We start from the raw sequence: 72,089 nt of genomic DNA on the forward strand, positions 1-72,089 counted from the left end.
TGTACACAGTGCTCCAAGTGGGGTCTCACAAGATTAGTTGGCAGAGACTGTCCTCTGGCAGGACCTGTACTGCTTTCAGCCCAGTGGCATACCCAGGGTTGCCTACCCTCTGCTCTTTGCTCAGAGGTGTTTCTGCTGTTCCTACAGAGCAGGACTTGTCTGTCTCCCCTCCACCAGCACAGACAGGGAGGGACTGGCACCCCATGGCAGCAGGCACAGCGCTGTGGGGTGAGCTCCCGGCTGTGACAAGTCCTGTAATTCTGCTGGATTTTCCATGTAGTAGTGGATGGAAAGAATGGACTTGGAGGATCATGGGTTTCCATTTCATGGCATCCATGGCACCCAGTTGATCTGACAGAGAAAAGCTAATGCAAGAGTAGCCACCCCACAAGGTACATGTGTGTCCGTTTGGCAGCTGGAGTGCACCTATGCTGTCTTCATGTTGGTGGCCTTATGAAACCCATGGGTTCACTTTGGCTAAGGAAGCTGCTATTCTGCTGCTGCCCCAGGCTCTTGTCAGCTCACAAGGAGCTGATGTGTGGAAGCAGTTCAACTTTCATTAACTATATATTCTAGTGAAGTTTTAGCTAAGTAAGGGCTATTTCCTTCACAAATTCCAGTGGCAAAGGTACGAAGTCTGCATTCTCTGAACCATGCATTAGTATCATGGCTGAGCTAATTCTTCTTTATTTCCTAGGCTATTATTTAAACTTAAAACCAAACAGCTATCTCTATTCTGTCCTCCAGGTTTGGGCAAACATGTAGAAATTTAGACCTTGTCTACTGATTCTGACTCTGCTGAGCTTTTGTGAGTCTCATTAGACAAAGATCTAGTTTTACTGGTGATAGAAAATCATGGATTGAACTTGATGTCTACCTGATGACTTGCTCTCAAATGCCAGCTAGGATTTCCAGAATTTCCCCTGAGCCTTCTCATTCTTTTCCCTTGTTCTGCTGTAGATGCAGTCTGGAAATGGATAAGGGCTTGAGTTTAGGAGCAGAATATTCTTCAGACAGAGTCTGAAATAGTTACAGTTCAGAAAAATACATGCATAAATAATGTCATTCAAGAAGCAAGTGTCAATTCAGGGAGGCTGGATCTAACGCAGACACCCCACCTACGTGAAGAAATGAGTCAGCTGCTTAAAACAGAGATTTGGCCTTGCTAAGGCTGAGCTCTTCTAAGAACCTGATTACCTTGGTCCAGGCGTGGTGTCTGATTCTTTCAGCCTCAAGGTCAGATGTTAACTGGAAGAAGGTGAAGGGGACAAAAGGAAGTTGAGCTGTTCTGGCATGCAGAGGCAATGGCAGAGAAGTGCTCTCCATCACTGCAGGGTTTCCACAGCAGCTGAGCAGGCTGGCTTGAGCAGCGAGTTACTGCCCATGGGCACTCCAGAAATGGGTGTCATTGTGTTGCCTGGTGGTGTCATCTGCTGGTGGAGGTGAAGATAGGGAGTGCTGATTCTGTCTTCCTGCTTTCCATGGGGAAGGCTGGGCTCAGAAAGGTCTGGTAGCATCCCAAAACCATGCATATTCAGTCAGCCCAGATGCCTGCCACAGCCACAAATGAGGGCCACCAACCTGCTCTAACAGACAGTGCCATGGGGAATGGGCATGGATGTTTCTGCTGGTGTGGTATAGAAGAGCCAGAAAAATAGAATAGAAACCAAACAGGGACTGAAATTCTGGCTTCTTGAATGTGAAGTGTAATTCAGGAAATAATGATGACTTTCAATTGGATTTCACACTAAGAAACACACTCTATTGCTTTTGTGTTTTGTGGAATTATACATAATATTATGAGATAAATAAGATAATGTAAATATTAAAGGATTCAGTGTCTTAAACTCCATGAAATCATAAATCTACGAGAAGCCCTTGGCCTTTTAATGTGATGCATTGCACACATGCTGTGAGAGCTTATTGCCGTTCTCTCATATCAAGCAATTCTATTTTGCACAGCACTGTTGGAAAGTGTTCCCTTCTTCTTCTTAACAGTAAGATGGAAACAAAGGCAGGAATCTAAACAGCCTTTCATCACTGTGGTGCACCATGTGCAGGAGGTTGGAACTGGGTGAGCTTTAAGGTCCTTTCAGCCCAAACCAGCCTGGGATTCTGTGCATCTGTGATGTGTGGTTGTACTTTTTAAATGGAAGGCTTCTGAACGTGCTTTGTCATCTTTCAGTTTTTGTTCAGGTTGTTGTCTCAGTTTTTGTTCAGCTTAGACTTGTTGCACGTTCCCTGTCATGTGAAATAACTGGGCACATCCAAACCTGGTTCTGTGCTAGATGTGCAATTGCAGAGCATGTTACTGTGAGGACAGCTCCAGTTGTTCAGAGGAGCAGTTTATTACACAGCCAACACAGCTCCTATATTATTGTTTGACATCTGGTGAAGCTGCTAATGGCACTGATCAGATATTTCAGTTTGCTGCTTGTCCGGACACAATTCCAATACTCAGAGAGGCAAGAAAATAAGTAAGAATAAAAGGTAGCTGAAATGTGCAGTAATCACTCAACTGAAGCTGGGCCTTTAAGGAAACCTGGAGATTTGGCTTTCCTCCCCAGGATTGCTGTGCAGATTCTAAACATGTTCCACATCACAAACCAAACTGTGGAAGCCTACCTGCTTGGGAGGCAGAGCTAGAAGTTCCCCGATTGCACTGATTTAAGATCACATCTTTATGGAGCTCCACATGAAATACATGGCAGCTTCAGCAGCACTGTTGACAGGCTGAGGAGAAAACAGTATGGCAAAAGGGTAGAAGAAAGAAGTCAATTTTTGGGTCACCAAGGAAGGTCTTCCATAGTACAGTGCTTTGCTTTGCCTCTGGTTTCCAGCAAGAATTTGACTTTCTTGATCCATCCTGAATAATAGGTTCTTCTTATAGAAATACTTCAAGTCTGATTTGTTTCATAGTAATTACTCTTTGGAGTTAAAAGAATCATCTTTTATTATTAAAAGGTTAATCAGCACATGCTGATGTATCAAAAATGATTCTGATCTAGGCATTTCTTAGAGAAATAAATGTTACAGGATTGGAAGCTAACTCAGGAAGATGGGATTTTGCTGCTTCTTATATCAGAATCATAGAATAGTTAGGGTTGGAAAGGACCTTAAGATCATCTAGTTCCAACCCCCTCATCTAGTTCCAACCAGTTAAATGCTGCTTCTTTATTCATGAAAGCTTCCTTTTATCTCAACTGTTTGCATCTTCCCTAACACCAGTTTAGGTCTCCAGGGACATTTCCTAGTTCACAGTTCCAGTTCATGCTGCTCAGATAAGCTGTGCAGCGCTCACTCAGAATGTTGCTCCTGCCCCATTTTGGGCACAAGGACAGCAGTTCACTTCATAGCCTAGACATTTCTAGAAATACATTAGAAAGGGAAGTGGAAACTTCGTGGTGAAAAAGGTACTAAAGTACACGACTAGCATAGGAATTGTAACGTATGCATGAGTATGTATCATCCAAATACACATGCATCTGTGTATGTATATATAGAGTGGGTACAGGAAATAATACCAATGGAAATGATGAAAGAATCCTGTAGCACGAGACTATCCATAATCAGGTGTGTACTGATCATAATCCTGTTTCTGAAGCATTTCTTCTGCTGACTCCACACCCAGGTCATGCTTATTTCATGATGTGCTGGCATTTTCTCTCACTATGGATGCAGTATTCCTGGGAAAGTCAGAGCGAGCTGCCCAGAACATAAGCTGATACCTGAGTTCTATTAGAGAATGAACAGAAGCGGGGAACGAACTTTTGCTCCTTTTAATTTGCATCTGTTCCACGTTTAATGTATAGTTTTCATATCATATTAGCATGTACTTTAGTATACACTAAGTAATAGTATATTCTTAGTATTATGTTAGTAATGTATTTAGTATTAGTATAGTTTTCTTTCTGACAGGGTGAATATTGCACTATGTATGTCCTGTCTAATTTATCTTTATAAAAAAATCTATATTAAAAATATAGATCTATTCTTATAATCTTCTTCCGTTAAAGCAGAAATCCCAGGTAAAGCACCATCGAAGGGGGCTGGGTCTGTTGTTTGCAAACCACCTTTTCTTCTCTCTAAAATGAAATGAAAATACCTACTGCCAGTTTTTGTTAACCACCATGGCTCTAAATGCCAAACAGTGTAGCACAGCTTTGGATGGAGGTGTGTGCAAGCAATCCAGTGCATTCTCCATAGAAAGGAATAGATATGTTCTTATTCCGCAGAGTGCATTGTGGTATGGTCCTTATTCCTGTATGAAAACTATTTTCTTGGGGAAAAACTCATATGTGCACAGTTCTGAATTGAATGGTCTTATTTCACTGCTGGTGTTATCTTGGGCAAATCATTTCACATCCTTAAAAGACATACAAAGCATCTTTTTAATACCTTAATTCAGTTGAGTCATTTAGGAACTCTGCTGCTTACATTTCTATGAATGGAACAGCAAAAACACCTTGGAAGCAACTTTCGTGTTTACTTTTGCCCCCAGGAATGATTTTATTGCTGATTAAAAGGTAACATGGCACTGTGATGAGGGGCAGTGTTTCACATTAACTGCTCTGCAAGTGAGGCCTTGCCTTGTGTGTCTGCAGCTGCACTGAGGGAAGTGAAGTGAGAGAACAAGGGTGGGTGTACTGCACATGGTGCTTGCTAATGCAACAGCAGCTGTTGCAAAGGGATTTTTTCAGCCCTTCCTTCCCCTGAGAGCCTGGGAACAAGGTTGGTTTGTACCTCTGCCAAGCAGGTAGATTTAGCTTTTCATGTCAAATCTAAGACCATTGTCAGGAAAGACTGCTGAGGATTTCTAAGGCAGCTCTATAATTGCAAATACAGAATTCAGCAGAGCAGTAACCAATCTAACTTCAGAGGTCAATAAGGTGAACAGTTCAATCACAAATAGAGACACACAAACACGTTACACATGAGCCCTTAAAACCTGCGCTGCTGGCATCCCCTCGTGTTGGTGTTTGTAATGCAGCCATGTTGTCACGTTTACGTTAAGGAAGTGGTTTAGTTGCCAGTGATAATAACATGGGCTGCCTTTTGCTTTGGAAATGAGCTACAAACTGTGCCCAGCCAGTGTGCAGCCAGGCCTGTACATGTGAACAGGCCCGGTCTGTGTGTTTGGAATGGTTTTTATTTGGTTAAGTGGCACAGTTACAGGCCATCACACAAGGATGTGCGTCACAGACAGACATTGCTACGTGATCCTCATGGCGTGGGACCACTCTGGATGTGAGGGAGGGCTTTGACATTAGTTGAGGCACTGGTGCTCTTCCCAGAAGCAGTCTACCTCTGGTTTCATGGCTGGATTATTCTGTTGCTCTGGTCCATAATTGAGCTCCTATTCACTCATGTGCCTTTGAAGGGACGAGGACTGTTGTTCTGGGAGTACTTGGCATGCTGCTCAGCAGGAGATGACCAGCGCGTTAGACAAGGCCTGACGACCCTGTGCCTTCTCCAGAGGCTGGCTTTGTAGGAGTTCACAGCCTGCCAGCTCGTGGTAAAGAGTGTCTAGGACTTCAAATAGGTGGGCTTTTCCTTCCAAAAGAAAATTGCAAACATTATAATTTGAACAAAGACAGAAAGTTGCAGTTTAACAGTTGTAACACATGCTCTTTTCTTCAAAGGTGCCATTTCATGTCATTAACATAAAATGTCTCAATTTTGAAACCAAACAATGAATTCCTGTCCCTATAACAATGCAGTGGAACTGGGTTCAAGGACTGTTTTCTCTACTGGCTCTCTTGCTTCACTCACTGAGTTCTCACATACTTGTGTGAACAAAGACTATTTCACAGCACACTAAAGAGTTGCCAATCCAAACATCCACCTAGTCCTGTCAAAGGGGAAGATGATGTTTGAATGCAAAGACTTAGGAAAGCTGCTAAAGTCATATCAAGTGCACAGCCAGCAAGTGGAAAGCAGAGAGGATGAGCTGTTTCTGGCAATGGGGATGCAGAATGGACAGAGAGCCATAAAGGTCACTTCACTGTTGGTGTCATTTTAGGAAGATGAGCTGTGCTGCTGCAGTTACAGAGGGAGGTGCTTTATTTCAGCAGCAGTACTTGGGAGTCAAGTGCTTCTGTGCAAGGTAAGTGGTAGTACCTTCTGGACACTTGTGCTGGGGGTATTAACAGTCTCCTCTCCTCCTCACGAGGAGAAATCTGACCTATGGCTCAGCCAGCAAAGGGCTCTGTCTTTGCCTCCTTTGCTCTGCTTCCTCTGCAGCCACGCCAGGACAGCACAGCTTAGCTCTGGGCTGCCCCTGCCCTGGATTGCTGGATGCTAGCAAAAACAAGGCCTTGAAACTGCAAACCCAGAAGGGTTTGTATGTTATTCTCCCTAAATCACTGTCAATAATATTCTCCAAAATTAAACCCTCAGGTCACATCTAGTCTTTTATAATCTTGTCTTTGACTACTGTGTGCCTAATAAAGGCACCTCCACGCCACATTCTTAGGATTGGTACAGGATGTGCATTGAAGGTAAGTACTAATGCTCTGATAGGAATGAAGTAATCAAATACAAACCTCCAGGCTGGGAGCCCTATGTGGTTCCTATAAAGCAGCTCTGGCACACCAGAACATTGTCAAGGGAGAGGAGTTTGTGAGGTTGATTTTCATCTGAGGAACATGCAAAGCTATTATTAGAGGAGTGCAGGTTTCATCAATTTTCTTGACAGAAATATTGTGGTTTGTGTATCTTGTTTGTGTTGCAGCAGAGGGATTCAACACTCAGTGGGACAGTAAACCTGATAAATAGGTGCCTTACATACTTGGTCATATTTTCCACTTTCTCATGTCAAGAAACCCCACAGACATTAGTGGGATACTGAGTTGTTCTCCTTAGGCCAAATTTGAATTAAAATTTGGCTAAAATAAGCCCTAGATGTGTTCCTGTTTCTCATGTGTCACAGACTCTAGTCATCACTTCCTATAGGTAATCTTCTTACACAGGACTTCTTTTTCCCTAGCCTGTCCCCCAGTATTTGACATATATTTCTTCCTACTCATCTGTTCATTATCTATCCAGCGTTTTCCCCCAAGGACACTTTCCATGCCTCTTGGTCTTTACAGGTGAGTTGTTTTCTTACCAGGTTGGGGGTCACGGCAGGATTCCAAAGTGCTCAGCAAGATTTTCCCCAAGGCTCGCTTAGATATGTTCTTTAAAAAACAAGATAGCATTATGGTACAAATATGTCCTTCAGCACTTTAAATGTAGGCAACAAAATCTATGTGCAGTGTATGTGCATTTGAAAATGAAACCAAAATGGAACTGAATCCTGATAACACCAGACTTGCTGTTGGCTTCATTTTCAAGCATTTTATCTTAGATACTGCTCAAATAACAGCAGTTTGTGGAGGGGCCCAGTTCCTTAATATGGCTGTAGAAGGAGAAATAACACGAATTCAGTGGAGAATACAGAATTTTCCACAGGGTGTGCCTGAACAAACCTGGATGGTAAGGAGTGTAAGCAGGGCATGCCCAACACTCAGTTAGAGGAGCAGACAGGCATTGGGGTGTCATCCCAGAAACAGCCTTCTCAGCCCCAGCTGTGCCAGGAATCACTGGGAACCATTGAAGGTATAAGTCAGGCCCACTGGCACAGCCTAGAGATACAGTGAGATGGCAAAGGGAGAGGACTGTGAAAACTACTCGGGATTTGGATGGTCTTTTTCAGTGGTAGTTTTACGTTAGGAATCTGTTGGGACATTACCTAATGCGTCTGGAAAACAGTCTCTTCATTTGTGGTGGAGCCACTAATGCATGCTCAGGCTGGCACACACTTTAATTAGTACCAGAACACCCCCATCTGCAGGGACAGCTTCTTCTTGTTACAACTTCAGGAACTGAAAATAGATGGAAGCCATTCTGGAAGAAAGATGATGACCTCCCAGCAGCTGGGCAGTACCAACCTCCCTCCCTAACACTGGTCCTCACCTTCTGCTCATGTGCCCCAGGGACTGAGGCATAGTGGAAAGCAGTTTGCGGCAGGCTGGGATTACACATTACCTCTGAACATAAAGTTTTAATAGTCACACAATCCCAGACTGGTTTGTGTTGGAAGGGACCTTAAAGCTCATCCAGTTCTAACCCCCTGCCAAGGGCAGGGACACCTTCCACTAGAGCAGCTTGCTCCAAGCCCTGTCCAACCTGGCCTTAATTCCTGACAGGATGGGCATTTGCCTTTGGACAATCACTGCTTTGAGGTGGATTCTGTTCCAAATGAGATGCTTGGGACATTTAAAACATGAAGGTGAATACATGAAGGTGATGATTAAGGGAGTGGAGCATCTCCCTTATGAGGAAAGGCGGAGGGAGCTGGGTCTCTATAGTTTGGAGAAGAGGAGACTGAGGGGTGACCTTATTAGTGTATATAAATATATAAAGGGGGAGTGTCACGAGGATGGAGCCAGGCTCTTCTCAGTGGCAAACAATGATAGGACAAGGGGTAATGGGTACAAACTGGAACACAAGAGGTTCCACTTAAACTTGAGAAGAAAATTCTTCTCAGTGAGGGTGACGGAACACTGGAACAGGCTGCCCAGGGAGGTTGTGGAGTCTCCTTCTCTGGAGACATTCAAAATCCACCTGGACACATTCCTGTGTAACCTCATCTAGGTGTTCCTGCTCCGGCAGGGGGATTGGACTAGATGATCTTTTGAGGTCCCTTCCAATCTCTAGCATACTGTGATACGGTGATACTGGGGAAGTGACACCTAAACCCACAATTTCTAATGAGTAAGAATTCTTTTGCCTGAAGTATATCCCATCAGGGGTTTAAGGGATCCTTGCTAAACTCTACTGGGAATGCTGTAAATTTTCTTGTTCATTGACAGCATCGTTGCCTGTGCTAGTTCTATGGGAGCTGGCAGCATGTGGTGGTGTGATTCCAGCAAGGATCAGCATGAGGTGCTGTTATCACTGAGACAGGACACATTGTGTGATGGATTGTCTCCTAACAGAAATGACTTGCAATAATACAGCTGACCAGTGAATGATATGTTGAAGTCTTGACACAAAAGGTTATTATGCTTGTTGCCTGTGATAGTCTTTACTAGCTTAATCCTTCACTGGATTGGTACTGATGCATGTGTCAGACTTGCAATAGGAACGTAAAACTTCCATGTGAAGTGCCAAATTAAGTTACCAAATGATGAGATATTGCACTTGTTCCCTAGAGTCATCAGTGGAATGTGAGCGTACTTCAAACAACACAAAGTGATCATAGGAAACATTCTTATCTCACACAGGCTGGGCAGTGCCGTGCTGGAAACTGAGGAGAACCTTCAGTCATTATGACACAACTAGTTCCTAGCAGTCCAGTGTGGCTCCCAATGCCCTCCTTGTCCTGCAGATTATCTGGTTTGCCCATCTTTTGGTCAGCACTTACCATTATCGTTCCCAAGCAGGAGATTTCAAGTTATTTTCTAAAGGACTGTCCATATACTTCTGGGATGTTATTGCATCGGCTTTGTTAAATCCATGTTTGGATTATTCATTGGGTAAGAAACTTCTTATTAAAAACCCATTACTGATCAATAGGGAGGCATTTTATCCCTTTAATACTAGGATCAATATCACATCAGGATGCAGTTAAACAAAGGTCCTTTGCTAGAAGGAAGAATAATCTCATATAACCTTTCACATTACTAGCATTTTCCTTTTCCTTGTTTCCTCCAAATTTTTGTTTAGAAGATAATGAGAGCTTGGAGAGCTGGAGCCATGGAGATCTCTAGCCTTCTTTTGGGAAGTCAGCCATAGGGTTCTAAAAGTGTTCTGCAATCACGAGGCAGTTCCCAGGGCAAACACAAGTAAAATGTGTCCTGGTGTACAGGGCTTTGTAACTAACAGAAGGCATGAACACCCTTTTTAGTTTGGGAAGGACACCATCAAACCCAGGTTTAAGTCTCTGCACTGCTTTCTTGCCATACCAAGTCTCGAAGTTGCTGAAGCAGCTGTAAAACATCCATGAGCTTTTCCTCCACCAGGGACAGCCTAACTCTCTCAGTCTCCAACATCTGCAGCTCCATCTTCAGCACTTCGGTCTCCTCCACCTTTTGCTGCAGCTCACCTAGCAATGGGCCTTTCATCTGGACAATGACACAGGAAAATAAAAGCACTGGAGCTTTTCCCTTTCTTGCCCACTAACTGCAAAGCTGAGTTTTACCCCTTAGCTGGTAAACGTTCACACCAGGTTTTCCTGAAGGGAAGTGTGTTTCTTTAACATACTACATGAAGTGAAGAGTCAATGGTTCCAGGGATGCATGCTTTGCTCTCGTGTTTAATGGCCATTCATCCAACACTGGAGGCAAGCAGATCGTTCAGAAATCTCAAATACTAGCATTGCTGTTTCAGTTTTCTGATCTTGTGCATTCCTGTCATCCTCTAGAAAGCATAAGTGATTTGTGTGCCCTCACCAATGTAACCAAATCTTTGTCTTGCTACTCCTAAGTGTCAGTCTTCTGTATATTCAGTGAAATAAGAAGGTAAGCAGCAGATTTCTTTGAAGTATTTTGGTTTAAAAAGTGTCTTAACTTCTTTTCCCTTAAGATTCTGGTTCTGCAAAGTGCTGGGGTGTGTGCTTGGTGAAGCATTGGTTTGCAGCCAAGTACAGGAAAGACTTCAGTAAGACTTCTGAACCCTACAGAAATCCTGGGCAGGAGGAGACTCCTCACACCTGGAGCTCCCAATGCTGCCTTGTCAGTCAGCTCAGGCCTCCCAGGATTTGAAGGGTTGCTTTTGTTTCAGTGCAAAATCTAAGTGACAGTTTTGACCCTCAAAGCTGCCACACCATTTACAGACCTCAATCTCTTTGTCACCAACCCAGGCCTGTGGCAGGTATGTGACCAAGCTACTAAAAAAAGCCAGATTTCCCTGGAAAACATGGCACTTAAATGTTAATTTTGGACCTTTGGGAGCACTGACAGTTTTCAGGTTTATTAATCAAAGTACCTCATTTCTCAGTCACAGTGTGCCCAGCATTCTGAAGTGTTACCATGCCTTGCACTTTATTGGGCAAACACAATCTAAATAGATCTATTATTACACTGAGTAACAAAATCATGTGGGGTACATGCCAAGTTTGCTGGCTCTGCTATCCCTTTTTGTTGTCCTGTCCTATCTTCATTGCAGCTTTAGAAATAACTAAGGAGAGAGTTGAACTCAAAAAGCCTTAATATGCACTCTATGTAATAGATCTGTTTTCTGTGGAAATTTATATCCTAATGAATGATGGGAAGGAACTTTAATTCCCTAAAACACAGGTGTCAGAGTGAAAAAGAAAACAGTCCCTGATCCGCAGCGAGGTCAGTTTAGGTTCTGACAGTGCTAATAGGAAATCAGCCTGTTCTGTCAGCACTGTGAGCTCTGCCCTGTGAGGCACTCCTGCTCCGTGTGCTATACAACAGCTTCAGAAGTTTGGATCACTGCATCTGGTCCATCTGCCAAGCAGTGATTTCAGCAGTCCTATCTGAACCCTGCTTTTGGAGCAACATAGGAACATTTTCCTGCGTGGAGAGCCAGCTTTGTTACACTGATGTGGCAGCACTCCCACTAACACGCAGCAAATACTCCAGAGGCTGGGGGAGGTCTGCAATGAATGAAATGTGCTTTCCTTTATTATACTGCAGATTGCCTCTGCAATGTAAATACCACTTGACATAGGCAGGTACTACACATGTGGAGTTATGTCCCCCTGAACAGCTGAAGCAGTGTCCAATAAATAACAGAGAGGTTAAAAGGTCATGATTTTTAAGTATGAAACAGACTTTCCTGCTATGCAATAAGACAGATGCTCATGGAAATTCCTAATGAGTGTCCATCTGTCTTAGGTCTGCACCCTGCCAGCCCCTGTGCTCATCTGCTGTTGTTAGCTGCTGCTTTGCTCATGCCAGCAGAGCCGCATTCCTGGAATGAGGCATAGGGAGTCCCTGTTCTTGCCTTGTCCTGGCTGTTCCTGCACACCAGGTCTCTATTCACACATACAGCTGTGCATGGAAGTACCACTGTCCCCGTTCAGTGCCTGCTCTGGAGCTCTCCCAGCTCTCTGCTGCCATGGCCCGCTGCTCAGTTTGTACAGATAGCACAGGCACTGTGCTTAGCCACAGTGGGGCTTGGACCCAGCATTTGTTGCTGCTGCTGACCCTTCTTCCGCTTGATTTTGACTGCTCCTACAAAGCCCTTTTGGTTTGTATTTCCTGTGCTATAGTGAGTAAAGTGCTTTCCACAGCAGTTACACCTTCACAGCCACCTTGTCACCAGTAAGGATGCTAGTTTCCCGATACCTTAGTTTTATTTATACATATGGGTATGCATTTCTTGTCATCTTATTGTGCTTGAAAACAGCAGCTTGGTGTGCCATTAAACCAGCCTCCCAAATTGATTTCCCTAGCTAGGTTACATCTAGCGCCTCTAGTTACCTTGACATCGGCAATAAGATAATGATGCAGGTGAAGCATAAGCTATTTTTAAAAACGAGAGACTGAGGAGGGATATCAGTAGCTAAGTCATAGGAGACTCAGAGGAGTGGGATTTGTTCTTAGCTCTGTCAAGGTCCTTCATCAAAGCCAGGGTTTGGATCTGTGCCTTGTTTGTAAGATGGAAACACCACCTTGCCAAACACCAGTTTTAAGAAGGCAGCAGCTGCTATCCAGCCCTCCTATAAAAGGGGGAGAATGCTATGGGGAAAACCTGAGCTCTGGAGCAGTGTGTCCAAATAGATTCAGGACACTAAAAAATTATTATTCCTTAAGGAATGTAAGAGAAAATAATCCTACTGTGTTTTCCACAGAAGACACATATTGGAGCCACTTTTACAAGCAATGAACCTGAAAAACATTCTCAAAATGGGAAGAAAAGGGTAACAGAAGGGCAGAATGAAGTGTGAACTGTGCTGTGCTTTTAACTAATTTCACCCTCAAAGGCCTGGCGGATGGCAAACAGAGCACTGTTTTTTAAGAGAGGCTTCAGAGATGATCTGAGGAACAGCAAATCCCTGAGAGTCTCAGTAATTCTGTTAGGCACATTGGTAGGAACCATAATGGTGGAGGGACTTGGTGAATACACAGCTGAACATCATGAAGAATCTATTAGGTTTCCATGAAAGGATCTACAAATCTATGTGAATAGTGTTAATTTAGTTGATAGACAGGATGTATTTTGAATCTGCAGAAAGCTTTTCACCGGATTCATCACCAGAGACTCAAAAAACCCCTAATAACACTGATCCCACCAGGGTCTCACAGCAGGTCACAAGCTGGGGCAGAGCACAGCATGACAGACCAGGACTGAAGGGTGCACAGGGCAGGGAGACAGTCCTGGGGGTCTCACAAGGAGCTCCCCTGAGCTTTCAGCACACTCAGAAATGATCTTTGAAGAGTGAATGTTGCAGGTTTAAAGTTTGCTTTCAATACAGTTTTTGAGGGTAATCAAAACTAAAGCTGCCTGAGAGGAATGACAGCAGAAGCTCATGATATTGGATAGCAACGGACAGTAAATGATCAGCTGAAATTCAGTGTCAATAACGGAAAGTCAGGCACGTAGGAAGGGTCCACAAAGTTGTACCCATGCAACAATGATGACTGCCACTCAGAAGGCGATGTGGAAGAGCTGTCACCTCCTGAACATAGCTCAGCGGTCAGCAGAGGTCAGAACATACCTGCTAGGAGCTATGGGGGAAGGAACTAGGCACAAAACAGCAACTATGCTCATTGCCATGGAGGGCTTGCATTTCAATGCTAAGCATATTTCAGTTCTTCTAGTTCAAAAAGGGTAATAGAGCTTGAAAAGTACATGGAATAATAGAAATAAGGAATGGTTTCTGTACTAAGAGAGCTGAGGAAGGCTAGGAATGGTTATAACTAAGACAGCATTTCTCACAATTAAAAGTCTGTAAAATGATGAGGGAAAGGTAATTTGCTGAATCCCAAGCACAAAACTGAGGTAACAGTGGATGATCAGGCAGCAGATTTAAAGCTAACAAAATCAAATCCTCAAAACCCGTTCCTTTTTAACTGGTATGTGGGAGTCCTTGCCCCAAGATACTAAAAGCGTTGCTAGCTTTGGAGAAAGGAAAGGTAAAATCATGGTAAATAGCTCCAAGACTGGCCATTAACCAGGAGACTCCAGGCATGATCCAGTTCAAGTTGTATCTGTCCCTAGTGTATTGGGAACCAGGTGAACAATACCAAGAAGAAAACCCTCTGTACTGTTTCTCACTGCTTTTCTCTAAGCAACTACTGCTCATGGGTCAGCGTGTGATATTTGACTCTGGATGGCAGGTCATAAACTACCTGTGTTTGTAATGAAGCTGGCAGTTTGCATGCAGGTTGTCATAGAAAGTAATTGGCATTTCTTTGCAACACTGCACTTGGCAGTGGGTCACTCCTGTTTGCTCCATCCATTATCCCCGGGTCCTGACACCTTCACCACCTGCCTTCAGTGAAAACCATTTTTAACTGTTCTGGTGTTGGAAAGCAGAACTCTGCAGACATGACAGATCTTAGAAGTCTTTCAGTCCTGATTTTACAAGTCTTAGACTGAAGCAGTTATTATTCAGCATTTGAGAGTGTTGCCCTTCACTTGCCTGCTGGGGCTGGTACTTGTTAGATTTGTTGTCATTTGTCCAGTTGTCAACATTGAACAGTTCCAAATAGAAATATGTAGAGCAATGGACAAGGTAGTTTGTCAGGGCATCAGAGGAAGTGTTTTTGGTGGTTATTTGTTAAGCCAATGTATTTACTTGCAAGTTAGATGAGAGAGAGCATTTCTCAGTCTTCCAATTTGCTCCGTGTTGGTTACAGGCACAGTCACCTTTCGGAGAGGATTTACTTACTACTTGTCTACCTGTTTTGTAGCATCACAAATCCCAAACTGTAACGGCACACAAGATATAAATAAGAGGGCTGAAGAATAAATTTCTAACAACAGGCTCAAAATGATTCATCCCACTGCTTTTACGTTCATGTTGCAGTGAGTTGGCACTGTGGCTTATTCACCTCCCTGCTTGTCCTCAAAGCAAGAGCAACAGATCCCTGGAGTTTTGTATTAATCTATTGATAATGGTACTTCTCTGAACAAGGTGCACAAAACTAATATGCATCAGCAGAGATTAAAAAGAAGGCAATGTGATACTGCAGAAGGAATGGAGAAGAAAGGGGAAGAAGAAAACTGGCACTACCTACAGGAAAGTGGTTAGGAAGAATAACCGTAAGTTTTTATGAGGGGTGATGCTAAGCAGTGCAGAAGGAAGCTTTGTGTTGCTCCAAGGAGTATTGCAGGAATAAACTGTCATCGAATGCTGCACATTGTGTAAGACACAAGTGTGATCTTATTCTGGTTTTAATTGTTTTTCCGCACAAGTAATTTAATTTGATTTAGTCACGGGGACAAATGATATGAAATACTGGTAAGAGTCAAAGGATGGCAACAAGTAACAAAGCTGAATATTTTACTGTTACTTTAAACAGCTTAGTGATTAACAGTCCTTCTGAAACTACTGAAATCCTTATGCTCCTTTCAAAGGGGTATGAAATACTGAACAAGCACTGACTGCACCTTAAGACAAAGCAGGCCAAAGCAGTGCAGATGATGCCCTATTTTTGTTTCACAGAAGGACTGCCAGCGTTTAAATCTGTGCCCAGCAGTGGCTGCGGTGTACAGTATTTAAACACTAAGATCACATGTGACTAGTAGGATATCTTGGCTATTTTAGTGGAACATGGGTGTTACAGGGGAGCATGAGATGTTTGAGCTGATAAGCTAAAGGCCCAGTGAGGAACCTAGCAACAGAATGGCCACAATATAAATGCACATGTATATAAATGCAGATACTTAGAGATATATAAGTAACTCTTTCACATTCTGCTTGGCACCTGTTACCTCTTCCATGTTTGTTTCCAGTTGTTGCACTTCATGCCCTTTCAGCTGGAGCTGTTCAGTGAGCTGTGTGATTCTCTCTGTGAGCTCCACAGGCGCTGCTTCATGGCCATCACTGTTGGTGGTCTCCAAGTAAGACATTAGCTTTTTCCACATCTTTTCATCACACCTATATAGACATTTTAAAAACAAATCAGTAGATTAGGGGAACCTCTCAAGGAAGGTCTATGTTTGTAAAAGCCAGGTTTCCTGCAAAACTCGTGGCAGCCCAGATCACAATTTTGTGCCTGGCTGATGCTGCCTTGGATTAGGTTGAGATGGGCAAAGGGGCCTGCTTCATACTGAAGCCATGGTACCTTCACGTCATGAAATAGTCTTTGCAGAGGCTCAGGAAGTGTTAACCTACCCACTGGCACAGCAGGGGAGCTTGGACAGTATCTTCCTCATGTGGTCCACCTGGGCAGGCTGGTCTCCTGCCCACTTCTCCTCCTCCTCATCAGAGGCAGCCTGACCCTCCACAGCACGAAACAGCTGATCCTCTGCATAAGAAACCAGTAACATGCATCAACCCCAATGGGCCACAGCTGTGGCACTTTAACTCCAGAAACAGAGAGACAAAAGGAAGTGAGAGGTTAGAAACCCCAGTGAAGTCCAGCTTGGGGTTCTCCAGCATCTGTGGCAAGGGGCACCAAAGGTAAGGCAGGGGAGTCTCTGTGAGGGGTATTGCTTTAAAACCCTTGAATAATTTAGCACTTTTTTGCAGGTAACTTGTAGCTATTTTGCTTCAAATCTCTTCTTTAAGCAGTTATAAGGTAAGGATAAGTGTGAACGATCAATGTGCTGTAAGGGACGGCAATTACTGTTCATGTGTACCATGGAATATACACTTTCAAGAGGAATGAGAAAGCACTATACTGTGTGAGATTATTTTTGCCTAGTCACTGTACCAGCTGAGCACATATTCAGAGTGCAGGAATTTGGTATAAATATCCTGTAATTCATTCATAATCTTAAGGCCCTTTCCAGCCCTAACCATTCTAGGATTCTGTGATTCCGTCACTGTTTTGTAGGGTCAGTGGTTTTAGTATATGAATGCAATATTAGACCTATAGCTAACTAATGTTTAGTTATATCTTTTTTTATCTCACATGTTAAGTAAGTTATAAATGAGCTGTCTGCAATGCATGTAACTATACAGGTACCATTTCAGTAGTATTTCAGTACTGGTTTAGCTGTAATTTACAAAAACTATTGCATTTAACTCCTTTTTATCACAGGAAGACATTTACTGGGACTTGGAGGATTATTATGATGCTTGTAATTTACTGGGAGTCTTTTGAAACCTTGAGCACATGAAAAACACTGATCACACCTTTGTTCTGAATATCCATTTTGAGCTGGCATCAGGTTAAGGCAGTGTCAAAATGATTTGTCATTTTAGACTTATTTACACTTAATCAATGTCAGTTAATTAAATACATCTAATGAATTCTAACAATTATCAAGTCAAATGCTGTTATTTCTTCACATATCAAGCCACATTTGACCTCAGGTAGTGTTACGAGTGCTGTGTGTACATAGTTCTTTCTGCGTGGGAAACGCAGGCCTAAGGGGATAAGTGGCCCAGCAGAGACTCTCAGGTCCATGTTTTTCTGTCTCATTTCAAGGGCACAGCACCTGCAGCTCAAGCTAAAACACCATTTTCAAGCTGTTGCTGTGAGAAGTTGTACGTGAGCTGCAGGCCTCTGTGCCAGGAGGCAGTGAGTGGTTGCTGCCCATGGGGTGTTGGGCAGGACCTCTTGGCAGGCCACTGGTGTCCCAGCTCTGCAGAAGCCCTTTGCTGCCCAGTGCCAGCCCATAGCGTGCTTCAGCCTCCCCATCTCTATTTCCAGCACCAAAGGAAAAATGTTGTTTTCTTCCTTTGGTTAACATTGTACATGTGTTTGTTAATGCAACTTTCATTCCAGTGGCATCCAATGCGCCTACTCTATAGGTTATCATGTTCACTAATGTATTGCCTAAGCAGCAACAAAGCTCAATTGCATGCTTTGTTGCTCTTTTAATTAGAGAATGAATGGCTGTATTCACATGGCAATCCTCACACTGTATAAACTAACTTATTACAAGTTCTTGCTTGCCATGAGGCTGTGCACAGCCAAACCACCAACAAAAAGAGACTTTCTATGTTCAGTACATTAGCAGTGAGCTTTTTCTATCATCACTTATTTTCTTGCTGTAGGAGTTCAAAGGGACAACAATCACAGTTTAGAACCGTTGTGGCTGCTGTGGGAACTGATCGTGCAGTACTGTGGATTCCTTGAAGAGCTTCAACTGGTATGTTTAACCCAGTAAATGAATTGCAGCATCTGGCATAGCAGACACTCAGATTAGGCTTTTAGAAACAGAAGAAAAGGCCTGTGAATCTCAAGCAGTCTTCATGCTAAGGTATCGAAGACACTTGTAATGCTTTCACCTCCATAACATTGATTGAATATGTAGGCAAAAGAGAGTTCTATGAAAGAGATTTTAGGTTATGATTAGCAGGACTGGAAAGCATAAAGGAAAAGCAAAACATCTTATTCATCTCCTTTAACATAAAGCCAGTATTTCATTAAAATTCTTCTACTATGCTAGTATTTTACACCTTATTATTGTAATATTTAGGCATTAATTTGTAAACTAGCTAATGTAGAATAACTTGTCCTATTCCACTGATGTAATTGCTCTTCTGCTCTAAGACATAAATATTTACTAAAATGTATATAAAAACCCGTAACTAATTCTGCACCTAGATGTATTTGCCTGGTATATCGAGGTTTATCCCAGATGTTCGCATGTCCTTTTATTTGTTCAACTTTCTGAGTTATTTTCCTTTTCTGCCCAACTAATCCTTTTTTTATTGGATGGAGCAGTTTTTCCATGCTTTTATATCTATAAACCCACAATTTATTTCTTTGAAAAGCTTTTGCTAAAAAGCTGTTTGTACTTGAAATATGGGTAAGTGCAGACATGGCAACTGCCTTTGAGCTGGCGAAGTGTCTGATTTGATAAAAGTCTTAGTGAAAGCAGGTTTATTTTACAAGCAAACCATATGGAGGACATGCTGCAGTGTTAATTGTATTGAAATGTCATCGTTTTTCACATTCCCAAGCAGCTGCTTGCCAGGTCCAGGCAATAAATACCTAACATTAAGTTTTTGTCACTACGTATGGCTCTCCAGTCTGCAGTAAAGATACTCTGTTACTTACAGCTGATCTCAGATAAGTGCTTTTGTCTTCTTTGAACTAGATGTATTCAAAGAAACCCCAAAATAATCACTGAAGGTAAGGCAGACTTAGCACACTTGGCATTTGCTGTCTACTGGGCATGGGAGGCAGAAGGTGTTTACCTTCTATGATGGCTGTCATAAATGTGTCTCAGCATTACAGCAGTAAAATAAGCCCCCCAGATTGCTGTCTCTTTGACAGCCCTTGTAGCTGGCTGCTCTGCAAAGGCCTTGCTGAGGTCATTGGTAGTAAGAGCCCTTGGCAACCCCAGTGACTACAGAAGGCATTCAAAGGATGCCTCATGTAGTCCCATGAGACAGCACAAGTGTCAAATGTTATGGCAGCAGTTAGTGCCGCATGTGCTAAACAGGTTGGATCTTTTCAGAGTCACTGAAGCAGCCAGGATGTTTCCAAAGAGTGACTGCACATGGCTCTGTTGGAAGTTGTTCTGCTGCAGTTCTGAGTCTTTATTTATAAAGAAATGAAAACGTCATACTTTTAGGCCAGGAAAAAGGTTTTGGTGAGGTGAATCATATGAAAAAATCAGGTTTTTTAATCATAAGTCTAAGCGATACCTTTGATCTTTCATTGAACATAAAATCATGTGGGGCTGAGAGATAGAAAGTTGGGATATTACCTTTTATTTAGGTCTGTGATTTCAAGATTCATTAGGATTGGTTTGTGGCTTTGCTGGACTTAATATCTATATTAGTTTTTCTGCTGAGGATCTTACAGATCAGTGAGGAGCTAAAGTGCTTGGGTACTGGGTTTCATACCGTTCTCAGAAGCCCCAGCCCCGCCGGTGGGCGAGCGCCGGTCCTGTTGTTCAACAGCCAGGCAGCATCTCCCGTCCAGTAGGGCTGCTCCCTCCTCCTGCTCGGGGCTGCTGCTTGAGGGAAGCTGGAATCTCACCATTTCTGACCTGGAAAGGAAAGGTGAAGTCAAGCGGTCTTGTAGGAAGTAAGAGAAAGCAAGATAAACACACACAGTGTAGCACATGAATGACTCTGACTGCACTCGTGCAGATTTGCCATAGCAGAACAGGGGTATCTCTGCTTGCAGAATTAAACCACTGAGGGCTGCATCTGGTTGCTTCACAGAGAATCAAAGGAAGGTAGCCTTCAGCTGTTCTTTAGGTAATAACAACTAAATGCTAGTTATAGCTTTTAGTTAAGGTCAAAGATATCTAGAAACTACGTATGAGAACATTCCACTCTGGTCATAAACTCTTCCTTCCCCATTGTCAGTTTATGGCAGTGCATGCCTCATCTTTACCATGGGCACCATAACACTGTGGCTAGGGTAGCAAGTCTTGCATCTGGTCACTTGGGCTGGTACTCTGACTCCAAAATGTCAGGCAGTTTTGACCTGAATCTTCCGAGTACTGGAGACAAAGCAGTGTCAGCCACTGAAAAGTCAAAAAGAATGACCCAGAAACAGAGACACATCTGAAAATCAGTGAGTTAATGGTAAGAAGCATCTCAGCAATGTGCTTCTGCATTGCTATCTCATTGGAAATGGTGTGTTTTTCTGAGTGGAATGTGGAGGGTATTACACCTGGGTGTTTCGAAGGAAACTGCTTTCAAGTGGTGATACACAGATCAAGTAATGTACCTGATGAGTACGAGTCCTTAAACTTGCCAACAAAATGTATTTTGAGAAAAGAAATGATGTTCAATGAAGGACAGTGACTGTTCAGACTGAGGAGTTTGTAGTTACCTAGATGGACAGGACCAGGGTAAGACCTTCAAGGAAATTCAGGGTAGCACATGTCAGAGGAAAAAATCCAGAATATGTTTACATGTAGTTGAGTTGAAAATGTTCTAATCCAGTCGGGAAAAGGACCCATCTGTCAATCAAGAAATGAGCCAGGTGACCATAAGTCATTGAGTGTAGTACAATGGAAACGTCTACTGCACACAAACCAAAATCTAACAACATGGGTTTATTTCCTAACAATTCAGCCTTCCAATACCTAAAGGGGGCCTGCAAGAAATCTGGGGAGTGGCTTTGGACAAGGGCCTCTAGGGACAGGACAGGGGGGCATGGCTTTAACCTGCCAGAGTGGAGACTGAGATGAGCTCTTAGGCAGAAGCTCTTCCCTGTGAGGGTGCTGAGGCGCTGGCACAGGGTGCCCAGAGAAGCTGTGGCTGCCCCATCCCTGGCAGTGTTCAAGGCCAGGTTGGACACAGGGGCTTGGAACACCCCCCCGGAGAGCAGCTAATAGATAATGTCAAGGATCCACTGGAAATAACAGAACTGGAAATGTGTTGTTTTGGTCCATCTTGCCTGGAGCCCAGTGTTGTGGAATGCTGGGTACAGGTTTATCCCCAACAGTGACCATGGAAGGTGAGAGGAAAGGACAGGACCAACAACCTAGTGACAGAGGTAAAGGGAGGGGAGTATCCTGTGCAGTGGAGTTCCCAAGGAGGGATGTATGAACACAGCTGGCCTTCATTCATGTCATCCAAACAAGGTGCCATCTGCCAGGCTTGATGCCAAAGATCAGGAGGCAGAGCTACAGAGCTTTTTGGCTATACAGAAACTTCTAACACTGCTCATGTAGCTGCAAGGGGAAATTTGCCATTCCTTCAAACTATAACCAGAAACCAAACATGAGATGAATTGAAGAAGGTGCTAATCAGCAGTGTTGCACAGAACCAGAATAGCCTTAAGGATACTAATGAATCTTTGCTGCCTGTTGGAAGAAAGGGGCTGTTTCCTTCTTTTAATTTTGCCATCAGTATAGGATCCTACATTCACTTTTTATTTGCTTCAGTGTCAAAACTGCACCTTTAATTTCCAAGTGGCAGAGTTTTCAGGATGTAAAGAGCAGCCTGACAAAAGAGGCCAACTGTTAGGCTTTTGCTGTCATGGTAAATGCTCAAAGGAGGAATCTTTACTCATTCTTAAACATTAGGTTTAATTCTTTTCTCATTAGTATTCATACAGCATCAAATGGGTCTTCATAAATGAGAAGAAGAATGAATAAACAGCACGTTTGTTTAGGGCAAAGATCAGAGGGGAAAGCAGTGCTGAGGCTGCCTGGGAAGTGTTTGGGTATGGAGCAGTGTGGCCAGGCTCCCATGGAGACAGGCAGACAGTCCACATTCACGTCAGAGTCTTTGTACTGCAGATAATGGGCAGCTCTGGAGAAGGAAAGCTGAAGAAGGGAGAGTTTGCAAAGTGCTGGCCGTGGAAGTAATGACCATGACTAATTGGCTTTTAATTGCCTCTCCTCTTATTGTTGTGGGAACTTCAGCAACCCCCCCGCTTCTGGTGCTAAACACATCTTAAACCTCAATCATTCCTAACTAAGCATAAAGTAACTGAAGAATTATTTAGCTTCGCATTCATAGACCTTTAACCAGGCGACTTACATGGAGCAGATCAAACAGCTGTCTGAACGTAACTCACTAGAGTTACACAAACTCAGCTACGCTTTGAGAAGTGTATGAGGTGTTTGTAACCAGAATGAGGCGTGATCTTTATTTTTGTGCTGTTTTACCCGAACTATCCCAGTTCAGGGAACCTGGAATGGTTTCAGTTTTGACTTTTCCCCTACAGGGAGTTACACAGTTCAGAAGGTGTGCTTATGTCTGATTTACGTGTGACTTTTCCTGTAACCTTCAGATCAAATAAGTGTTCAGGCTGGAGCTTAGTGTCTCTGTGGGTTTTTTGACTGCATCTGTCTTTGGTTGGTGCTGTGAGCCCCTTTCCAACAGGAATGATATGAATGAACTTCCTCTGAGCAATCTGGATTTTAAATTTCTTCATCTCAGGTTCTGAACAGCTTGATCTGTAAAGCATTAAATATGAGGTTTTAGTAGCTATAATAAAGATGTAGTTAAAGAGCCTTTATAATACTGGCTACAGTGCTGGGAGGTTTCCTGTTACTGACTGACTTTCACTTTCTTGCCAAAATCGCCATCTTCTAGAACAAAAGTAACATTGCTCATTGCAATGTGTTTTCTTGCAGAATCTCTTCTCTTCCTCCGCATCCTCTATGAACAGGCACATCTTGGCACTGTCACGAGTTCTGCCTTGCTGCCATGCAAATTTACATGCACAGCTTTTCCATTGCACGTTGCTTTCCTATGCCATTTGGGTTAAATTTCTCACCATATGTTAATTTCTGAGGGTGGTCTTTTAGATTTCAGGCAAGCAAAAATAACAGAAGTCAATGAATTCCTAAAAGGCCTTGTATCACCTTTGTCTGCAGCACAGACTGTTTCAAAGAGCTCTGAAGTACTGAACATGCTTCAGTCCGTGGCCAAGAAGAAATACATCTCTCTCCTTTAAACCTTGCTTCCACTCTGCACCTTCTCATACATGATCGTTGTGCACGTGCTTGTGCTGCTATGATGCTAGATTTGTGACATGGGGTGTGTTTAAAATACTCCTTTTATTTCTGGAGTTGAGTCTGCAACTTGGATCAGTGCATGGCCTGAGGAGCTGCACCTTTCAGGGGATGGCAAAGCTCAGGGCTGGGACAGGGGCAGGCAGATGGAGACCTTTTGGTTGGGTTTTACTGCTGATGGAAACACACCATTGAATTACAACCTGAACAGGTACAGTGGTTGCAGTGAGAATGAGAATTACAGCAACAGCAGCCATGAGCATGGAGAAAGGAGACAGGGCTGGGATAAAGGGACAAAGGATGAAATATGCAGCAGAAAGTGTTTAAGGGTCAAACACACTCCCTGATATAATGTGGGATGTTATCCAAGTTCTTGAAGTCTTGCCATGGCTCTACGATCAGTACCTGTTTGGATGAGTTTCTCCTCCCTCCCCTTCTGCAGCTCCCCATGGAGGATGCAAATTTACTGGGCTGTCAGTCGCTCAGTTAACCAGGAGCAGAAATCTATGCAGAGAATGTAGAGAATCTGACCCTGTGCATGGAGAACACAGATGTCAGGAGGATGGTACCTGCTACGAATTCTTGTGTGTTAAGTGTATTTGGTTTGGGTTTTTTTAGGGTTCTCAACTTACAAGATGTCAGGAGGTTGCCTTAACCCCTGGAGCACAGGCAGAACCATAGTTATTTGGGAAACTGCAGTCTCTTCTTCCTATGTGAACTTTGCCTCATTCAAGGCAGGGGATGAATGAAATCTGTGGATGGACACCTTTAAAGAGAAGGAAACTGCTGCAGTTCATTCTTCATCTGCAGTGAAAGCTACAAGTAGCGAGTCAGGTGAGACACAGGAACAGAATGGGTACCGTCCTTGTTAAAGCAACTAAATGCTCCTTTGAGGAGGTAGATTCTACTCTCATTTCCACCAGTGACCCTGCATAATGCTGGGGAAATCAGGCTTTCTACCCGTAATGCCCTGTTCTATGTGTGCTGGTAATAAATGGGTCCTGATGGTTCAGGGTTTTTTTGGCATGGAATTTGAGACTAAGGGGCTGCAGCTCCATAGTCTTATAGGACAGCTGCAGCCAAAGCATGGGACCATGGAGATAATGCTATGTGTGGGTTGCTCTGAAACACCAGGTACTGTGAGCATTGAGAGAAGTCAGAGTGGGCACCTAAAATGAGCAGAAAGTTCTGAATGTAATCTTTAGTCTGGTAGATGATGCTGTGGTCAAGAGAATACTGAAAACCGCCTCATTCATTTTCAACCTACCAGTTAAGGCCATATTTACAGTTAAGATAAATGTCAGTGCATTAAGCAAGACCTGCCTAAGTACAAATTAGGTGCTCTCATGCATGGGTATACACACACCCCCATGCATACATAACCTTCTTGCAAATAAATGACTAAGCAAGCTGAATTCAAACCGCACGGACCTGTTTCATTCTGGGGTTTACAGAATGCATTCCTTTCAGCTCTGAGACACAGCTCAAGATGTGGGTTTCACTCTTTGGTGTTTTCCTTAACCTTTAGTTAGTTTACCATTATTAATAAACTATTAGTCATTTGGGCTGCTCTGTGGAAGACAACATTTGGTAACTAGGCTAAACAGATGAGGTAACTAATGCTTTTATAAATCCTGCACCTAGCAAGGGATTACGTTACATGGCAGTAGTTCTTGAGTATATCCTTGATGAATCAGACTGCTTTTTGCTCCGGGAGGGGTATTTTAAGGTCAGTAGCCACTGTACTATCCAGGAGAAATGTACATCACTTTGGAATTATGTCACTCAGATATTCCTGCCTCTCAATGAATTCTTTTGTGACAAACTAACGGAAATAATTCCCAGATGTTGTTCCACTGGAATCAAGAGCTCCATTACCACACCCTGCAGCTAGCAGTTCACATACTTGCACTGAAATCTAGAGTCCAGATGCACATAATGAAGACCTAACTAAAACTAGGTAAATTGAAGTGGCACTTGTTCTTGATGGGGCTAATAGTTCAAAAGCTATTTGCTAAAGCTTGCACAAAGCTTGGTGGCACTCTGAATTAAAAACCTGGATGCAACTTTCCTTCTAGTCATGGAAATAGAAGTCATAGATGCAGTACTCCCTCTTCTCTGTTACACAGGTCTGCTCTTGGGCTTCCCTTGCCTGTTGGAACAATTGTTTTAATTTAGTATAGCTGAAGTTTGTGTGAAGCTGGCAATGTCAGAATCATTCTAAAAGCCCCCAAGACTCAACAGAGTGGACTTGGGACAGGTGTTAGACCCCACAATAATGTGAAATAGCCCAGCAGGCTGTATCTGAAGAGACAATGCTGAAGGACCAGAAGGGCTTTATTTAGTATTGCACTGACTACTAACCATTGGTTAAATAACAGCATCTCCCTGTTACACCAATATGTTAAATCTTTTCAGCACAGAAAGCCAAATCCCCCTTGGTGGACATTCCTCATAGGCCCTGTGGGTGCAGCAGTAATTCAAGGTAGCTGGCTTTGTGCAGGTGAATTGAGAAGACTTCTGCTGTTGGTTTTCACACCATGCCGTACCAGCCAAGTCAGCTGTGTTCCATAACAGCAGAAGAGAATGCGGATGGTATTGGCAGTGGCCTGGATCCAGGCTGCCACTTCAGCACTGGGGGCTATGCCAGGCTGCTTTTTCCATGAGGTACTTCACATCCTGTGAGTGCCCTTCCTCAAGTTTACATCCTCCAACCCTGCTCTAGGCAGCATATAGATCCTGCCGCCTGGAGTTAGCTGGAGACTCTATTAGCAATAAGTTATGAGTCCATTTCAGACAAGCAGTGCAAGCAATTTACTTCCCCAGCTAATCAGGAAGTGTGTGTCTGAAGTAAGCCTGAAGCTCATGCGAGAACAAGTTCTTACTCAAGACCATGCTTTGGCCAAGAAAGGTTGGACCAGATGGTCCTTGGGGTCCCTTCCAAGCTGGAATTCTATGATTTCCAGCCCTCTTTGCTTCCAGTGAGCTGGACAGTCCCATTGGCAGAACTTCTCTTTGGACATTTTTTGATATCTCCTTTTAGCCCATGAGGAATAGCAACAGAGGCATGTGAACAAACACCACTGTGGCCCCCCTAATTAAAATGGCATGAGGTGTGTGTATGTATTCTCCAGAGCCTCCTTCCTGACCTCCAAAGCTTTATTTTTGGAATTCTCTCTCTCTCCAGGATCCCTGACTTGTATTTTACAGAGATGCTTGAAAGCCTACAGTGAAAAACTAATAAATACCATGAAATTCTACACCACTGATAGCTATGACCCAGACGTTTGATATAAGGCATACAAGCCAGATAAAGAAATGCAGCAGAGCTGCAGCCCTGGAGATAATTTCCTTTTGCCACTGCTTGTATAACAACCAACGCCTCTCGTGTATTCCTTCACGTAGACACGTGCTACTTAATCCCGAGGAATCCTTCTGTTATCTTGTGTGTGCTGCAGTGTACGTCAGTAAAGATCAAATGTCCAGTGATGGTTTTAATGTCTCCTAGATAAAGAAATGTGCTCTTCCTAAACAGAGTCAGGGAGTACTTGGCAGCAGAGTGGGGATCCTACTGAATAAACTCTTAGAGCTTACAATGTCTGACAAAAGGCTCTTTGTCAGTTCTCTGATGTTTGCAGACCTGCAGATATCACCGAGAACCATGCCAGTTCCTATGGACTGCCATGTGAATTCCTCTACAATGTACTTCAGAACTTCACAGACATAGAGCCTCATGGATTAGAAGTGGCAGAAAAGGAAGATGGCTCACTTAAGGCACAACGTTGCTGTTAAAGTGGCTGCAAGTTATTTACTACTAAGCTGGAAAATGTATCATTAATGTAGGTTAACAGGAGGGGCTGCAACCATCAATTCTGTGGCTGAGTCAAGCACTTCTCAAGCTCCTGCAGGACAGTTGCATGAAGGCCTGTCTCATTGTTTGGTCCCTGCAGAGCTGTCCTGAGGTCACTGCTGGGCCCTCAGTGTGCAAAGGGAACACGTGGGTACTGTGGGACCTGAGCCCAAGGTGTCAGTGCCAGCAACCCTCTGCTGTGAACGTGGGGAAGTCACAGCTTCCACGTTCCTCAGATCCTGTATCAGGAAACCACAATAACAATTACCTCATACTGGTGTGTTTTCTGTGTAACTGATGTTCATGAAAACATCCTTACCTCTTGAGAGGCTGTTTCTCTACTAGATACTGTATAATTCTGCGTGCTCCATCATATTTAAGCTCTGTGCTATTCTGACGCTTATTTGAACTGGTTTAAGTTTCCTGAAAGCAGCCTGCCCTTTGCTTTCTTGAAGCCTTTACTATTCTGGTAGCTGACGTGCACAATAACACTGCCTTTATAGTAATCCCAACTTAATAACTTTCCTTCCCAAATGTTTATAAAGTCATTTGCCAGTTCATAGAGGTCAGAAAAGACAGTTTAGTATTCCTGCATTTATTATGGTCCTAGGTATATTTTGACAGCAAATATAGCAGCTTCTATTTAATCTTTTATTGGTTACATGTTTGAATAAGAAATGTATTATTTGGAGGTTGAAAAGACAGTGTCAGAGATGTCCCATAACCTTACATAGCTGTTCACTGTGTGTAAGAACTGATTTCTTACCCTGTGTGTTTAGCACTCTGGCTCATCTGCTTTCTCCATGGGTGGACCTCTGCTTGTCTTAGCAGTACCTCCAATTTCTTTCTCTTATGAACCCCAGTCCAAGCAAGTTTGCATTGAATTTATCACCAAATTTACTTAAGCTTCACCTAAGTTTAAACTTTTCATAGTCTCTTTCCTACTCCAGCAGAATATGTAAGCAAATGCATATTTTTAACCAAAGATGTAGTCTCATCGAGATAAACCAGTTTAATTACATTTTAGCTCCATTATATCAGTTGCAACCCTTACATAAATGAAGTTACATACATCCTTACTGAGTAAAGATTCCTGTGTTACTGTTTTCAACCCCCTGATCTGATCCAAGTTCAGGTTATGGTTTGTACAAGCTCATTTAACAGCTTTCCTAATGCTTTTCATTTATAAGCTACTTTCCAGTTTCTCTAATATGATTATACTGTGCTCGTTTCATAAAACTGTGACTCATATAAGGTTCAGGCAATCTCCAATAGTCCCCTGGGTTGTACTCCTCCATCTCTTCTGCCAGTTATGCACCTGGGATTTGCAGGGTGCCCATTTGCAACATCCCTGAACACTTGTAGAAAGTCAACATAAATTAATACAAGTATTCAGTGGAGGGAGAAAAAGGCTGGGCTGATTTGTTTCTGTCTCTTCTGAAAAATGAGATGCCAGAAACGTAGGTTAATGTACAGCAAACCTCCGGGTTTTACTGATGCCTTCCAGCAGAGCAAAGGTGCTACTGCAAGGGACTGCAAGCTAAAATGGTTCAGCAACTGGGCTATGGGAATAAGCATACATTGAAAGACACTTAAGAAGTGTAACTTGGACACAGCAGGCCAGCAAAGACAGAGGCTAAACATGTTATCGTAGTCATATTATCATTAGCTGGAGAGTACTGCTTGATGCTAATGGATTATCGGCCAGATCTTGATGGCTTCTCATTTCTGGAGTTGCTACTGCACTATTAAGGCCAGTTTTTGATACCCTCTTCACACGCCTGTATTTGTGTAGAATGTGTCTGTGGTGTTAGACTGCAGGACTGCTAGTGCAGGATGCAAATGATGTAACTTACCATAAATGTGTATTGTGTCAGTGTAAGGGAATCATGACTTAACCTGTCTGAAATCAGTAGGTTCTGGGATAAAGCCAAAATCAATCATGGTCTCCCTTAGGAAGAGTCACCAGGGACTGTAGTGACAGGACAAGGGGTGATGGGATCAAACTGAAACAGGGAAGTTCAGGTTAGATATAAGGAAGAAGTTCTTTACTCTGGAGGATGCTGAAGCACTGGCACAGATTGCCCAGAGAACTGGTGAATGCTCCATCCCTGGCAGTGTTCAAGGGCAGGTTGGACAGAGCCTTGGGTGACATGGTCTTGTGTGAGGTGTCCCTGCCCATGGCAGGGGGTTAGAACTGGATGATCTTAAGGCCCTTTCCAACCCAAACCATTCTATGATTCTGTGACAAGCTGGTGGTGGTATAGTTTCTCCAGCACTGAGGTGTGGCTGGGATAATGTCCTAAAATTGCCTGTACATAGACCCTGCAGGTGTGTTCCCTGTTACCTAGGGCAATGGTACAATGAAATCCTGGCAGAAGCCCTTGACAAGAACCATACTGTCAGTGATAACATGACTTGCTTTTGCAGGGCAAAGGAGCAGGCAGATTTTATTAGAACTTAAAATAACTCTTGCTCCTCCCCACAACCCTGCTTTTTTCAGCTATTTTAACCAAACAAGCAGAAAACTTGATTGAGCACATAGATACTGCCCTGCAAAGTGCATGTAGATTATTTAACAAGCATATGAAAATGGAAACAAAAGCACCCTCCATCCTTTAACAATCCCTGCAGTTGGTCTTTGAAGCACTCAGCCACGCAGCAGAACTGCAGTACTTGGGGAGTAAATGTCATCCAGATTCAGTGGAGCTGAGCAGGCCTTCAGAAACAGACATAAAATTACATGGAAATACATTAAGTACATTTGCTACTTTTATTCTGGATTTTCTAGCTCCACAGTTTTGAAACTTAGGTTAAAGCAAATCAAAGCTACCTTAAAGGTAACTGAAGTAATGCAGAAATCAATTGTGAGAGTGATTCTGTTTAAGGTGCTGTGTATTTAAGGTATTGCAGAACTTGTTGCCATTAGGTTATGAAAGAAAGTGCATTTTGTAGGGAAGATCTTTAATCACATATGGCTCAGTGCTGCTGTGTTACTCCTTGAGTAATGGCTGGTCATATGTGGACACCAGAGCATACAGCACAGCCCTGTGGTTCCTCTCGAGTAGCAGAGCTCAGAAATGAGGTGAAGGAGAGAGGGGCAGATGGAAGTTGTTACTGGGGAAACTCCTTATGGGAAGGTTGGGGAACCTGGACTTGTGTTTTCCCAGTCAGCGTTACTCTAAATGATTCTAACAAAACGGTTTGGTTCTTTGCTTCGCTTTTTTCTTTCCCCCTTATTTAATTGTCCTAAGGCAATGCTCATGGCAGGTTCTGCCCTCTTGGCCCCGCTCCGTGCAGACACCCCGCAGCTTGTTTGAGCGCTCAGAGTTGCCTCCGTGGGGCACAGCACTACTCCCTTCGTGTGCAGTCTCTGCCCTGATGATGGGAGCCCACCGTGGGTAAAGCCAGTTCTTCTGGGCAATCTTGCAGGTATTTAGAAACAGATACTTCCTTTTGTTTTCATAGAGTTTCCTCAATAGGTTTCCACAGGAAAAGAGGGAAATCTGCATGAAAAACAGGAAGCAGTTCTCAGGAGTTCTCTGTAACACAGCACTAGGAGGAAGACTTAAAATAAATGCGGTTGTTTAAAGCGGTAGGTGATAGCAGTTGGATTCTTTTACTTGTAAACACAAGGATTAAACTTAACATCATAGGGCTGTACTAGAATTCAACACCTCAGGTAGTTATAAAAGTATATTTAACTCTTTATCTCAGTTGACAGTAGGTGACTAACGTTTAAACTTCTGCAGCCAGGCTTTCCCACCCTGTTTTCTCTTTCCACTTTGCTGCCCTGGGCAGCTCTTCTGGAAAAGTTCTCATCTGCTTCAGCCTTGGCTGAAATCCCTAATTTTCTAATGCTGATCCATTCCTCTTATATCCAGTATGAAACTTAATATTTTTCCTCACCCCTTGACATTCCACAGTACAGTTTCAAATCCTGAGGTTTATGTATTAGAAGGAGGGCAGGTTAGGATAAAATGTGACATGCAGAAAAACTTGTAATAAAAACCTTCCAGAAATTTCACTTTGAAGGTCCTTTCTGATCCATCTTCAAACTCCTCTGAAGTTCCAGTTGTTGTGGAGAAGTTGTTCTAACCTATACTGTGAGCACTGAAAAGGGAGGAGGAAGTTTGTAACCTTCCAAGCAAGTAGAGCTGCACCAGGGAAGTGTTCCAGTTGATGGTGGCTGCATTAGGAAGCTTATTAATCTGTGTAGTCTCAGGTAGGTGGAGGTGGCCTTTTAGAAAAGGGGGATATAGCATGTGGGATGACAGGTTTTGAGGAAGAAACCCTTAAATTTCTACATTTACTAAAGCCAAGCATCAGTTGGATTTGGCTTTCACAGCATGTTGCTTGTATTTTGGTTAGGGATAATACATTCTGTGCTCATTTCTAATACAGAAATGGGTAGAAAATGAAAGCAGAATGTGTTCCTGAGTTTTAGTGCTAGGCTTTTAGGAATTAGCAACGTTATCTTTCAAGAGAGATATGGAACAAAAGTTCAAAATCCTGACAATCCAAAAGCATCTAACCCCAAGCCCCTTTTATCCATACTACATGTCTGCATTTTGACAGCTATACTAGCACCATCCCAGAATTCCATGGAAACATTTTGGGCATGGCATATTCTACTTGGTATAGTTTCCAGTAGAGTGAGTGTAAAAGGTTTTGTCTATCTGAAATAGTCCTGCTGAAATCAGAGCAGAAACAGGACTGATACCCTGCAGTGTTTCTGGATGTCCTTCAGCTTAGTTCCACAGTAAAGCCTGATGGGTTTTCTTTGTTGCTTGAATTAAAACTGGTGAACAGCCTGGTGTTTGCCTGTGTATCTCAGTATCTAGGAATCTAGAGATAGTGTTTCATCTGAGATGATAGACTAAAAAACCCTAATAGTGGGTATTGGTAGTGAATGTAGATGGTTTTGTTTATTTTCTTCTGTGGATACTTTAAACAACTAAGTGGTGAAAAAAAAATCAATATAGTCTGTTTGCAACACTGTTGTAGCATTATGCTTGGAATTTATCAGTAGAGACCCCTTCTCCCTCTAAAACATCAGTTGTGGTTCCAAAATGATCTTGATTTAACGTATTATTAGAAGAGACTTGCAACAATCTCTCATTAGGTGAATATTTGTCACTCTGTTGTGTGCTGGCGTGTTGAGTAACTGAGAGAGACTCTAATCCTGAGGGTGAATTTTTATGTACTGTAGTGATCAGGCTGGCAATAGCAGCTAATGGGAGGATTTAATGTGCTCTGCCAGCACTTTTGATTGTAAATTCCTTGAACCACTGCATGAGTACATTAAACATCATATATCTGGAGGGTCTTTAAAACAAGATGCTGGCAGTAAGCAAAGCCAGCTGTACGTTTACATCCTTAAAGGATTAATGACAGCATCCCCTGAGCATGCAGAGGTCTGGTTTGCATTAGCAAAGGCTCACTGAACTGTATTCATCCTGGCCATAACTGGGGTATTTAGAATCAATACCGCTTATTTTCAGGTCCCCATCCTTCTGGGTAAAGAAATGATCTTCGTTTCAGTATAAGGGCCCACTATTAATGCTTGAGAAGTGACAGGCTCCAGATTTGATGATGGCTCTAAGCTGGTAGAAAACAACTGGTGCCTAGACTTCATCTTCTAGCAGAAGCATTTGTTTAAAATACCAGATCATTGCCAGATCTCTAGTTAAAACCCAAACACATCATTAGTAACAGACAGAATGGGTATTTCCCTTGCAGATCTATTTCAGATAGCCCATCATGCACAACTACCTCAAGCAGCCTTCAGGTGTCTGTACTGGTGATGATAAAGTATATTGTGGTGAGATTGCTGGCAGCTGCTTTAAAAATTGTTATTTAAATGCACTTTTGAGACTAATGAGAATTGAGGCTCCTGCGTCCGTAACGGTGTAGCAGAGCCATGATGGCATGACACGCGTTCCCAGTATTCCTTAAGACCACTGTTTACTTCAGTTCTTAGGCCATGAAGGATCAGTTACTCCAGAGCGTATCATTACTGTTTAGCAAAGGGCTTAGCAAAGTCTTGACCTATGGCAGAGCTTCAGTGCCTGCCTTTATTTCACAGGAGTTTCTCATCTGCAGCCTTCTAGCAGGTCCAGGCAGTGTGGTCCTGTGGAGGTGTTCCAGTTGCTGTGTTTTCCAGCTGGGACTGTGTGAGATTCTAGGAAATATCCTTTTCTGGCCATGTGCAATTTGCCATTGACAGTCCACTTATATTCAGGGGGATGTATATTAGAACTCTTCTGTTGCAAATGACATGTAGATGTAGGGCTGAGAGCCAGGCTATGAAATCAAAAGCTGTTTGTTTAATGGGTCTGCTGTGTACAGTATGCGCTGTTGATTGTGGCTAGCCCCTGCTTACAGATGGAGCCAACTGGAATATTGCTCACTGTATCTCACCTTCCCAGTAGATATCTGGTGACTCAGCAGAGCCATACCAATCACATTTGAACTTTTGGGGTCTGTTACTTCTGCACCTACCTGTATTTGTTATCAAAACCAGGAAGAAGAGTCCACAGTGACACTGTTGCTCATGAAATAATGAGGCAGTGCCAGCACATCGCAGTCTGAGGGATGGCTGTGTATGACGCTGAATGAGGAGCCAGTTATTGGGATTTTCAGTTGCTCCTGTAATAAAAACGGTAATCCAATTTCTGTCCTTCTTGAACAGAGATAAGCCCACATTTTGGAGCCTTATTATGTAGAACCCAAAAGTTCTACAAGGGAAACTATATTGGTGGCTTGACTTAAGCTGTGTGGAACCTCATTTGAGTACAGTTTGTGATGTTCCATCACCATTCCATGTAATCACAACTTACAGAAAAACAAGCAAAATGTAAGGCTTACAGGAATGTACTGATCTTTAAATGGATATGAGAAGATAAGAACTTAGGAACAACCATGCCATGCTTAGAGTCTGATCTTGTCCAGTGCCCTGTCTCTGACAGGGAGCTATAGTGGATGCTTCAAAAGAGAAATGCAGGCCCAGAGCCAGCCCAGAGCCATCTTTTCCCAGGTTCCAACAACCAGCATTTTGAAATTTCCACACACAGCTTGTGCATAGGGACTTTTAATGGCCATGTAAAAGCTTATCCTTAGAGACATGTAAAAGCTTATCTGAGTATTTAAACCGTTTCACAGAACCATGTCATTAATTTTGGCAGCGTTATTCCTCCCCACTGCTGTTGATACTGTTGTGGTTAAATTGTCTGAGTGCCCTTTTCTCTCTCTGTGTGCTGAGGAGCCTGTTACTTGAAGGGACTCCCCAGCAGCAGGCAACCAAGTGACAGCAATTCATGCTGAGTGGACAGATCACCTCTGCTTCTGTAGTATAACACAACCAGACTGTGCTCATGTACAGTGCAAAGGTCTCGTGGAGGACTTAAGAAAGAAACCACATTTACTATTTCCAAGCTCTGCCTATTGCTGTGGACCCACTGGATTGGAAGGACTGCTTCTGAGCCAACAAAGTTGTGTTTGCAGAATAGCTTTTTTCCGAGGGTGGGATTAGTGGACAGGTTTTGTTGGTTTCCATGAGGAAAATGTGATTTTTGCCCTACCGTTGTGGTGCTGCCCTGTTCAGTGCTGCTCTTGTGATTGATTTGTGGTGTACAGAAGAAAACATAAGCTGAGAAATCTGAACACATTCATGAGGCGGCAGCTTCAAAAATACTCACTTTCCTCTTTGAAACCTCTCAAAGATTCTCTCTCCAAACTCTTTATGATTTTGGGGTTTTCCTTGTTTGGTTTTAACTCATAAGCTTGATGATTGTACAGTCTCAAGCTGCTGTTTCCTGTGGAGCCACTTGGATCTCCTCACTTCATACGGCTGATAGGGCTGGCACAGAAAGGTGGGATTTACTCCTTTCTACTGTCAGCGGACTGCAAGTATCAGCAGGACTTGGAGATAGAATCATAGAATAGTTAGGGTCGGAAAGAACCTTAAGATCATCCAGTTCCAACCCCCCTGCCATGGGCAGGGACACCTCACACTAAACCATGTCACCCAAGGCTTTGTCCAACCTGGCCTTGAACACTGCCAAGGATGGAGCATTCACAACTTCCCTGGGCAACCCATTCCAGTGCCTCACCACCCTTACAGTAAAGAATTTCTTCCTTATATCCAATATAAACTTCCCCTCTTTAAGTTTTAACCCGCTACCCTTTGTCTTGTCACTACAGTCCATAATGAATAGTGGATGATGAGCATCTCTCCTAACTATACCTGATATTCACTCAGAGATTCTCTAATCCTCCATAGGAAATGCTGAAATCAAAATAACATCATTTCCAAGGTATACAATTGGCTTTTCTTCTATAAGATGTATAAACCCAAAATAAACCCTTCCCAATGTCAAGTGTAAAGCCAGTGCAGATCTTGACTGCCGTCAAACAATCCCACCTGGTGCCTGCGTTCGTTTCCTGAGCAATGCCTCCTGAATCCAAATTTAGGTTACTTTAATGCAATGCTTTTTCTTCCCTGGGGGTCCAGAGCCAATTGGAAAGTGCTGTAGAGATTTTAGCATCACCTAGAATATGGGTTTAGCAGAGCACGCGCTGTTGTGTATTTATATATATGCCAGCACAGCAACTATAGCAATGGGAAAGAAGTTCCCGAAGTTAAAAGCATAAAACAATCTATGAAGGGAAACTCTGTGGGGATTAGAACTGCAACTGTCACATCCCAAAAAACGGGCTCTTCTTAAAACAGAAATTTCCTGAAGGGAAACTACAGTACAGTGCTTACAAACCTGGTGGGCTGTCCTTGTAGAGTAGAATAGGGGACCTACAGTCCAAGTGTAAGTGTAACTCTTCTAGTTGCCTTTAAAATTGTCTGTATTTGATATTCATGATGGAGTTCTCTAGAAGCTGCAGCATGCAGTCTTCTCCAAGCCATACACTGATGGGAACAGATCTCAACTGAGATTTTCCATAACAATCTAAAGAGGTAATTTCATCATGTCCCTGTATCACATATACGCTTATGTAGGACTAAAGTATTCAGGATACAGCCTGTATTTTGTGTCTTTGGTTCTGGCAAGTGCACAGCAATCTCTCTAATAATAGATTTCTGAAATAACAAACACGAATGTCAGAGTTCAAAATATACATAAGCCCTTGGCTGCATTTGCACAGAACAAAGTACTGAGCTTCATTATGCAAAGTTACTTTCTCATCTTACCATTTAAACCAGGATAGTTATTGTTCTGGTGACATGAATTGTTACAATGCTTGAAAGAAGCCTATAGTACAGTTTGAGTGGTCACGGTGTATTTATTAATAAAAGCCAGCTGCTATGGGAGCAGCAGTGCTAGTAGGAATTAAACGCTTTATATTCCGAAGCAATGCTGTTGGCCTAAGTTCGGGAATAATGCAAGTGGTCTAAATGTGTGCCGGATATTTATCTGTTTCTGATAAGCTACGTAATCTTTGTGGTTTACAGAACAGCTATTGCAGTCTGATTCTCCTCCATTTGTATATTTTAAGGCTATTTTTACACCCTTATACAGGGGTTTTGATGGAAAAGAGGATGCCCCATTAATATGTTTTAGAACCTTTTCATTCTTTTTTCTTTTTAATGAGATATAATGTATTTCATTAGGACTATCTGGACTAGAAATAAGAAAAATCCTTCTTTCCAGGGTTATAGAACACCATTTTCTCTCCCTGACAGCCCCAGATGAGTATGAGAAACCAAGCTAGCTATGCATCTATGGGCAAGGTACTTGCGTATGCATGGTGAGTGTGAGGTATCACACAGGCCTCTAAATCAATGAACAGAAACTTCAGCACTGCATATATATGTGCACAACCTGGAGTGAAGTGAGAAAATGTGAACTGAGAAATCCCAGACTCATATGTCCATGTCTGACACCTGCGAACAGCATGAAGGCCAAAGGAATGCAAATGCTGAAGTCCATATTTTATTGCCGATAAACATACTGGGTAATGAAATGCTCTGCTTGTCCCCAGCCCTCAGCCTGTGCCAGTAACCACAGGGCCAACACTCCTACAAATGATCTTTTCCAATTACATAGGGGTGTATTTGCTGTGCCAGCATGGCAGGAGCTCTAAACCCAGCTTTTCAGGTTAAATTTTGCTGTGGGCATGAATGGCTGGAAAGAATCTTTGCTATATTGCCACGGCTGTCTCTTACACAAAACCTGACATCCACATTGAATAGCGTGTGCTGGTTTCCAGCTCAGCAGGGAACCTGTGGGATTTGAATGGAAATGAATCAAGTGATAGGAGACTGGACAATAGGCATCTGTCGAGCAAAGGCTAGCATGTGAAAGTATGACCTAAAGGCAGGGTTTGCCATACCAGATTTTGGACTCTCCAGGTATCTAATCCTGTGTCCTAATTGTGACATCCCACAAGCAGACGCTGATGAGGAGTGTGCAACAAACACAGTGAGAGGCTGCAACAGGGGAAAGTTCTGTCTAAAGCCGAAAGTCAGAGTTTGGCTCTCACTGAAAGAGAGGGGTCAGGGACTTCCCAACATTCTAGCTGATATTTATCACTCTGAGAAATTATTCTTACCAGAGAAACAGTTAATATAAACTGTTAATATAATATTAAACCCTGCTCGGCACCAGTATCGCTGATATTGTGTAGCAGCTCTCTCTCATTTAGGTGCATAAAGAGTTAAACAGCATCTTCAAGCTTGTGGTTCATCTTAAAGGTAACTGTAGAACCATTCAGTAATGTGGGTAGTAGCTGCCTACTTCTGTGGTCGCTGCAATCAACTTTTTTAGATGGGGAATCTGATGTGAAGGAAAAGAATCAATGATTCTTCCAAAGCTATGCTCTTCATCTGAGCCAGGGCTCAACTTAGAGCATGGGTCCTCTTGAGCTGTAAGTGTGGGAGATAAGCTTCAGTCTAACCTAGGATTCCTGCAGGTGAAGCCAAGGTGGTGTTAGAGACACTCCTAAAATGGAGCTATATTTTATCATTTTCTGCCTATTAAAAGTTCAAAGAGAATTCTTACACATACATTTCCCCTGATAATAATGTATCTGCTTGCATCCTTCATCCTCCCCTGGCCTTTCCCTGCAGTGTAGATTTGCCTGGGGACCCGGGTAGAGGTGTCGTCTTCCTATTTAATACCTGCTAAGCTGCTGTTTGGGGTGTTGTTTTTTTGTCTGTTTGTTTAATTGTTATTTCAGTGCTTTTTTAATCCATGTCACCTTCCCTAAGCTCAGTCCTTGCAGGAAGGTACCCACAGTATCTTTGCTCACTGTGGAAGAACCACTCTTTCTGTCTGCTTTCAAGCCTCCTGCTTTCACATGGTGACTCTCAGTTCCTGCACTGGAAGGGACTGAACAGCTCTTCCCTATTCATCTTGATCTCCATGAAGATTTCATAGACATTTTTGGCATCTTTCCTCAGCTATCTCTTTTTATGCTGGGTTCAGCAGTAGCAGTCATTTTTCTCCTTCTTAGTAGCTGGTGCAGTGCTGTGTTTTTGACTTTCGGCCTGGGAACAGCGCTGATAACACCGATGTTTTTAGTTGCTGCTCAGTAATGTTTAGTCTGACCAAGGACTTTCTGAGTCTCATGCTCTGCCAGGGAGGAGGGGAAGCCGGGAGGAAGCACAGACAGGGCAGCTGACCCAAACTAGCGAAGGGGTATTCCATACCACAGCACATCATGCCCAGGATGTAACTGAGAGTTACCCGGAAGGGTTAGATCACTGCTCGGTTGGGCTGGGTATCGATTGGTGGGTGATGAGCGGTTGTATTCTCTCCCCTTGTTATTTCCCTTATCATTATTATTATTGGTGGCAGCAGTAGTGATTTGTGTTATACCTTAGTTACTGGAGTGTTCTTATCTCAACCCGTGGGAGTTACATTCTTTTGATTCTTCTCCCGGGGGGGGAAGAAAAGGAGGGAGTGAGCAAGTGGGCTGTGTGGGTTACTGACTGCACTTAAATCACGACACTTTTCCACATCTGAAAGTGGCTAAAGGGTTTCCATGCCCTTTTTGCACACTTGTTGCCTTTTCTATGCTTTTCCCAGTCTCGCTCTGTTTTAGGCAGAAGGATCATAATTTCGTTTTCTGATACAGGTGTTCTGTGAACACGCAGAATTGTTTTGTGCATTGTTCTCTGTTCCTTTCAAAATAAAAGTTAGCATGACACTATGCATTCTCTAGTGTGAGGCGTCCCTGCCCATGCCAGGGGCCTGGAACTTGATGATCTTAAGGTCCTTTCCAACCCAAACCATTCTATGAATTCTATAATATTACATTTGTTTTCCTCACTGCAACTCAGGAGATGAACAGATACATTCCTACAGGTATAAAGCTCAAAGATGTAATTCCTGAGCAGTTATAATAAGCTCAGAGTCCATCACTGTATCTGTTCCACTGAAGCCAGGACTGCTCTTTGGGGTTGTTTGGTGTTCTTCCCCCCATCAATGCATCTGTGTCATGAACACAGTAAGCGTCTGCTGCTGCCATCCAGTCCCTCAGTATCCCAAGATCCTTCTGCAGTTCCTCTCAGTTGATACTGGTTTTTAACATCTTGACTGAGTTTGATTTGATTTTTTATCTAAAAATCAAATTATAATCCCATTATTGTAGCTTTCCTTACCATGTGATATGAGGCACATTTCTCCAACTACAATACAGACCAAACAGACCACAGAGAAGTTAAAATACAGACCATGTTTTCAGGTTCTGACCAAGGCAGACTACCAGGCATGGTTAGAAGGAGGATAAAACTGAAGTTCTGGATCCAGCTCCCCCTCTGACAGTGGATATTCTGACCTGAATCCAAGCTTTGGGATTCAAATGCACTTCTGATTGAGACATGAATCTAATTACTGAGGTGAAACTTTACTGCTTTTAATTGAAGAGATTAATTGAGGCTTACCTCTGAACTACCGTATCGTCTGTGGTGTTTTTAATGAGATAGAAACATCTTGGTAGATTGTGGGGTTTCATGTATGACATGGTACCCTTTCTAATCTTTGAAAAAGATAAAGTCTTTAATGCATATCATGCAGTAAATACATTCACAGGGTATGCATTTGATAAAAAGCCCTTTAAATTTAAGGATGCACAACCTAAGCCACATAAAATGTTTACACCTCTTTCATAGCACTCCCCTCTGACCTGGCACTTGGATTATATTCTGGGCCAGATCATGGTGTCATGGTTTCATTGATAAAGTGATGGAAAACAATCTAGCATTGCCATAAGCATGGCAAAGCAGCCCGTGTTCCCTGGGGCCTGGGAGGAGTTTTGTCTTTGAAAAGTTGCTCTCCTTTAAGGGTGGTTAAAACACAAACCAAACACTCAAAAGCATTGCTTTGCTTAACTTCACCAGGAATCATTAACACCCAAAAGTGAAGTGGGGCCTCTGCCTACTGATGTGATGGGTAATTCATAAGCCTGGCTTTAAAACCAATGCAGTCTGGGTTTTCCTCCCGTGTTTCAGCAGCAATCCCAGTTCCCCTTCACCTCGCTTGTTGTGAGCTCTTTTACTCTTCTGCTCCAACACAGAACTTAATTAAATCAGCCATTCTTGTTGCCAGCATTAAGCTTTATGTTGCACCAGTACTCTGACCCTTTCTGAAGCCCCAGTGATAGTAGTGCAGATCTTTGTCACACTGGTGGTCCTACTAATCCTTTTCCCTTTGACCAAAGGTAAATGTCTCCGCATTACTGTTCATTTTATGCATGCGGGGGCCTTCCAGCCTGTGTTTATGGATGCAGAAGGAAGGGGGTCTGCCTTCCCACTGCGGCTGTTCAAGCACCAGCCTCTGTCATAATGAAATCAAGGACACCAACAGCTGAGCGTGTCTGCTGCCCTTGGATGGGGCCCCTTCTATCGCTCTCAACAGCCTCCTGCTTTGTTTTGTACAGACTATGCAGCTCCATCATTCATTCTGACTGTTTGATTTAAGCTTCCATTCCCTGGGTCAGAAGAAGGCTGGTGAGGGAGGAGGGATGAAAGAAGGTGCCACTCTGACAGCTCCTTTTTCACGGTAATGAGCAGAACTGCTCTTTCTTTCCCCACTCCTGTGCACTGAGGCCTTTGCTTGCTCTAGAGAGCCACATGAAGAAAGAAATTGCCGGTTCAGCTCTGCCTTCCAGGGAGCGACCAGAGAAACAGGAGGGCTCAGGGGTCTTTTGTGGGCTCTGCCTAGGCAGCGACTGCTTTGTCTGGGGATTCTTGTTTGTTTCTTCTCTGTAATGACAGGTAAATGCAGGTTGTTAAAATGAAAGTTTCAACTTGAGGCAGCAAAGCCTCAATTGCTTCCTGGTGACTTCTGTACCAGGCATCATGCTCCTTCACAAAACACAGCTCCATTCCTTTGGCTACTCCTTGCCAGCCTGCAAGAAAAGCAATTTACCTCCAGGAAAGCTCGCTCCGCATGGAAGGGGAAGAAATAGTTGCTACCTTTCTAGCATTAACTGCATTCCGTTCTAAAAAGAACATAATTTGATACAGAGGTAATTTGGATTGTAAGTAACCTGTCTCCTAACTAGAAGAAAAGACTTGTTTGGTGCACAGAGTGCTGCTTGCAGCAGCCAAGCCTTACCTGGTAAGATTGGAGAACTGCAATTCAAGTATAAATGACTTTCAGCACTTCACGACATGTGCCAAGCCTTAGGGATTGACAGCTTCTCTGATTTGTATAAGGTACAAGTCTAAACACATCAAAACTCTCAGGATTTGAAATATTTATTCATGGTTATCTGATGTGAATTGAGAGCTCAGATCATTCATATACTGCAGAGTATTTACCTAAAAAGCTGTGATTTATTCACTTTTTGAAGTTTCTTATTTTTAAATGTATATGAAGCATCATTTGGGAACCGTAAATCACACTGAACAAAAACCCTAAACCAAAGCAAAGCCGGGGGGAACAACAGGAAAGGCAGAAAAGTAGCAAGTGTGGGATTGACAACACAAGAATAACCTGGTATATAAATCTGCTGTATAGAGATTAATCATAACTCCTCTGAAAGATGCCAGCCCCTGACTCCAGGGGTCTGTCATTCAAAGTCAGTGCATTCACCTGGGCGTATCCTGCCAGGGGTGGCAATACTTCACACCCAGGAGGCTTCTCCTTCTGCAACCCAGTCACACACAGCCAGGGCTCCAGCTGGACAGAGCCACTGTCCTTCTGACAGTACCAGCTGAGAGCACTCTTACTGATGCTGTTTACTCTTTTTTCCTCTGCTAAAGGAGTTGTCCCTGCGGACTGTGGATAATACTATTGGGAATCAAGCAGAGCTATGTATGTTTGTTAATGGAAACACAGGTATCTGAGACTAAGGATCAGCTTTTCACCCAACTCTTGCTCAGAGCAGTTCAAATATTGTCTTTCTTTCTTTCCTTGTTTTTTTGGGGTTAAATTAGGAATAGGAGGAAAAATGTTTTTCATCAAAGGAAACTGCCTCTTCAATGTAAAATGAAATATCTCATTTTGGTTTCTTCTTTTTTTTTTGTTTTCTGTCTTAAAATGGTATTTTGAAATTCAGTTTAGCTACACTGATTTCATGTCATTCAGGTAAGAAAAATCAGAACACTCCAGCAAGAAAGCATCCAATTAAAAGACCACAGTTTTTCTGCTTTTCCCTGTGTTTTACTCTATGTGAAATCTTGCCTGAAGCAGCCTAAACATGCAGCTAGTTTGAACTGTTTCCAGCCTATGTTTTTTGAGGATGAACTATTTGACCGAAGTACTTTGCCTGGGTCTTAATTAAATCAGAGCAGCCGTTGTAGGCAAGTGGTCCGTCTGTTTGCCTCATTCATGCCAGATCTGTCCAGCCACCAAATTAAACCACTAAAACCAACCCCCCTGACACCTCTTTGCTCTGCAGTAGAGAGGATCTGTGCTTTCAGGGTTATGTCTGTGTTGGGCAGTGTAAACTCACCTGGGTTAAGCCCACAGAGCTGGTGTTAGTGCTGTGCAGCTCAGAGCCATAGGCAGCTTGGGATGCGGTGCTGATGCAGTGCTGCTGCCCTGGGCTCCACAGCGGGCTCACTGGAAGTCAACACAGTGATGCACCACAAAATACAGGGGTGTCCCAGTTGTATCTGTACTGCTGGAAATCCCACCTTTGGATATCTGCTGACACAGAAATGAGGAGCATAACCAACTGTCCTGCAGTTTTCATTAGCACTGGTTTTGCTTTGATTGCTCATGTTTGTGTTGTGTGATTTTCTGCTAAGCAGAATGCTGCTGCTTGGTCCTACCAGCTCCAGGAGTGTGAAACTACTGAACCCGGAGCTCAGCTTATACCTGACAGTGTTCTGCTTTAAATCTGGCTGACCTCATCATATGTAGTTCCAGATACTTTTATGTTATGTGAACTAATGCCAAGGATGTGCAATGGGGTCAAGCACAGAGAATAAAAGCAGAGCAGATGTGCTGCAAATATCAGATTTTTCAGTGTTATGATTAATGTACATCATGAACCTTCCCTGAAACATTCTGCTGTGAAAAAAGGCTCCTCACAATACAAAGCCCAGGCCCTGATTTTATTCTGTAGTGTTACCGAGAGGTTTGGGGTCATCCCACTGCAATCTGATTCCTCACGCTTGGCACCTCTTTTCCTGACAGGGATAATGTGTGATGTGATGGCAATTAGCATGTGAAGTTCAGGCACCCTTCAGAGAACAGGGTTTTGTCCTCAGACAAGGAGGAGCTGCAACATGCAGTGAACCACATCCTCTCGGCCTTATTTTCATCATTCTGCTTATTTTCATTGTAATTTCTTATTTCCATCACCCCGCTGAGCAGCAGATGAGATGCTGAAACAGCTGAAAACGTGTACCGGAGAATGAAGGGAAGGGAACAGCACAGTGACCATGGCCAGTGATTCAGCTGGAATTCTGACTGGGGTGTGAAGATGGGGAAACAGAACAAACTCCAGCAAATATTTGCAGAACTGCTAAATAACTGTCTTGTGTCACTGCAAATACAGACATTGCCTGTACTGTGTTTCCTAACAGCAGTGACATTTATAGCTCATCCCCCAACCCGCTCAGAGTCCAGGCAGTGTCAACAGATGGACCCTCTACCTCTGTGGGAACATTCCTGGCAGTGTCCTATGTAACCTGAGGGTATTTGGGATCTTTTGATCCTGCCTGTGCTGCTCTAAAGATGGTTTTAAGGATGTGGTTTGGCTCTGGACTTGAATCATGGCAAGATCCCAGTGGAGTCATGGAATCAGTTAATTTTACTTTCTAGCTGGTTTTGCCAGTCTCCAGATAATTCAGTATCTATATTACATAGAGGAGCTTTGTGAGAATTTCAGTGGAAGATGGAATAGAATGCTTGGCTCTGAATCTATTAAAAGGCTAGCTTGCTTCTCTGGAGGGCTAACTCAGACAACTGGTTGTTGCAAGCTGCTGAAACAAAACGTACTTCTTGCAAAACAAAGGGCAGGTTTGACTGGACTGCTCCCTTTTGCATTTCAGGTTTCATGATTCCATGAGGTTTTGTGGTGCATAAATGAAAAAGGCTTTTTATTGAGGTTATGGGTTTTTTTGTTATATAACATACATATTTGCATAGAACATAGATTTCTCTTGAACTGTTTTAGGGTGGCTTCGCTCATCTTGTCACACCATTGTCAGTTTTGGGGTTCACTCAAGAGAGAAAGCATCCTCCCCTGCAGCTCAGTAATCCTTCCATAATCTGAGAGCAGGCTGGTTCTGCAGAACAAATCAGTCTGATCTGCTTGGAAACTCTGGGTTGTCAGCATCTTACAAATGACCTGATGTATTTTGTATCCTGAAGGAAAGTGAGGTGAGGAGCAAAGAGTAAATAATCACTTTTCACTGTGGTGGTAGAACTCCTCATCTTTGTGGAAGAATTTTCACTTTTTAGGAAGAAAAAATCAATCTCTTCCCTTTTTATTTCTTAAGCAGAATAAAAAGCCTAAAAGAAAGCAGTGCCAGAGTGCAGAGGATCAGCAGTGTTTGCTTTTCAGAGTGACTCCTGTGAGTTGACAGCAAACCTGATGTGCACTAAAGCCCACTTGAGATAGGGTTGCTTGATTTGTTTTCATTTTATCTCTGGAGGGGCTCAGTGCGGTTGTTGAGTACTTTATACTGACTGTGTCTTTAAGTATGTGAGGGAAGCATTTGTCAGTCCTCTGGGCCTCTCAGGATCTCGTGCCTGGTGTTTTTACTTGAGATTTTTGGCAGGATCTTTGACATCCAGGGAGGTAAATGCAGAAGCCCCACATTTAAGCCCCAGGTTACACTTTTAGGTCCTGTGTTACTACTTTGTCTTCCAAAACTGACCTGAACAAGAAGTGTTTCTTTAAAATACCACTGGCTCTTCAAAGCATCTGTTAGGGAAGTTTGGCAAATTCCATTCAGGAAAAGATTTATTGCCCAGTTGTGTTCCCATTACTCCCAGAAGTAAGGGATTTCTGCTAATGAGTTCAACAGGGCTGACCACACGAGTGCATGAGCAGAGAGCAGCACAGTAGGACCTGTGGGGTGGGGAAAACTGGAGTGCTCCAGCAAGTATCCTTCCCTGCAGGTCTCTTTGGCACAGAGGTGACCACAGACTTGTCAGGTTTGCTTAAGGAAGCACCAAGAGGCCAAAAGAAGGCCTGTGCAGGCACCATGTAGCAGTCCTCCTGGCTCCCCAGTGAGGCTCACCATGAGCTGCAGCACTGGGTGACAGGAGGCTACAGACTCCTGGCTCACAGATGAGTTTTTCCGGACAATAAATAATTGTTCTTTCTATGCAGCTCCCCTACACTGATGTTAGTTGGCTTCTAGGGCAAGGGAGCTGCACCGATCCCAGTCTTGTCAACCTGATAATTCCATTTCCAGAATAGCCCCAGTGCATTGAGTTTGCTGTGTTTGTATCTGCATGCAGTGGGCTCTGAGGTGTCAAGATCTGTCAGGTGGATAATACCAAGGTTAATGCAGTTCTAAGTTCAAACAGAGCACAACAGCAGGACACGGCAGTGATGCCCACCAGGCAGAAGGTTCCTAGGAAGCCTTTAGGGCAGAAAGTGGCATACTGCTAATATTGGATATTGAAAGGTGCTGTACAGGAGCTTGCCCAAGTAATCCAGAGGGTTCAAGTGAGGGCTATTTATGAGCTAGGACCATTTCTGTTTGATTTTGGTCCTTGCAATGACAGCAAGGAAGTGCCTTTGTTGTGGGAGGCATTGCTTTCAAAGGGGCCTGGGGAGCCCAGCCTTACAAAATCGTTGGAAAGGGATAGGGGAACAGGATTTTTCTGTATTTAAAAGTTATCTTTTTGTATGAAATTAATCTTTCACTTTTGCTTCTATAAGACAAGCTGGGTAACACGCTGCATTGCCTTGAAAGTCTGGCATGAGGCAGCTTGACAGAGCAGGCAGGTGAAGGAGGGAGGTGCATGGCTGTCAGTCGGGGGGGGTCCACCAAGCTGCTGAGTGCATTTCCAGGCACTGATTCAAGGGAGAGAAGCTGGAAAAACACTGAGCACACACCTCCGGGGGAAAACATAACCTGGTACAGGAGGGGTCAGCATGATTCACATTATGCACAGAAGGGCAGGAGGGGACAGCTTCAGAAGGCAGCAGCGTGTGTCAGGTTCTGCGTACGAGATGACAAAACCAACTCCTTTGGCTTGGGCTATCTGTTTGTTACTTGCAGCACACACTGTCTGTCCCCAGGAAGGTTTGTGCGATGGAGCTGCTAAGTGGCAGCTCCAGCAGGTTCAACTCTGGGGGCCTCTGCAGAGCTGTGCGAGGAAGCCTGGGCTGTGGTGACAGCACGTACACCGCAGGGAACAGGCAGTGTCTGTGTGTGTGGCAGCGCTATTGTGCTCGCAGTGATTTACTCTCAACACACAAATAAAGCAAGGCAGATGAAAAGGAGGATTTAGTGAGAATCCAGGGAAAGTCTCCCAAGAATAAACACTGTAACTAAGAGCCCAGCACTGAAAAAGGCCAGAGAACTGCCTACATTGGCAGCATCAGAATTGGCACACAAGCTTCCTTGTGGATAAATGAACTTGGATTAATTCGAACGGATTTGAGTAAAGGTTTTGCTATTATTATGAGAAGCAAGCATGATTAACATTAAAAAGAACTGAGACTCTTCTTGCATTTGAAATAAAACTAACCCTTGCTTAGAAAGACATGCTATACTTTTTCTTCAGTGTCGAGTTAATGTATTTAAATTGCTCTGCACAGTTCTCTCTACCATATATAACAATATCTTCCATTATCCCTTTCTGTGAAATCAAGATGTTCCTTTAAAGTGTTTCAAATGAGTAGTAATCTGATTTATTTGCTCAGCTTATGATTCTTCTATGGCTAGAGACAGACCAGTAGTCTAAAGTTTGTACGATGGGAACATATTCACCTGCTGCTGTTAGTATCCTGAAAAACTTAAAAGTTCTGTGCTTTTTTGGCATACTTCCCTGCAATATCTAACACTTCACAGTCTTAAGTAGAAGAAAATACAAGCAGCATTAGAAAATAAAATGACATCAGTCCCTCTGGAACAACGTGCTTGAGTGCTCTTACAGATGAGGCTCTGCAAAGTAGCTTTACTTGGGTGAGCTCAGTTCTCTGCCTGTCGCCACTGGGACTGACCCTGCCTGGCCTTGCTCGTGTCCAGGGATGTGCTTATGGTCTGTTCTGTCCAGTCCCTCGTGCAGTCCAGCACATAAACACCCACAGTCTGCACGCAACTTCTGAAATACATGCCCTCTGAAATACACTGTCAAGATGCACTTCACCTCACAACCAGTTGGTATTGATGAGAGTAGTCAAGCAGAAAGTTGTCCAGATTTCCTTTATTTAATGTCTAATTCTTAAAGAGAAGAAGAGCTCTAGAACACCTATGTGTAAATCATGCACCATCATTCAGCTTGGAAATAACCTCCTATATACACCTTCTTTTGTGGAGTAGTGTTTCTTTCCTAGGGCTTTTCTTTCTTCACTAACAGAGCTGATTCTGTATCAGTTAGGAATATTTCCATATTCCTCTCCTGCTCTTAGATAACTGGTTTGGATCTTTCTGGTTCATCTTGTTCTATTTTACACAGTAAATGATAATCTGATAAATTACTGAAAAGATAAGGACACTGGCTCCTAGAAGAAACGACAAATTGAGCTACTTCTGATACAAGACAACTGAAAGCATAAAGGTTAACACTGGTGACTTTAGGAAAGAAAGATAGAAATGGAGGAAATTATGCTCAAGAGCTCCATCTTTATAAGAGAATATGGGGGGATGAAATAAGCCTCTCTGCATTCCCTGTACAAAGGATTCCTCCTCATTACACATATAAATGCTGATGGATAATTAAGTAATTTGGGAGACAGACCATGCATATGGGAAGCAGTTATGGTATTTTATGACCCCTTCCACTGACCTATGTAATTACTGTGCTGCTGGCTAACACAGTAACATAAATTCTCTGTGAACATCTCTTTTATGAAGTCTATTTCAATTCTGAATGACCTTTTTATTTGTTAAACTGAGATCACAAAAAGTTTGTTAAATTCTGTTCTTCCAACCAATTTTATTGAAGAGAAAATCCATAATCAATTTCTAAGCCACCTATAGTGTAGTATAGGAGATAGAGCCAAGTTATATACAGCAAGAACAACTCATGTCAAACCAGTCTAATTTCCTTTTCTGACATGGGAGATGGCGGAATGGATCAAAAGAAACAGTAGATGTGAGGTTTTTATTGTGGTAACATTTTCAGATGTGGCATTCTTATGAACAATGCTTATAGGACCATATTTGAATACATGGATAGTGTCACCTTGAGCTGGAGCAAAATTTACTGGGAAAAGGGGAGTTTAGGGAATAGCTGTTAATGGTTTGCTCTGGGATAGAGAGTGGATCAAGTGGAGGTCACCAGAATCTGACCTGGGGCCTAGCCAGTATGTTCATGTAGGCTCCCAGTGTTTGAAAGAGAAATGGGAACTGACCCCAGGCTATTTGGAAGCTTGTCCCAGTATCATCCTGAGAAACTGGAAGCGTAATCCAAAACTGGAAAAGCTGAGGTTCAGTCATAATAAATGAGAAGTCCTATACCTGGGAGAAGGAAATCAAGCGCACCAGTACAAAACAAGAACGCTCTGGGCAACACTGCATTTAAAAACGGGACTTGTATAACTTCCTAAACTCTTCCATACACTGACACTGTGAATCACACATTTTATCCATGACAAACATCCAATTTCTCATAAAGTCTTTCTCCTCTGAAATTACTTTAAATCATGATAACTCATGCTTTTCAATAAGGAATTGCTCAACATTTACCAATGAAGCATCTGAGCTGACTCATTAAACAGGGATTAAAAAAATGAAAAATGGCACAAACTTCTAATGGTATCACAGTATCACAGTATGCTAGAGATTGGAAGGGACCTCAAAAGATCATCTAGTCCAATCCCCCTGCTGGAGCAGGAACACCTAGATGAGGTTACACAGGAATGTGTCCAGGCGGGTTTTGAATGTCTCCAGAGAAGGAGACTCCACAACCTCCCTGGGCAGGCTGTTCCAGTCTTCCGTCACCCTCACTGAGAAGAAGTTTCTTCTCAAGTTTAAGTGGAACCTCTTGTGTTCCAGTTTATACCCATTACCCCTTGTCCTATCATTGTTTGCCACTGAGAAGAGCCTGGCTCCATCCTCGTGACCCTCCCCCTTTATATATTTATATACACTAATAAGGTCACCCCTCAGTCTCCTCTTCTCCAAACTATAGAGACCCAGCTCCCTCAGCCTTTCCTCATAAGGGAGATGCTCCACTCCCTTAATCATCTTAGTTGCCCTGCGCTGGACTCTCTCCAGCAGGTCCCTGTCCTTCTTGAACTGAGGGGCCCAGAACTGGACACAATATTCCAGATGCGGTCTCACCAGGGCAGAGTAGAGGGGAAGGAGGACCTCTCTCGATCTATTGACCACCCCCCTTCTAATACACCCCAGGATGCCATTGGCCTTCTTGGCCACAAGGGCACAGTGTTGGCTCATGGTCATCCTGCCGTCCACTAGGACCCCCAGGTCCCTCTCCCCTACACTGCTCTCTAACAGGTCGTTCCCCAACCTATATTGGAACCTGGGGTTGTTCCTGCCCAGATGCAGGACTCTACACTTTCCCTTGTTATATTTCATCAAGTTATTCCCTGCCCAACTCTCCAGCCTGTCCAGGTCTCGCTGGATGGCAGCACAGCCTTCTGGCGTGTCAGCCACTCCTCCCAGCTTAGTGTCATCAGCAAACTTGCTGACAGTACAAGTGGTGGAGAAAGGGGACAAATCCCTGACGCCTGCACCCAGTGCAGAAGGACAGGATGTGCCTCTGAAGACAAGAAGTGTCTAGAAACTGTTGGGTCAGCTAGGTTGGCTGGGAACTGACAATGTGATAGGGACATTTCAAACCCAGAGACAGGAACCAGGGTACTCTGAAAGAGTGCATGGTGAAGTCGCACAAACTTCAGTTAGCAAAATGTACCACAGATGGTGATAGCAGCATTTGGCATTAAATTTGCAAGAATCTGAGTCTGTGGTCAGAAAAAGCAATTGTAATTAGGTACCCCAAGTTAGGAAAACATTTCATCACTTGCAGGCACTTAAACACTTTCCTGAATAGATGGAAACTGTTGTTTCTTGAGCTAGGGGTTATAATTTAAGATCATTGTTGTGATTCCAGGTCTAAATGATAGCAAGCTGGTATAACATGAAGGTCTAGACATGGATTTAGATGCATAAAGAGCTTTGAAAGCCCAAACCTAAAAGAAGAAATAATTTTCTTTATAAGTATGAAAGTATAGATAGGAACAGTATCTAAAGCTCATAGACTGCTCTCATTCTTGAATGTGATCCTCTCTGGAAGAAAACAGACTTTAGCTGGAGTAAAACAGTGGCATACCAAGCCAGTTAAGGTCAATTCTCAGGAGCCATTCCTGCTGTCTTAAATGCTTTCTGCAGTATACTCAAGTGCCTACCCCCTTCTCTCCACTGCTACCTCGCAGCATTAGTTCTGCCAAACTTACATCCTGCTTACCTGCTCACAAACGTGTTGTGGGAATTGGAGATGGAGCACTACACTGGAGTATTAGCTTAAATGCATTCTGACTTAAATATCATCACAAGTAACACATGTGCCAACTGATGGTCTGGGGAGTCGGTGGGATACAGCAACTGTCCCTCCATCCCTACGGTTTGGCCAACTCAACATGCACTCCTGCCACCTCACCCAAACCATGCTCATGGGTTTTGGGCTTCTGTACAACTGGAGAGGATGATTCTCTATGAACAGAAGGAGTTTCTGCCATCTGTAGCATAAGTGTAGGCAAGTGAGAGGGACAAGCTATGATGCCAGTGGCTGCCTAAGGTACAGATAGCCATGCAAGTGTTCAGCTCTTCCATCACAGAGCTCAACTCACTGCTTAACTGTTTTCTGCCAGTCTGGGCATCTTTGTGCCACACTTATAGAATTATGATATTCCACATGCTGTGGAATTGTGGAATATGACCACAGCCATGCAAGTCACAATCATCACTAAGCAGCTCTGCTGTTAAACAAACATGTTTAAGCCCTGAGCTGTAACCCACAGACAGGGGGACAGCAGGGGTTTGTGGCTAAAACAGAATCAAGACCCATTAAAGGGTCTTGCATGTGGAAGCTGGCCTGGTCCTGTGCTAAATGTGCCACAGGGCTGAAAAAGGGGAGTAGTTTCCAAATGGTCATTCCAGTGCCATTCCTGAGCTTTACACCCACTTTAAATTAGCATGCGTCTTTAAAACCAATAGTACAGATGAAGATACTCCTACAGAGAACATATAATGTACATTTTACACTATCTGTTTTGATGCAACCCATAGAAGTTCCTGCTCTGCAAGGTCCAGCTGACATTTCTTATTGTCGTTCACTAGTTCAGCTTTACTTGTTCAAAGCTAGTGTTTTTATCCTCCATCATTCCTTGGAAAAGCAATTCTGCAGGACAAGAACTCATCTTAAGCCTTTGGTGCTCATCCTAGGGAGAACTTGAGAGACTAGACTAGTAGCGTGATCTCTCTCAGCACTGAGAGCTGTATCATTCACCCAGAGACCTCTGTAAATGACAGTCCCCTTGGACATTATGTGCCCTCGTGGTGTTTCTAAAATCCTACAGAAGATGTTTAAATGAAGGCTTTTATCTCCTGCAATCACAAGTATTAACATACACAACACTGACACAAACACTGGATAAAGTGGTTATTTTTAGCACTTCCTCACATCATAAAGCAGTACAATAGCCATGATGCTACAAATAACTCACTATGAACTCTTCTGAGAAGCAAACAGAGGAAGTATAAGTTTAGGAAGAGACAAGGAGATCAAAGTAGACAATGTATTAAAATACTAGGTTTAGTAGAGTAAGGAAAAAATATATAACTATTAGTTTTACTTTGGGTCGGTAAAGATATAACCAAGATTTTATTCCATGGGTCAATTTGAAACTTGGGCAGAAATGCCTGGCACTTACTAACCATCACCGCGTCCAAGTCTGGTCTGAGATACAACTCTACAAAAGCAGTGAACCTTAAATTTGTGAGCAACTTCCTGACGTTTGGAAAGACATTTATTTATGCTATCACAAAGTGGGGGATAGTTGGATTTTTTGCTTGAGACTCCTGTTATATGATTATGTGGTTTCAGGGAAGTGTTTTAACTTTTCCCTTGTGGAATATGACATGTTCTGTTGGTGAAAAAGCAATAAAGTCACAGCAGAGTTTAACACTGCTGGGCACAAGCTGGCCTTGTGGGTTTTCCTCTGCTTTGTAGGACAAGTTGAAGAGGTTCAGTAAGAAGTGGAGGGTCAACTGCCTGATTACAGCTGGCTTTGTACGTGTGCCCCAACTGGCAGGGAATGACTGGGTTGCTTAGGTAGGGTGAGAAAATAAGTGTGTGGAAATGGTTTCTGAAGACTGTCAGCAATTTCTTCTAAGGCTTTCATGAAGCATTACTACGTGGAGTCCTACTGCTATGTGTTTGAGGAGTAACTTCACTTCTGTGTAGATCAGCATCCTTATTTCAACCTACCTCCCACTAGAATAGCCCAGTTCTGTTATGGGTCCCTACCCAGTAAAGTGGCTTCTAACTCCTCTCTGGCTCCATTTTACATGTATTTGGTGACATTTAATAAGCTACAACTGGTGATTTTCATGGTAACTTGTGTTCCAATACTGCGATTTTATAGGCATTTTTTGACGGACTTAGCCTTACCTGTAGTGCTGCAGTTCTGATTCCAGCTGCTGGATGTATACTTGCAGATGTGGCACTTCATTGGCTTTCACTTCCAGCTCCTTCACTTTGCCAAGACTGTTAAGGACGGCATGTCTTGCCTCTTCCACCTTCTTCCTCATTTCTGCTTGTTCCCTCTTCAGGTTACGGTTGCAGTCCTCCAGATTGACCAGAGCTTCCTGAGAGCTCTTTAGCTCTCTTTCCAGCTCCTGATTGAACCTAATTGCTTCTTCTATTTGCCCGTCCCTGGAGCTCCGTATGAGTTCCACTTCTTTCAGTACGCTTTGAAGGCACTTGGTCTGGGAGTGGTTCTGTGTTAACGGTCTCTTGCACCCTACAAAACAGGTCCCCTCTTCCTTATGGTTAGCGTGGCTCTTCCGCAGTCCTACCTGTAATAACAGGAGCAGAAAGCAGGAGGAAATTAATGTGTTCTAAAGCATCATATTAATCAAGACTAAAAATGGCTGGATTGTGTTTGGTTGATTGCTTTGGTTTTTCTGTAATGACAAAGAGTTGATCAGCAACTGATGAGCTACTTACCCTTGCAAAATACAGACAAGGAAACAGTCTCTGGACAGTAGTTTGTAAATACGTATCTATACATTCCACTTTAAACCTACTCCTAAAGTGGAAAATGAGGTCATTGCACAAGTTTCTGTATAGCTTTAATGTCATTACTCTAGTCTGTCCTCAAAAGGCAAGTAGTATTGTGCAAAAAGTACTTCCCATTATGTTTCTGAAGTTGTGTTGAGTAGAGCTGAGCACAGAGCAGCTCATGGTGGCCTCGAGCTCTCATCTTTGTCCTTCTCATTCTTTTTGGGTTCTTTGACCGGTGACTTCGTGTTCGCTTCTGCCCTCCTTTCACTTTTCACATGAAAGGGGTAAATTGGCTTTCACCTGCTGTGCTGGGCATTGCGGAGATGGACAGCAAACGGCACAGAGCTCTGCGCGAGTTGCTCTGGTGTGAAATCCACCCTGATCCCAACTATGGCTATGCTATGTCATGCCAGAGTAATTCAACTGCTATTAAGTATGTATATGTTCATGTTTCCCTATTATGTGTTTCACTTCAGCCGATACAACAGAAACAGGGACCAGCACCAGAATGAGTGGGGCTCTGCAGAGGAGCCAGAGACTGTCCATCAGGCCATGTGCAGAGCTGGCTCCAGCTCTGAGCTCCCATGACAACACTCTGAAGAAAACACACCTCTCATGTTTCTGAGGCAAAGCTCTGGGGTGCTTGTGACTGAGCTATTGCATGTGCTTGTGCAGGTGAGAATCCAGAAGTTCTTTCTTACTTTGGGAAAAAAATGATGACAGCACAAAACTGGTGTATAAGTGACTGCATGTGCAACAGGAAAAGCAGCATTATAGACTTAGGTTTGTTAAACTGAGGTCTTCTGCAATTTTAGCAGGGTGGTTCTCAGCGCATCCCTTAAATATACATTTAAGGATATAGATATTTATATCTATATTTAGGCCAGACTGGACGGGGCTTGGAGCAACCTGCTCTAGTGGAAGGTGTCCCTGCCTGTGGCAGGGAGTTGGAGCTGGATGATTTTCAAGGTCCCTTCCAACCCAAACCAGTCTGTGATTTTATGTTATTTAAGGGATATATACACACCGCTGGTGAAATCACAGCGTTCTCCTTAAAGCCTCTCTGTAACCAAACTTTTCTAAGAAGTTAAGGCCGAGGATGAGAGGGCCACCTAGGTCTGTGCCATACCCCTCTTACAGCCGACCTGTGTTGCGGGCGCAGCACCTCTCCAAGCTGCAGCCGGGGGTCACCGCTGCTCACCTGTAGGGCCAGGCACCGGGCGTCGCTGCTCTGCAGGGCGGCCCGCATGTCCTCCACCAGCTCCCGCAGGCTGCCGTTCTCCTCCTCCAGCTTGGCGATGCGGTCCTCGGCCTGCTCCAGCGCCACGATCTCCTCGTAGCACTCCCGCGAGCAGGGCCCCGCGGGGAGCCGCTCCGCCGCCTCCCTGCCGCCGTTCCGCGCCGGTGCTGCGGGCCCGGGCGGGTCCCTGCGGCGGCGGCGGCGGGGGCTGCGCAGCCGGATCTGGGTCTCGATGTGCTCGCTCTCCCGGCCCAGCGGCAGGCGCGGCACGGCGCGGCGCGGGCCGCCCGCCTTGGTGCTGAAGTAGCCGCAGAGGCGGGCGTGGAACTGGCGGAAGGTGAGCTCGGCGGACAGGCCCTCCCACAGCCCCGCGCACTCCTCGGGGTCGGCCGCCGCCTCCGCCGCCTCCTCCAGCCCCAGCACCTGGCACAGCGTCCGGAAGTCCTCGCCCGGGATCCGGCCGGCCCCGGCGCAGTCCAGGTGGTGGAAGATCTCCTGCAGGTACTGGTCCAGCCCGGTGGCCAGCACCACGATCTCGTTCTCCACGCCGCGGTCCAGCCCGTAGTGGTAGGCCAGGGCACTCACCAGCCACTGCGTGCGCCGCGCCGGCCGCCCGTACGGGTCCCAGCCCTCGGGCGGCTCCATCGCGCCCGCCGGACCCGCCGAGCCGCGCCGCGCTCCGCCGCCACCTCTCGCAGGGCCGGGGAACCCCGCCCCGCTGCTCGGCCCCGGGGCGGGCCGGGCCGTGTCCCGGGCACGGAGCGCGGGGGCTGCCGCCGCCCCCCGCCGCCCCGGCAGAGGGGTCTTGTCCCGCCCGCCGCTTCCCGAGGCGGAGCTTTGGGCTGCCCCTGCAGAGGGGCCGCTTTCCGCGGCGGGGGCTCCTGGCCCTGCGGGGCTCAGCGGGGACAGCGGGCAGGTGCCACCTCTCCTTTGTCTGTCCGGAAACGGGCTTCGGACAACCCCGAGAGCGAAGTTTGCTTCAGACTTCTTCACTCCTGTATTTATGGCTCCTTTGTAATGTGAGCAAACCGGCAGCATCGGTTTGACAGGCAACTCTGTGAGCGAGTGAGTGGTTCCACGAAGTTAATGGAGCTAACGGGCTTAAGAGTGGATCATCTTTCTGTTCACTCAGGCTTTTCACCCCGTAGATGAGGTGCCTTTGCGGTTCTGGTGTGCATTTGTTGTCTGTGATACACTGAATATGTGGGAAACTGGCTCAAATGACGGGGCTTCCCGAAGCCGTGATTTTTGTCACTATTTGGCCGTGGAGCCGGACCTGCACTGTTGAGTGCAGCTGCAGCGAGGGAGTGAGCCACAGGAGCGGGGCTCCTCCTATTGCAGGGGTGCACCAGGAGCCAGAGGTAACCGAGCTGTGCCCAAGGTCTGAACAGGGCATCCGAGCTAGAGTGGTGGTAACAGGCTCTGTTAACAGCCCCAGACATGGGATGGTGGTGAACCAGGTCTGGAGTCTGCCCAGGAAGACCTGTCAAGAGCCGCAGCAGATATGGCAAGAGACAGGGCCAGTGGGAAGAGTGCTGTACAGGTCCCAGGTCCTCCCTGGGGACTGGGCAAGGACCAGAGACATGCTCACCTACAGCGTGTAACCAGACATAGGTCCCCCAGGGACCAAAGTGCTCCACAGGATCAGCCTTCCTATTCCCAACAGCTGAGTTTTATCCTGGCAATCTGTGTATTTATCATTTGAAATGGGAGTGTGTTTTGTAACTGTGCAGTTGTGAGAAATCCTGTCCAGCTCATGGGTTTACTTCACGTTCTTGGGGTGGCTTTTTGGGTGTATTCTTGTACCTTTAAAGACTGTTTCTCCCATTTTCTTCTTGTCTGAAGTGACACATAACTTGTAACTTATGTTTTTGAGTGACCTGAGGAGTGGCTTGGTGAGCTGGATGTGTATATATTCCTTATTCACTCTCAGCCATGCATACCTCTAAAACTTGAGCTTTTCTTAGTCTGATAATGTTATTAATGCAAGAAGTGGACTCAGGGTCAAAATGTCTCTGTAATGCAGCACCAGAGAGAGCCAGGAAAGACAAAACCATAAACCTTGAATGTTTTTAGCAGATGCTGTGTAAATCTGCATCTGTTGTCCACACACACCAAACTGACTGACCCCAAACACCAGCTAAAGCATCAAGGCCTTGGAGTCAGACAATGCAGTTATTCAAACTTGGCTTGGTCTGGCTAGCTTCAGTTGTAAAAATATTTATCAAGTGGAAAGAATTGATTTAAAGGCTGCCAGAATCTTTACCAGGCTATAAACCTGTCGCTGTAAATTGTGCTTTAGCACCTATGGCTTTCAGTTGGCTTTTTTGGTGTTGTCTCTGGCTGGAAGAGAGGCCTCTGTGGAATTCCTTGTTGCCCATCTGCTGGGCTTCTGGTTTGAACAAGCAAAGGACATAAATGGCACTGACAAATCTTTGGCTTTCTGTGTTATTACTGTAACAGGGAAATGAGAATGTAAGGATGATGCCAATTCATGCTCACCGAAGCTTTGTCTCTGAAACAAAGCAGGTACTTGTTACCAGCAAAATGGCCCAAACCTTTGGCCATTGATTTTTGTTTGAATTTTCAGGAAAAGCTCCTTTGCTGGGCAGTGGGGATTTACATCAGGTTTTTTTGCACAACAACCACCTGACCCAAGGCTTTCAGACACTGGACAACTGCAAAAACAGTTGGGCCACAGAAACCTGAATGTGCCTTCAGGCTCTCTGTGACAAGGGGGTTATGTTGGGTAGAGGTCAACTTCCCCGTTGCAGCCTGAACCTTCATTCCTTCAAAGGTACAGAAAAGGCCGTCAGAGTGTAATTACAACAACTCTTTTATTTACTCCCAAGTGTAGCAAGATTAAGACTTTACTCCTGACCCAGACAAGGTTGTCCTGTTCCTTGACTTGTTCTCTAAGCCTGCTCAAAGCTGGCAGCTCAAGGACTTTGTCTTTACTGAGTTGTTCCCAGTCCCAGTAGCGCACTGCACTGTGAAAGTGTCTTGAAGGAGTCCCAGCTGTAGAAAGAACTGGTAGGAAAGCAGGACCTGAATGGAATGGCTCTTTCTGCAGTGCTGTGGTAATAGCTGGAAGTCGTATGTATATTAGAATACTGCTTTTGAAATTAGTGAACTGGAGCACTTTCCTTTAAGATGTTAAAAGGTTCCATGACCAGCCTTCAGCTTGTTTGCCAACACTGTTGATGGGATAATGTTTTAAATTGTATGAGGCAGATGTGGGATTAGTTAAAACATATAAACAACATTTATAGATAAAAGTGGCTTGAGCTTAACTGTCCTTACATTGTATTTCATGGTTCACATGTGTTGCAGGACCGAGGATCAGCACAGTTCATGTCTGACATTCCATGACACCCATGATCTGGTCTCATTTGTGCAGCAGCTTGTTGGTTACTACACAGAGCCAGCACTGTGGGACTGTGCAAGATGCTAATCTTGCCAGGAAGATCACTTTGTTACAGTAAAAACCCCCTATTCCTTACAGACTTTCAAGGAGAAAAGTGAAAATGGAGTGCTAAGTACCAAAAATCCATTTTCCAAACTCTTTCCAACAAAGCCATACCTTGATGCTGTCGATCCTTTTAAAATGGTTGTTCCTGAGACAGCTGCTTCCACGAAGGACTTCAGAGAGGGGTGAAAATAATATTAGTGGCGCAGTGCTGTTCTTGGCATGTTCTTGGAGGCACTTGCAATGCCAGAAATGTTGGGTGTTGTCTTTCTGTCTGCTAGGTCCCATGCACTGGACAGCCCTGTGTATACAGTGAGACAAAGAAGGAAGAATGTGACTGAACATCCCTGGCTGTGGTGTGGTGCTGCTCCTGTCTGCAGCATGTTTGTATGTGATGCTCATACAGACAAGATTTTAGCTGAATGCATCCATTCAGCACGTGGGTAATTCTGACAAACTGGACAAAAGGCTGTAAAGATCATGGAATCACGGTATAGTTTGGGTTGGATGGACCTTCAAAGCTCATCCAGTCCAACCCCCCTTGCAATGAGCAGGACATTTTCACCTAGATCAGGTTGCTCAGAACCACATCCAGCCTGGTCTTGAATGTCTCCTGGAAGTCAGCTTTCCTAAAATGCAGGGTCCTGACACTGCTCTTTGCCTGTCCCACCTCCCTCAGGACTACAGACTCCACCAATGCATGATCACTGCCTCCAAGCTGGATGTCACCGGTTAGCTCACTTGCACTGGTGACCATGGTTTAGAAACATGAAGGTGGATACTGGGTGGGTAGAGGAGAGAGATGCAGTGACTGATATCGGGAACCTTGGGAAGCTTCTGAACGTAAGGAGAAAGTCTGTGTGAAACATGAACAGGACCTGGTGTCTGGAGCCTCCCTTGCTGTGGAGCTGACGGAGACGATGGGGGTTAACAGAAGACCTTACCTCACTGCAGCTCGGGTTTTATCCCAAGTGATATGACTAATTAGATTGTGGTCTTTCTCTTGGCATGGATTATGTGAAGGGAATAAATGACATGTTATGTAGTGTGCAGAGGAAACAGCTGCAGCTCTGAAGAGCCAGGTGTTGTGTTTGACATTTCTTAGCTATTCAGCAGCTGGAACAGTTTGCAGGCTCTTCTGCAGTAAGAGAGAAATCTACTGCTTTCAGCCTGGAATTAGTGGTGCTCGGGGGGAAGTGTTTCTTTTTTTATGAACAAATTGCAGAGTAAATGGATGGGAAAAATTGGAAAGCCACAGCAGGATGAGACCGGACTTCGGTTTGTAGTGCTTCAGCCAGTGTTACTCCTGGTTTTCTGTTTCTCTGGCTGATAAGTTTGGCAGCCCTTCTGGTGCTGGCTGCAGGAAGCAAGCATGATCTGAGCTTCTGGGATGGGGTTTGGCCCCCCTTTAAGAATGTTTGTCTAAATTTCTTCAGAGAAATATTTTCTTTCTAAAACATTGGTGCCATCTTAATTTCTGCTGTAAATTGGACTAGATTCTCAGGATAAACTTATAGTGTTTAGATTTAGCCTTTTTAGAGCACTTTTTCTCCTGATTATTCCTAAACACTAGAGATGACTAAGTCTATGTGTACAGGTAAGGGAGTGGAGGTACAGTGACTGTAAGGAGCAGATGCAAGGAGGGTGATGGAAGCTTCAGCCTTGGTGCTGAGACCCATTTTCTGCCTGCCGGGCCGTTCTCACGACATCTAGAACCTGAAATCCCTGGAAAAGTGGAATGTTTCCTTATGGGTAAGTTGGACATCTTGGCACACAGTTCCCCCAGAAGGCATACTGGACAGAGCGCTGCATAGGGTTAGAGGACACAAAGAATGTGGGTGTCCCCTACTCCTTGTTATTCTGAGGTTTTATGCCCTTTGCTGAGGATGCAGAGCCCCGAGCCTCTGCCCGACAGGAGTTGTGAGTGTGAGTTTCTGGCTGGATGGTTTGGGCTTTGCCAGCAAGTGGGGAGCATGTGTCCTATTCCCTACTTCCAAGACTCTCCAGGCACTTTGATAAACCACATTGGATCTGAAGACTCTCTTTTCCACTGAGCTCAGCAAGTCTTGAACTTCCTTCACAGTTTCAGCAGAAGGAGCAGGAAATATCCCTGTGGGTTATCCAAGGGTTACCTCGGGCAGGAGGTGCAGGTGCAACAAGGTCTCAGGGAAAAGAGGCAGACTCGGGTCTCCTGCCTGCAGGTCAGGCATCTGGGCTGTGGAGCTGGTTGTCCTGAGGAAAGAGCCACACACAGTTCACAGCCTTACAGCGGTGTTTAGAACAGGAGTGTTGCAGTTTGCGTGCAGCCCGGTCTGGTGGATGCCCAGCAGGTTCAGCTGAAGCACTTCCCATCTGTGGGCTGAAGTGGAAGACTGGCATCTAGGATATGAGCCTTGGTCCTGCATGGGTGTGAAAGGAGCACCAAACTGTTGGATAATTTTAGGAATTGCGAGGACAATAATGATTTAAGATTTACAGTTTAATATTTCAGGGTTTGCAAGGGCCTGTAGGGACAGGCCAAGGGGAATGGCTTTAACCTGCCAGAGGGGAGACTGAGATGAGCTCTTAGGCAGAAGCTCTTCCCTGTGAGGGTGCTGAGGCGCTGGCACAGGGTGCCCAGAGAAGCTGTGGCTGCCCCATCCCTGGCAGTGTCCAAGGCCAGGTTGGACACGGGGGCTTGGAGCAAGCTGCTCTAGTGGAAGGTGTCCCTGCCCGTGGCAGGGGTTGGAACTGGATGTGCTTTAAGGTCTCTTCCAACCCAAACCAGTCTGGGATACTGCTTTTCAGTTTTGTATGAAAAATTCAGGTGCTCTCATTGTGTTTGTCTGCAAGAGAACTACCAAACCCCTGCACAAAGGCAGCAGCAGACACGGGAGTGGCACATGGGAATCTGTGCATTCTTCCATTCACAGAATGAGATCCTGAAGCTTTTATCCATCAGGAAAGTGTTTCATGACAACCATGTTTTATTCCATTGGCATTTTAATTTCCACTCCGCTGCTTCTTCACAGACAATTGAGGTGTCAGCCTGAGTTCCTAATGATGGGCTGTGAGATGTAATCATGTGGGGAAACAGGGAACTGGAATCTGTGAACTGAATCGCTCCACCCCCTTGTGAGAAATACTGTCAAACTGAGCAGAGTAAAGCAGGTTAAATACTGAGCTGTTCGTGTGGAGAATGGGATGGGTGGTTTGTGCAAGAAGAAAAACTAATTAATAATTATTCAGTATATAATTGTTGAACTAACCCTGTAATGGTTTTGCTGCTGTCTAAGGAAGGGGAAGCTGATACCTAAATTGTGCGTATATGGAGTGTTACAGTTTAGATCTTCTGAGCCTCTGGAAAGGGAGTTAATGAGTAACTGCTGTGCCTGAGCTCACATCACTCAGTGCTCTGTGGTTCGGTGTGTGGATAATCCCATGTTACTGCCTCCGGAAAACAGATCTGTGTCTGATTTGGAGTCATTTGAATGGCTACGCTCCTCCAGTTACTGTGAAGTGAATGTGCTTAGGTGTTTTCTTGATGTGTTAGCTCCATACTACCATTGTTGTATGGTATCCTTGCCTAGTATAGTATCCTTGCCTCCTTCCTTTGCCTGCTCTACCATGACTATCACCATGGCAATACATTTCAGATTCAAATGGCTGATGCAAGTCCAGCTGTAATGCAGACAGGCATTCAGCAGCACACAGACTGTTGTGCAGCTCTGGGCTGGTTCGAGGGAACCATCCCCACTGCTTGGCACTGAGGCTGCTGCTGTGAGGGAGCTGCTGTTGCAGAGCCTTGTGCCCTGCTCCTTGCAGTTTCAGGGATGGGTGCAGGGAGCTGCTGGGTGTGCATGATGTGGAGGAAGTGTCTTCTCCATGGGTTTGGTTTGAGTGGGCAGTTCCCTACTCGTTACAATATACAGGCCATTCAGGTATTGCAGACATGGAGGAAAGCATTTTAAAATGAAGGCAAGGTGCGAGTCTGTCGGCAGGAGAGCCTGCCCTGTTTGGAGCATGTGAAGTCAGTGTTTAGAAGTGCAGATGTGCCGGGGAAATGGAAGTTCCACAAGTAAGCTACTGAAACTGGAGACTGTTGGAGGCAGCAGCCGCACATTAACATTGAGTCACCGGGTGCTGTGGCTCACACCGCTTTGGTGGAGCTCTGGAAAGAATCATAGAAACATAGCATCATCGAATGGTTTGGGTTGGAAGGGATCTTAAAGCTTATCTAGTTCCAACCTCACAGGGAGGAACTTCCTCCTAGTGTCTAATCTCAGTCTCCCCTCTGGCAGGTTAAAGCCATTCCCCTTTGCCCTATCCCTACAGGCCCTTACCCAAAGCCCCTCTCCAGGTTTCCTGTAGCCCCTTTAGGCACTGGAGCTGCTCTAAGGTCTCCCCTTCAGGAGCCTTCTCTTCTCCAGGCTGACCCAGCCCAGCTCTCTCAGCCTGGCTCCAGAGCAGAGCTGCTCCAGCCCTCGCAGCATCTCCGTGGCCTCCCATGGACTCACTCCAACAGCTCCGCGTCCCTCTTGTGCGGTGACCCGAAGCGCTGGGCTCAGTCCCGCGGTGCGGGGTGCTCCAGCCCGGCTCGCTGCTGCCTGCACGGCACGGAGGGGCACAGCCGGTCTGGTCGGGCCGTGGCCCGGCGCTGGGCGGGGTGCCCGCGCGGCTCCGGGGGCTCGGGGCTCGGTGACCGTTGGGCCGCGGGGGGCTCTCGGCGTGCCCGGCTCTGCGCCGCGGGGCTGCCCCGTCCCCGAGCGGGGCCTTTGGGACGCGCTCGCCCGCAGCGGGAGCGGCCCGTGCGTTACAACGCGGGTGGTGCTCCCCCGGCCCGGTGTCGCCTGCGCGCTGACTTGCCCTTGGCTGGGCGCACCGGTGCCTCGCCGGCCGTCTGCAGGCGGATGTGTGCTGCCCCTGCATGCAAACATTGATCCGTCATCCGGGGATGTGTGTTAAGCACTCTTAAGGCGTTTTTGAAATGGGAATATTTCGACTTGCTCGTGCTATCCTTGCTTGCTCCTGCCTTGCTTCTACTGGGGATCCCTATTTCAACACTAACATTAAGCTGTTTGTCTTGTTCTGCAGCCTTTGAGGCTGTTGTCGAACCGTACATTAGGATGGCAGAGCAAAAGCGGGAGAATTCAGAGGCAGTGGAAGAAGAGGAGGCAGAGGAAGATGGTAAAGCAGAGGTGACAAATTTGAACACACCCTGCTCTCAAAGCACTGTGGAAACGGAACACCCCGAGGTTCTTGGAAGGGATGGACAGCTGACCCCAGAGGGGGAAAGCTGCGCGTACCTCCAGTCTGAAGAGAGCTCAGGGAGGCTGGATAGCTCCCATACTGTGACCAGTACACTGACAGTCTCTCTAGCTCTCCCTGCCCCGCCTGCAGGTCAGTACCTGACACAGGTCTTCCTCAGAACCCTTGTATTACTTCATAAATTTGTGTGGCCCTGAATGATTTAAGGAGATAATGTTAGAAAACATGTTAGTTGATTTGAATTTGCCTGGGTGGATGGCTCAAGAAAGTGATAGTGGGACATGGGAGCCTCTTACCATCGGGTAATTGTCAGGAGTGACTGAAAACCTTTCCTGACTGCTGATTCCTGGGTAGTCACAGCTATTCCAGTTGATGACCTTTGCTGGTGCTTATTAACCAGCCGCTGCCTAATAATGAAAGTAAAGGTGTTTTTTGATGTGGATACTCAACTTGGTAATTATGATGTTGGGTAGTTTAAAGGTGGTACTGTCATTTTTCAGAGGAGGTAGCAGCTGTTCAGCAGTTGAATTCAAGAGTCCCCTGTGGTGTTGGGGTGTTTGAGTACCTTCAGCCTTCCCTCTGCAGTGTGAGACTCTGCCGTGTAGAAGTCCTCTGGGTGAAGGGACATCTGTTCCTTGGGAATGGCAATCACTAGACGTCACCCTGCAGAAAGAGAGGAGGAAGGGGGAGTTCCAGAAACATTATGGACTGTTAACATAGTTAAACCTAGGTGAGAACTGCAGGATTGGGTGCTGGGAGAAGAGTTTCATGTTCACCAATTACCCATGTTCAGTCAGTCATTTTTCTGCTGTCACACTGAAATGCCTGTTAACATTCAGTCACTTCAGAATGTATTAATTCCCCCTGAGACTATCATCTTTGATAACATTTAATGCTTCCAAGTAATTCTAATACTCTCTCTAGAGCAAAGGGATAAGAAAGCCAATCACCCTGATACACGAGGAAAGAGACTGTCTGTAGCAGCTGTTCCAAGAGTGGAATATCGCTATCAAATTGAGTACTTCCTTCTACCAGATGACCTCATACCTAGAAAAGTGGACTTGGTGGTGTCTGGCGTGGTTGTAAAGCTATTTACAGACTCAAATTTCAAGGTAAAAGATAGAATAAAACTAAGTAATCCAAAATCTTGAATTTATAGAGAGTGTTTTCACATATGGAGGGATGTAGTTGCATTTTGTTTTAACAGCTGCTAAGGCCTTACCTGCAAACACACAGATACAGGACAAATATCAAAGACAGAGCTTGACTCTGCTAGTCCAGATCAGCAGTATTCTTACCTTTAAAATAAAAGGCTGGTGGATTTTCTTTTCTTCTAGATCATCAGTTTACTTCAGACTATAGCCTCTGTCTTTCAGGTACCATGTTAATAACATAATAGTTCCAAAGCAACCATCCATTTTATTAACAATGACAAAACCATTATGCCTCTGATCTTTGTTGAGGAGAAAAAGATTCTTAAGGTACTTGGAGAATTTTGCACATTGTATTTTGTTCAGGCCTTCATCTAACTGAATCCTGCGCATTCAGATCCAGGGCCCCAGAAGCGGCGTATATTGCTTCCAAAGTGCTGGTGCTAAAATCCTGAATTATTTTTTTGAGAGAGGCTGTTGGTTTGAAAGCAGCCTCTCAGGTTTTGTCTTTGCATGACAGTCTGTTTGATGGCCCTCTGCTTGCTTTGCACTTCTGAGTGTCAGCTCAATGTTTTTATTAAACACAGTGCACTTGCGAAGCTGCTGATTGCAATGTGTTACGTTGGCAACTCTTTACCAGCATATACATGCTGGTAAACATTCAAGTTTAGTGCTGCTTCTTCACTTTTATAAATACCAATTCACCATTTTAAAGTTATATATTTGCTTTTACAGTATTCTGTTAAGCCTTTAGTCCATGATCTCATAGAATCATAGAATGGTTAGGGCTGGAAATGGCCTCCAGATCATCTAGTTCCAATCCCCCCCCACCCCAGCTTCATTGCTGTTTGTTCTTAACCTCGGCTCTTCATATCAGACCTTGACTTGATGAGACCGCTATGTTTGAATCCAGCAAATTATGCTGCTTTGACACAGCAAGGGTGTGTGTGTGTGTGTGTCATGATAAACCCAGCCCAACCTGGAGAAACAAGGAATGTACAGTTTGGGAGCAGTGGTGACAGCGGTCAGCACGGCAATACAAGTTCTTTTGTACTGGTCAGCTCCTGTAATGATTTCCATCTTTTGTTTCCATAGACAATGACACCGTGGTTTGAAAACAGCAAGATGTGGATATCGTGGAACCTTAGTGTTGATATCAGTGTCACTAATGAATATCTACTAAAACTAAGAGATCACAAAATAATTGTAAAGATCTGGGATGCCAAGGAAAACGTGTCCTCAAAAGCAAGGCTTAGTAAAGCACATATTACTGCTGCAATAGAAGAGGATGCAGAGGAAGTTGGTGAGTTTAATGCAAACAGGCATGTTATAAAACATACCTTGGGATTGTGACTGTACCTATTGCTAAGTTAGTGTAGAGACTATTTGACATTCATGTGTCATTGCCACTAAAATGATTCCTACTTGTTGGTGTTTCAGTGAATGCAAGAATCAGTTTCTGCAAAGTTTGATGGCAGGAAAATAGGATTAGTCTGATCATGTGAACCTTGAAAACTAGTGAGTTACTTGAGGCTGCTGGGTAGCAATGGTAGTGAAGAACATGTTCACTTTTCCAAAGTGGATTTTCCTTTTTGGTGTCCTGAGAAGCAGCAAAACTTGTACAGCCACGTTTTCATGCTGTGCATCTTCCCATTTCATCCTCTCCCGCTTGTTGGCTCCCACAACCCCATAACTTGAGTATATCCCTAGAGCTTGAAGGTCAGTGGTTTCAAAAACAGTTATTTTACCACTTCTAGTTAATTTTTACTAGTTAAATAAAGGAGAGATACCTTGTTAAGGCTCTTATAGACACGTATGAAATGAGATCTCAGTCCTTAGTAAATACCAGAGAACTAAGCATGAGATTAAGCCTATAGAAAATGGGGTTTCCTTTGCTCTGATGTTCTGAAACTACTGGACAAATTAATTTTACTATTAAAATATGCAGAATCTGTTAGTAAAATACTGGCAGTGTTCTGTCTTTCCCATGTGTATCAGAGGATAGAGATTTGTGGGGTTATAAGATTTCCAATGCTAGTTAATGCAGGGTTGGGTTTCTTGTGATTGAACTGCTACCAACTCGTCAGATGCTTGCTCAGGTACAGGGCAGTTGATCAGCAAAGAGGCTCTGCAGTTGGTAGACCTTCCTGGCAGCACCTGAGAGGCTGTTGCTGAGGCATGGAGACTTGTTTGTAGTTAGTATTTTCTCAAAGGCAGCCTTACATTTTAGCCCCAGGAGGATGGCGATACAAAGGGTTAAAAGCTTTCCGTCTTGAAGCTAAGCTTTTGGAGGAGGTGAGGAGCAGTCCCCTCACTGCCAGGGCTGTGAGTCTGGGGGGGCATTGGAGCATTGCCATGAGCCTCAGCTGCCCTGATGTTTTCTTCTGAATATGTATCATTGTGCAGTACATTTTAGGCTAGATTCTTCTTTATGCTTTGAGGTAAAGCTCCAGGACTCTGATGATTTTCGTCTCCAGATGAACAGAATTGAGTGGCTTCTTATAGATGGTAGGAAAAGGAGAGGAGGTACCACGGCAAAATCATTGCTCAAGATTTGAGTGACCCGACCAGACTAAACAATGCAGTCTAAACTGAGGAATTTCTTTTATTTCATTTTGTTTCCCTGTTAGATGAGGTAAAACACAGAGTGCTATTGCAAAGAAAACTCTTTGAAGAGAGTCAGCCAGCACCCAGCTGTATGAAAATCAAAGCAACAAAGGAGCCCAAGGTGCCGGAGAAGCCTTCAGCCCTTCCTGATGAAGGTATAAAATGTGGAAACTGGCTTGTGGGTGAAAAGAGAGGGGAGTGCAGTGGTGCCTTCAGTAATGGGCAGGCAGAGCAGGGCTGAGGAAGCAATTGAGGTAACAAGGTATTGCAGGAAGACTGGATGCATTATAGTTAGAACAAGTTCTAAATAGCTTTGGAATAGAATTGGGACAGAAAAGAGATGTAGCTGGCTCACAGAAAGTGTTTTATAAAGGAAATAACCAAAAGCTGAGAGAGCAAACTGATATTCCAGGGGTGAGTGTTACTGAACTCTCTAGCAGGAATTCAGTCATTCCTATGCTATACCAGAATTACTACTTAGATACCTTGTAAGAAGTGTCACCCAGACCTGCATTGTGCAGTAAGAAAAAGCTAACCTTAGTCTTTCTTTGAGCAATACAATGAACAATATTGTGCTACCTGGAGCAGAGGGCCATGGAGAAATGTGTTCAATCATCACCTGAGGTCTTGGATAGCATGTTCCAAAGGTCTGAATCCAAGCAGCATAGACCTTCTGTTTTGAAGATTTCTGGTTTTAGGCCTTGCAATCTAATAGTTGCTTTCATAGAATGACTTTGTGAACAAAACATGTACCAAAAGTACTGGAAAGCAATTATTAGGAAACTCTGTATTTGGACTTCAGTAACCTGGTGAAAATGCAAACAAAATGTTTGCTTGTTTGTTTTTCCCTTTATTTTAGATTTTTTTATGGTTTAAAACAAGACTAACAGCTAAATCCTCCCTCTGTGTTAGGTCTGTCAATTTGTTAGAGCCACAGACAAAAACGAACTCTCCAAATCTTAAGACAGAATTATGTGAAGGGAAACAAACCTCAGTACTGCAGTAAGCTGCTGGGGCTTCAACAGATGATGTGAATTCCCCCTCTGGGGCAGGGCTGCTTACGTTACGTTGGCAGCACTGTGTCACCACCCTCGCGTGGTTATCTTTGTACATAGTTTTAGCTTTTTCTAATGATTAATGCCATGCACCATCAAAGGAGGAAGAGATGAATTCCTGGGGTAATGAGGCTGGCAGAGTGCATCTGTATTTTGGTGGTAGTGCCATCTAGTGATGAGCCCAGAGAGGAGCGATGGACCAGACATTGGAAATCTGCAAAGGTGGGAAACGTGTTCAAGGAAGTAGAAGGCAGGAACACACCTCCTGGTTCAGAGGAACGGGAAGGTGACAGCGTTGTGTCTCCATGCTAACGGAGGCGGAGTTCAGGAAGGGGGGAATGACCTGGAGCTCTCTTTACGTTTCTTTTCATTGACTTTGAACGGCTGCGTGCCCTGTTGGGTATGCCAGCCCTCGGGCTCTGTAACATGGATATGTTGTTACAGGTACTCAGTATCCTGTTTATAGCCAGGGGGAGCCTAATATTGCATTGCTCCCCCTTTGCTTGCTTCCAGATATTGGCAAAGTTTGTTCTTTATTGTTTGGGAAATATTCAGCTATTCACCTGGAAATCCTCTTGCCATTCATACAGTGTTGATTTGCTCTAATCTCACTGTAATTAAGACCTCCAGCTCACTGTAATTAAGGCTGATACACTATAAGGCTAAGTGTTGGGTAATTAACACTGAAATATGTGACTGTAGAGTGTCTGTAATTAAATGACATTTGGAAACAGTTAGGCGTAGTACACCATGCTTCTGGCGTATATAAAACAGTGACTAAGTATCTGGACATTTTTACCCATTGTGTGAAAGATCTGGACACTGCTAACATTACTGTTTTAATGTGAATATTCTCTAGAATAGCAATTAAAACAGATAAGCAAAGGTAATGTGGAATTTCTTATGCATGCAGAATTCCATGCATTAAGATATGTCATTGACATCAGTATCTACTTAAGTACAGATAGAATGTTCTGCACTAACAAACTATTATTTTGGTATTCTCTCCCCATTTTAATTACTTGTTAATTCCTAGTTTTGTTTTAAATTGCAGCATGATAATTTCCATGGAACTTATTTTTCTGGGAAATAAAATATAACATCATAATATTTCCCTTTCTCTGCATGATCTCTTAAAGTAATTTATTTAATTTAATTTTATTTAATTTTATATTATTTTATTTTATTTTGATTTGATTTGTTTTATGCTTATTCAAACTCACCCTTGATATGGAAACAAAAATGAAATGGGTCATGGTTGCGAGTTATAAATCCAGCTTGCATCTGACTTTTACCATGTTTTCCTCGAGCTTTACAGATGAATTTTGTTAGTTTTATTGGAGTTGCCAGAACATAAAAATACTTGATAACAAACGTAAAACCTGTTTTAATTCAGCAGGGGAAGCTGATCTGAATGGACCAGCAACAGCTGATAGTGGTTTGCTACATCCACCAAGGACAGATCGAGCGAGGTGAGAACGTTGCACTGGGAAATGTTCAGGTGTTAAAAAGAAATGTAAGATGCATTTGTTCTTCAATATTATGGGGTTTTAATGGTTTATAATTATTATGTGGTTTCAAAAATGGCTAACCACTGCTTTTTGCACCAATAAGTACTGATGACAGGAAAGGAGTAAAAGCATCAAGATTCCCTTTAATGCATCTTGTTAATAGTATATTTGGGGTGAATTAGCTGTTAATGAAATAATTACATAAAATAATACACTTTGCTTGGGTTACTTGTTTGTGCATGGTTTTTCTTCTGTTCACTTGTATCTTTTGACTGCAGATAATGTGTGAGATGCCCACCGTACCGGGTTGGAACTAGGTGATCTTAAAGTCCTTTCCAACCCTAACTGTTCTATGATTCTATGATAAGATAGTGCCTGTGAGCCTAGAAGGAGGAGTAACGAGGAGTTACTCTACTTACTCTACTTGCTCAACTTGCTCAATGGAAATAATGCTCAATGGAAATAATGCTCAATGGAAATAATGCTCAATGGAAAAAATGTTAGGAAGTGGCTGAAGTGAGGACTGGGGTTGTGGAGGGCACCTCATTTGTTCTGGGAGGTTGAATTTAGTGTCACAAGATCAGCTGCTAAGAGACTAGGCCTTGCTAGCTTCTGAGCTTGATGGATCAACTCATTAACCATGAATTTGTGTCGGGCCAAATGACCATGAGGTAATGTTCTAGCGCAGCTGAGGTAATCCTGAGTTCACACTGCTGTGATAGCATAGTTCCCTATTTGTGCCGGTCTGCTTTTTTGTTATTCATCCTCTGGTTTAGTAAGTCTTTTGTAGTAATAGTTTTCAGTGGTAAATTTCTACCGATTAGTCTGTAACTCTCTCAAAATGCAAAAAAAGGTTTGAGGGTTCAAGGCTTGAGAAACTAGAGCATTAAAAAGAATTGTGTTGTCCTGGGTGCTATTCATAATGGAAAACATTGCATGTGAACTAGAAATGAATCATGAGTAGGGTGTATCTCAAATGCGTCATCCAGAATGTCACCTAAAAATGTATGAACTCTTAAATGACTTTCTCAAGGTTCCTATTTTGTTTCTAAAACATGAATGGGTGATGGCAGAAGAGAATGAACCCACTCCTAAGCTCTGTGATGGCCTTTCTCATTTCCTGCTGTTACGTATTTCTCCTGAACAAGATGCAGTCAGATTGTTCCTCTGCTCAAAAGATAATGAGCTCCATGAGGGGACTCCTAGTGCCTTCAACACAAATTTATTAACTCAGCTATAGAGATGAATGTTTCTGAGTTGTTTGTATGCTGTGAGAATGGATCTGTATGTGAAGCTTGCAGCTCAGATGGTGTGAGGTTTGTGCTGCAGAAAGAAACCTGCCATTTGCAGAGATGAAGAAAATCAGCAAGAATGTCCAGTTGCACATGGAGGAAAAATCTTTACTGTATTTCAGATAGTTTTCTCTTAAATGCAAAACCGTCTTAAAAACCCCATTCTCCCAGCGTTTAGCAAATCCAGACACCTTGCTTGAAGCTTCCAGCCTGTGCCCTGTCGAGCTGCTGCAGACTGAACACTGCTTTAGCAAAGGTGCTGTACTGGAAGACCTGAGAGAGTCTTGATTTGGAA

The 72,089-nt window shown here is 44.1% G+C and overlaps 1 protein-coding gene across 1 annotated transcript; it reads right to left on the reverse strand.

Annotated features, from left to right (window-relative positions):
• Positions 1–5,419: 5,419 nt before the first annotated feature.
• Positions 5,420–56,107, reverse strand: EFCC1 (EF-hand and coiled-coil domain containing 1; the record flags this gene model as incomplete). Its single annotated transcript, XM_080625430.1, has 8 exons — positions 5,420–5,553; positions 7,109–7,178; positions 9,951–10,109; positions 15,898–16,063; positions 16,301–16,433; positions 19,937–20,082; positions 53,608–54,014; positions 55,424–56,107. The coding sequence occupies 8 exons, from the start codon at positions 56,105–56,107 to the stop codon at positions 5,420–5,422; spliced, it is 1,899 nt and encodes a 632-aa protein (XP_080481556.1).
• Positions 56,108–72,089: the final 15,982 nt, after the last annotated feature.

The sequence above is a fragment of the Psittacula echo genome, assembly GCF_963264785.1.
Source record: "Psittacula echo genome assembly, chromosome: 9".
Lineage (NCBI taxonomy): Eukaryota > Metazoa > Chordata > Aves > Psittaciformes > Psittacidae > Psittacula > Psittacula echo.